The sequence below is a fragment of the Aquarana catesbeiana genome, linkage group LG01 (genome assembly GCF_042186555.1).
Source record: "Aquarana catesbeiana isolate 2022-GZ linkage group LG01, ASM4218655v1, whole genome shotgun sequence".
Classification (NCBI taxonomy): domain Eukaryota; kingdom Metazoa; phylum Chordata; class Amphibia; order Anura; family Ranidae; genus Aquarana; species Aquarana catesbeiana.
Window position 1 is genome coordinate 727,429,788 of NC_133324.1, and position 72,089 is coordinate 727,501,876.

At 42.6% G+C, this 72,089-nt stretch overlaps 1 protein-coding gene across 4 annotated transcripts; it reads left to right on the top strand.

Moving 5' to 3' along the window:
* Window positions 1–10,961: 10,961 nt before the first annotated feature.
* Window positions 10,962–57,853, top strand: LOC141112037 (uncharacterized). Of its 4 annotated transcripts, XM_073604419.1 has the most exons (9): window positions 10,962–11,100; window positions 19,767–19,922; window positions 31,237–31,311; window positions 34,855–34,917; window positions 36,725–36,805; window positions 37,337–37,354; window positions 46,285–46,364; window positions 50,053–50,127; window positions 55,761–57,853. In XM_073604419.1, the coding sequence occupies exons 1-8, from the start codon at window positions 11,046–11,048 to the stop codon at window positions 50,125–50,127; spliced, it is 603 nt and encodes a 200-aa protein (XP_073460520.1). In that variant the 5' UTR covers window positions 10,962–11,045; the 3' UTR covers window positions 55,761–57,853. The 4 variants fall into 4 exon arrangements, with proteins under 4 accessions (XP_073460520.1, XP_073460527.1, XP_073460543.1 ...); XM_073604426.1 differs by lacking the exon at window positions 37,337–37,354; XM_073604442.1 differs by lacking the exon at window positions 36,725–36,805.
* Window positions 57,854–72,089: the final 14,236 nt, after the last annotated feature.

Genomic DNA, 72,089 nt, shown 5'->3' on the forward strand with positions numbered 1-72,089 from the left:
AAAAAAAACACAGCAACAACGATGGCCTAAATGGAGAGGAGTGCATTGTGTGGTGGAGAATGGTGTGAATGAGGTGGTGCATGATGTGGTAACATGACATGGTGCTTGCTTGGTGCCTACTGTGTGAAAACAAAAATGAAAAGTAAACTAAAAAAAGTCTAAAAATAAGTGAAAAGCCAATCAAAATGTGAAAGTGTGTATGTAGGATGGTGGAGAGTGCTGTGTGAAATGAAGGTGAAATAACAAAAAGTTTACCTTATCAGTTGTATAAATCGTGTAGGCTGGAGGTAATGTTGGACTTGTTGATAGGTTCAATGTGATAAGCTTGGTGGCGATCATGCAAAAATAAGGGCTCTAGTGTAGAAAGAACCTGGCAGCAGTAGCATTCATCCTGGCCTGTAGGAGATCATGATCTGATTATCAGGCCTCCAGTCTCCCTTTATATCCAAATTCAGGCAAATGGGATAATCATGTGCAGGTGCAAACCCCCCACCCACACCGCCCCCAAGAAAAAAAAAAAAAAAACCCGGAGGGATTGGCGCTGGAACCGCTGATGGAGCGGCCCCTGTGTGGCTCCCTCAGCGTCCCGGAAGGCCTACAGGCCCCGACCACTGTCGTCATCTCCGCCGCAATGCGCGTGACGTCATGACGTTGTGCGCAAGCTGGGCCCTTACAGGCATGCGCACTCCGTCAAACGTCTGGAGATGAACACGGGACGCCGCCGGCAGGATAGAGCTCACCTTAACTGCAGCGGTGAGCAAAAAAGGGGGCACGCAAAGGAATTCGCATGCCCCCCCCTTTTCCTGCCGGGAAGCCGCGAGGGGTCAGACTCACCCCAAGAAGGGAGAGGAGGCACCACCAACACCCGCCAGTCCAAAAAATGGCCCTCAAAACAAAAACAAAAATACTGGGGATGGTGTCAGTAGGACATGAATGACTGACTTCATGGGATCACCAACATAGCACACAGCAAATGTTGATGGTCTGGTATGTTTTTTGTTTATTTTGCATTTTTAACATTTTTTACATTTTTTACATGGGCTGTGTGTTGGTTCCAGGTCCCCACGTTCCTGCATCGAATGTCAGTATGAAAATAGATAGAATATAAATAAAGTTTGTCAGCAATTGCCATATAAGGCAATTGAATATCATGCAGTGTGGGGGTCTAAGTTAGATTCCCCCTCATGCATGGGATTGTTAAAAGTTGACCGAGTGGGAACAATTGATTAACAATGTGCAGGATACGTGAAGAGAAGGAAACACACAGCCCATGTCTTATCTCTAATGTGTCAAGGTGGGGAGGGGTGTTTAACCACCCAAAATTGAAATATGAAAAAAGGAAGACACACATAAAAGAGATAAGAAAGGCTGCGCACCCCGGAATTGGATTAAAGAAAAATAATTTTCCCCATGGGGCTTTAAAACAGCAATGCACATAATGAAAGGAAGTTCTTAATAGATGTATAAAAAGTTTTATCCAATATCATGGTTTGAAGTACAGTATAGAGAATCATCTGGTACAGTAACACACATCTTATTCCCCAGTGCAGTAACAAACACATATTAATACACATAATTAGGTTACATAATGTTACATAAATAGCAAGCCCCGACGCGTTTCGACCTGTATATGGTCTCTTCAGGGGGACAGTTGGATCTAAAAAAGAATTACATAAATTAAATTCAGATAGATAAATATATATATTATTGTGCATCACTTGGATTAAACCAAGATAATGAGTCTTTACCGCTAAATGGTGGAATGGGTGTTCTCTAGTCCAGGATATGTGCTGAGGGCCAATGGAAACACCGGAGGGCTCGGGGGGCCACCCTCACTCTCCCAGGAGAGCCAGCCTCAAGGGGCTTACAAGGAGCCACACTTAGCGCGCCCCCCGGGAGGGGGGGGGAGGGGAGATGAGGGGGAGGAGCCCACGCCTGCAACAGAATCCCAAGAATAGCCATGTATTAGTTAGAGGAAGTTTGATAATTAACTTGGTTATGTACTAAGTGTTTCCAATTTGTCTATGTGGAGACTGGCGTTGGATAGGATTTTTACTATGTAAATATATTGAAATGTTAATTCCATTCCATAAATGTAATCGATAAGATTAAATGATCGTGTGATCCAACAATGCAGTGGTATGGTAGGTCTATTATACTATTGTAATGGATAGGTAAATAAGAAGGATAGAATGGGTGAAAAAGAGGGAAAAAGATGTGTGTGTGAAAAAAAAAACAAAAAAACAAAAAAAAAAAAAACACAGCAACAACGATGGCCTAAATGGAGAGGAGTGCATTGTGTGGTGGAGAATGGTGTGAATGAGGTGGTGCATGATGTGGTAACATGACATGGTGCTTGCTTGGTGCCTACTGTGTGAAAACAAAAATGAAAAGTAAACTAAAAAAAGTCTAAAAATAAGTGAAAAGCCAATCAAAATGTGAAAGTGTGTATGTAGGATGGTGGAGAGTGCTGTGTGAAATGAAGGTGAAATAACAAAAAGTTTACCTTATCAGTTGTATAAATCGTGTAGGCTGGAGGTAATGTTGGACTTGTTGATAGGTTCAATGTGATAAGCTTGGTGGCGATCATGCAAAAATAAGGGCTCTAGTGTAGAAAGAACCTGGCAGCAGTAGCATTCATCCTGGCCTGTAGGAGATCATGATCTGATTATCAGGCCTCCAGTCTCCCTTTATATCCAAATTCAGGCAAATGGGATAATCATGTGCAGGTGCAAACCCCCCACCCACACCGCCCCCAAGAAAAAAAAAAAAAAAACCCGGAGGGATTGGCGCTGGAACCGCTGATGGAGCGGCCCCTGTGTGGCTCCCTCAGCGTCCCGGAAGGCCTACAGGCCCCGACCACTGTCGTCATCTCCGCCGCAATGCGCGTGACGTCATGACGTTGTGCGCAAGCCGGGCCCTTACAGGCATGCGCACTCCGTCAAACGTCCGGAGATGAACACGGGACACCGCCGGCAGGATAGAGCTCACCTTAACTGCAGCGGTGAGCAAAAAAGGGGGCACGCAAAGGAATTCGCATGCCCCCCCCTTTTCCTGCCGGGAAGCCGCGAGGGGTCAGACTCACCCCAAGAAGGGAGAGGAGGCACCACCAACACCCGCCAGTCCAAAAAATGGCCCTCAAAACAAAAACTAAAATACTGGGGATGGTGTCAGTAGGACATGAATGACTGACTTCATGGGATCACCAACATAGCACACAGCAAATGTTGATGGTCTGGTATGTTTTTTGTTTATTTTGCATTTTTAACATTTTTTACATTTTTTACATGGGCTGTGTGTTGGTTCCAGGTCCCCACGTTCCTGCATCGAATGTCAGTATGAAAATAGATAGAATATAAATAAAGTTTGTCAGCAATTGCCATATAAGGCAATTGAATATCATGCAGTGTGGGGGTCTAAGTTAGATTCCCCCTCATGCATGGGATTGTTAAAAGTTGACCGAGTGGGAACAATTGATTAACAATGTGCAGGATACGTGAAGAGAAGGAAACACACAGCCCATGTCTTATCTCTAATGTGTCAAGGTGGGGAGGGGTGTTTAACCACCCAAAATTGAAATATGAAAAAAGGAAGACACACATAAAAGAGATAAGAAAGGCTGCGCACCCCGGAATTGGATTAAAGAAAAATAATTTTCCCCATGGGGCTTTAAAACAGCAATGCACATAATGAAAGGAAGTTCTTAATAGATGTATAAAAAGTTTTATCCAATATCATGGTTTGAAGTACAGTATAGAGAATCATCTGGTACAGTAACACACATCTTATTCCCCAGTGCAGTAACAAACACATATTAATACACATAATTAGGTTACATAATGTTACATAAATAGCAAGCCCCGACGCGTTTCGACCTGTATATGGTCTCTTCAGGGGGACAGTTGGATCTAAAAAAGAATTACATAAATTAAATTCAGATAGATAAATATATATATTATTGTGCATCACTTGGATTAAACCAAGATAATGAGTCTTTACCGCTAAATGGTGGAATGGGTGTTCTCTAGTCCAGGATATGTGCTGAGGGCCAATGGAAACACCGGAGGGCTCGGGGGGCCACTCTCACTCTCCCAGGAGAGCCAGCCTCAAGGGGCTTACAAGGAGCCACACTTAGCGCGCCCCCCGGGAGGGGGGGGGGGGAGGGGAGATGAGGGGGAGGAGCCCACGCCTGCAACAGAATCCCAAGAATAGCCATGTATTAGTTAGAGGAAGTTTGATAATTAACTTGGTTATGTACTAAGTGTTTCCAATTTGTCTATGTGGAGACTGGCGTTGGATAGGATTTTTACTATGTAAATATATTGAAATGTTAATTCCATTCCATAAATGTAATCGATAAGATTAAATGATCGTGTGATCCAACAATGCAGTGGTATGGTAGGTCTATTATACTATTGTAATAGATAGGTAAATAAGAAGGATAGAATGGGTGAAAAAGAGGGAAAAAGATGTGTGTGTGAAAAAAAAAACAAAAAAACAAAAAAAAAAAAAACACAGCAACAACGATGGCCTAAATGGAGAGGAGTGCATTGTGTGGTGGAGAATGGTGTGAATGAGGTGGTGCATGGTGTGGTAACATGACATGGTGCTTGCTTGGTGCCTACTGTGTGAAAACAAAAATGAAAAGTAAACTAAAAAAAGTCTAAAAATAAGTGAAAAGCCAATCAAAATGTGAAAGTGTGTATGTAGGATGGTGGAGAGTGCTGTGTGAAATGAAGGTGAAATAACAAAAAGTTTACCTTATCAGTTGTATAAATCGTGTAGGCTGGAGGTAATGTTGGACTTGTTGATAGGTTCAATGTGATAAGCTTGGTGGCGATCATGCAAAAATAAGGGCTCTAGTGTAGAAAGAACCTGGCAGCAGTAGCATTCATCCTGGCCTGTAGGAGATCATGACCTGATTATCAGGCCTCCAGTCTCCCTTTATATCCAAATTCAGGCAAATGGGATAATCATGTGCAGGTGCAAACCCCCCACCCACACCGCCCCCAAGAAAAAAAAAAAAAAAACCCGGAGGGATTGGCGCTGGAACCGCTGATGGAGCGGCCCCTGTGTGGCTCCCTCAGCGTCCCGGAAGGCCTACAGGCCCCGACAACTGTCGTCATCTCCGCCGCAATGCGCATGACGTCATGACGTGACGTCATGAGCCCACACCTGCTACAGAAACCCAAGAATAGCCATGTATTAGTTAGAGGAAGTTTGATAATTAACTTGGTTATGTACTAAGTGTTTCCAATTTGTCTATGTGGAGACTGGCGTTGGATAGGATTTTTACTAGGTAAATATATTGAAATGTTAATTCCATTCCATAAATGTAATCGATAAGATTAAATGATCGTGTGATCCAACAATGCAGTGGTATGGTAGGTCTATTATACTATTGTAATGGATAGGTAAATAAGAAGGATAGAATGGGTGAAAAAGAGGGAAAAAGATGTGTGTGTGAAAAAAAAAAAAAAAAAAAAAAAAAACCACAGCAACAACGATGGCCTAAATGGAGAGGAGTGCATTGTGTGGTGGAGAATGGTGTGAATGAGGTGGTGCATGGTGTGGTAACATGATTGGGCATGTCTCTTTGCTGGATTGGGCATGTCTCTTTACAATATGGGGATGTCTCTTTGCTTTATGGAAATGTCTCTTGATAAATATATGGGAATGTCTCTGCTGGATTGGGCTGTCTGTTTACTATTTGGGGATGTCTCTTTGCTTTATGGTAATGTCTCTTTACTTTATGGAAATGGCTCTTTGCTGGATGGGCGCAATTTTTTTGTGTGGGGGGGCAGCTTTTTATTCTTGGGCCCAGGCAGCACAATGTCTTGGGTTAGTCCTAATGCTACACCATATACTATACTCTGCTGTGCCTCATGGGATATGCATGTCACATATCCCAGGAGGCATAGTCCTTCATTGACAAAGAAGTAGTGGGGCAGGTCTATTAGCATGACATCAGAGGCCTGATGAACCCGGAAGAACCATCGGCCCCCAATGCCGTCACACACAAATATGGCGGCGTGGGACCCGGGTGGAGGCTGCTGAGATCCGCTGGGTGGGTGAGTATCTTAATTGTGGTGTATCCCACAACAAAGTAAGCAGGGATTTAAAAAAAAAAAAGGGGTGGGGGAAGTGAAGATCCACTTTAATAAAATTAGGTCTAAGGAGGAACTCATGCTCATGGCGACTTCTCCAAAACATGGTTTTATTGGTTAGACTTTACTTTCTCTGTAGAATATCGCTCATTTTTAAATGATTCATAGCTGTTCAGATTGTCATCCTGAGTTCAATATCCACTCTCGGGTTATTTTCCCTGAGTACATTTTTCAAGTGTCTACTCGGTAGGAGTTAAAAGTAGGGTAATATCTGTGTGTAAAAAAAAAATCATTCTGAAATGTCATGCGATAAAAAATCTGTACTCTTTTCCAAATGAGTCACATCTCTTGGGTAAAAAATAGATGGCATGATGCATGGCAGGATGTGCCATAGATGAACAGAAAATGGTTACAATTTCAGAGAAGTGGCTAATCACCACAATAATAATTTTTTTAATTACTCATATTTAAGAGGTATATGTGTGCATGCTTGAAGATATACTATGAGGCCATACAATGTAGATACTGAGATTTTTGCCCAATGCATCTCTTTAGCAAGATATATCAAGAATAAAGAATATAACAATTATCAGAATAAACCCAGTCATCAGATTTAAAGGGTGCAATGCATTACAAAACATGTACATACTGTATACAAGTCTCAGCAGCAGCTCTTAATTACCCTGTTCATGATTAAGGAAATTATGTTCAAGGGAAATGCATGAAAGTATCTAGGCATTACTGAGTAGTTTGTTAAGAAAACCATGCTCTGCCCTTGAGGCCCAAAGTTGAAAAAATGGGGTTAAAATGTGTCAGAATAGTAAATGACTAGGTTTGCTGTGACAATGGCTGATCTATAATTCCTCGCAACCCCTCTGAATGCATTGGCGGTCCATAGAATCCTTTATTAGCATTAAGTATTTCAGACTTGATTGACTACTAATCACAGGGCTAGTCAGTGGTGGCCCCTGCATTGTGGGCGCACGGTCGCCGCCCCCCCGACACCTCTGCCGCCCTCCCTGTTCATGTGCCCGGCTTTCAGGACGCCGGACACATGAAATACTATGGCAGGGATAGGCGGGGGTGTGTATTTTGAAGCACGTGATTAGAGCCAGAGGCTCTAATAGGCTTCAAAATAGGGTCAGCCCGATCCCACCCTGTTGTGTGGCATAGCAAATTCATGTTCGATATTTTCACACTAACGTTCCTCCCTGCCAATCAGCAGGCAGGTCAGTGAGACCTGTCTCCCGATTGGCCAAAGCATTAGGTGATCCTATTGGATGCCTAACGCTTTGGCAGAAGAGGACACACAGCGGAGGAAGCCTGAGGAGCCAAGCGGACATAGGAGCCGCAGCCACCACTTCCCGCTGAGGAGGAGAGCTGCCGCTTCCCGCCAAGGAGGAGAGCAGCCGAGGAGGAGAGCTGTCGCTTCCTGCCGAGGAGGAGAGCCGCCGAGGAGGAGAGCCACTGAAGAGGAGAGCCGCCGAGGAGGAGAGCCAAGGAGGAGAGCCCCGTCACCCCAGGAGAGGAGCAGAGCCCCGCCACATGAGCCGTAAGTGCCGCTGGACCGGCTGCGGGTTAGTGAAGTGACAGTCGAGCCGGGGGATGCGCCTGGCTGCATTTGATGGGCACAAGTGGCTGCATATACTGGGCACAAGTGGCTGCATATGATGGGCACAAGTGGCTGCATATGACGGGCACAAGTGGGTGCATGTACTGGGCACAAGTGGCTGCATATGATGGGCACAAGTCGCTGCATTTGATGGGCACAAGTGGCTGCATATGATGGGCACAAGTGGCTGCATATTATGGGCACAAGTGGCTGCATATGATGGGCACAAGTGACTGCATATTATGGGCACAAGTGGCTGCATATGATGGGCACAAGTGGCTGCATATGATGGGCACAAGTGACTGCATATGATGGGCACAAGTGGCTGCATATGATGGGCACAAGTCACTGCATTTGATGGGCACAAGTGGCTGCATATGATGGGCACAAGTGGCTGCATATGATGGGCACAAGTGGCTGTATATGATGGGCACAAGTTTCTACATATTATGTGGCACAAGTGGCTGCATATGATGGGCACAAGTGGCTGAATATGATGGGGCACAGTAGCGGCATATGATGGGGCACAGTGGCTGCATATGATGGGCACAATGGCTGCATTTGATGGGCACAGTGAGGCTGCAATTGATGAGGGGGGTTCAGTATTTTTCAGTTTGTTTACGCCCTCCCTAAAAGTTTGAGCACCAGCCGCTACTGGGGCTAGTGCAATCGTTTTCTCATCACAAGGCTCTAACATGTACTGTATTTTTTTCTTTGCAATTTTAAGATGTGTGAGAATCTTGCCTCTCAGCTGATTACTTCTACACACTTTAATTATGCCAGCCATTTTAGGATATTTCATGCTTGTACACTAGTACTCAGACTGACTAAAGCCAATCACCAGACAGCTGGCATCAGTGCCAGAAGGCAAGACAGAAAATAAATTGAGAAGAATAGACAAAGGTCAATGCCAGGTGTAACCAGAGCCCAATGTCAAAACCAGAACAAGCTACACACACATCAAAATATCCCAAATCCCAGCTAAGGTCAGGACAGCAACTGATTTCAATCCAAAATGCAAAGCACCACACGCACAAGCTATCAAATTTAATAATGTATAACAAATTGCCCTTAAATAGACAGATGGGCTAATTAATACGCATTATGGTGCTTGCAGGCACATAGGCTTTCCTTGCCATGCTCATGCAGGTTGACAGAAGGCTATGTCAATAAACAAATCTTATATCAGATTTGCAGACTCTAAAAGGAAGTCTTCAGTGCAGGAAGACACAGCAGAGGAATTTAAACAGCAACAGTACAAAATAAGTGCATTTGGAAATTCTGGGAGGAGGTAGCTAAACTGAATAAACACAGGGGGAAACACTGTTTGTGTTAAAGAGTTACAAACTATGCATTAGCTGCAATACTCCTTCAAAATTACGTCCTAATTGATTGCACTGAATTTGACAGCTCTTTTGGGAAACCACCTTTTACGTTTTCTTATGATACAACTGAAACATCTGGTTCACAGAAGGTTTTATACGAGATAATAGAAACATTTTTCTAGTTTCTGCTAGGAACATCAGTAAGAAAGATACTGTCTGAAATATTTCCACAGTTGGAAAGCCCCACCCATAGTATTTTACTTTTATTTGCCTTGTAAAAAAAAAAAAAAAAAAGAGCCCAGACCTAAAGAGTTTGTAACCCCAAAAAATGTCTATTACTGGCAGCCCCTCCATTTTATCTGGCAATAACTGGCTCTCCATGTGTTTTTTTTAAAAAGATGCCTCTAAATACCTTTTTCTAGTGATCTTCAGGCCGGTCACGTGACTCTCAGCCGCTCTGCTACTACGATCCAGGGCTACAGCTGGAGGCGGGAGGAGCCAAAATCTCCCTCTGACGTCAGCCAGGAGTCACGTGACTGCCGTGCTGGCCACTTTCCACCTCCCACTGTAGCCTTGGATCGTAGTAGCAGAGCGGTCGGGAGTCACATGACCGGGCTAAAGATCACTGGAAAAGGGTATTTTAAAGCAACTTTTTAAAAAACACTTGGAGAGTCAGTTATTGCCAGATAAAGGAGTGGAGCTGCCAGGATATTTTTAAACCTTTTTTATTACGAATAGCGGTAGGAGAGGGGCAGAGACAGAGACACAGACATGGGAGCTGACAGACAGGAAGGGAGGGGTTGAGGAGGACAGAGGAGAGCTGCGGATGATGGAGGGACGTAAGCTGGCCACGGTGGTGAGGGCTCAGCAGCCATGATTATCATGGTCAGCTCATAGAGGGGGACACAGGAAGTGGTAGGATCAGCCAGGTTTTTTTTTACAGTTTAGAGAGGAGCAGATCAGACAGCACAAAAACTGTGCTGTTTAATCTGCTATAAGGGAACAGGATCTCTTTTTTTTTTTTTTAGAGTTACAAACACTTTAAACCATATTGAAAATCTGTGGAATGACTTGAAAACTTCAGTCCACAAACAGTCACCATCAAATTTAACTGAACTTGGGCAGTTCTGCAAAGAAGAGTTGGCAAATATTGCAAAGTCTAGATGTGCAAAGTTAGTAGAGACATATCTCAACAGACTAAAGGCTGTAATTAAAGGAAAGGGTGGTTTATTAAAATACTGACATAATGAGAGTGATCCTTTTTCCAACTCAATGATTCTGTTTTATTTTTTTTTTCTGACACGTTGGAGTTATATCTTTCACTTTGATGTTATAAGTTGCACTGAGTAAATACAGCTGGATAAAACAAAAACGGTGTCTGTCTTTATTTCTGGCTGCAATCCAACAAAATGTGATTATTTTAAAGGGGGGGGGGTGATTCTTTTCTACATCCACTGTAAATCCACTTAAATGTTTATAAATGTAAGTGGGCAACACTATGCTTTTGCAGATAGCAGAGATTTGGGTAGAAGCCAAGTCATGTTCTGACTTTTTTGCTTTGTGTAAGAAAAAAAAAATGAACACATAGTATTTGCCCAGTTTTAGTTATATAGACAAGGTCTCATTCATTTAAATGATATATCTTTGAGTTGTATTTTACATACTTTTAAATTTCAGTAGTTCATATATTTAAACTCACACTGTTTATGTCTCCTATTTTCTTTTTGTTTATTTTATGCTTTTTTGGTTCTCATGTTCAAACTCTGCCATTATGACATTTCAACAAGAAAATCATCGTCTGCATCTTTCTTATGATACTGGCTTCTACATTGCACACCCAGTTCTGTGGTTGCTCACATAACTCCTTACAATTGGCTAACAGCTCTCAGCACTATGTATGTCAAAAATGAGCTTTAAGTTTCAATAACACTCAGTATTTTCCTGTCATCAGTTGGTAAAGGAAGTGGCTTTACTCTTTTTATTTTTTTTGAACATACAAAGATGATTCTCCAGTACAGGGTGTGTCAGACTAAACATGTTCTACTTTTTATCTCAGGTAAGCACTCATATTTTTGTAATTTAAAAAAATGAATAAAAATGTATGTTGACAGTTGGCAGTCCCAAGATAGTATTGTAATGTTTATTCCTGGACCGATATTATTATCATTACCACTATCACCGCCACTATTGTTGTGACTACTTACTTAGTATGGTTACTATTTGTTTTTGATAGCTGATAATCAGGCTGATTTACTCAAGCTGAAAATCTAGACCCAATAAACTGTGTGAATATTTTCTTCAAATGATTGATGATGGTTCAAATTATTCAGCTGACCATGATTGGTTATTCAAAATGTGCAGGAACTTACTTTTCATATGAATGGATAACTGAAGTAAATAGTCACACGCTTTATTGAGTGAAGATTCTCAACTCATTTAGTAAATCAGCTTTTTTGTCTTACATTTTGATATGTGAAAGCTTTGTATTGAACTGGATAAAAATACACTTAGCTTGTTTTTATCATCTTACTTTAACATGCAGTTAAAGTATGGATAACGCCTTAATATTACAATACAATATGCTCATGTTCTGTGCTTTCCAAACAAGCTGTAATATTCTCAAGCACACCGTCCTAAATAAAATATTCCATACACTGCGTATTATGACTCCACTTTATATAAGTATTTATTTATATGCAAAGGGACAGTATGTTAGTCTTGTGTCCTTAGAATGGACTTTAAAGATGAAGTTTAATCTGCTTATATTGTGCCTTCTTTGGTGACATCATCCTTGTGTCTATTTGCTTCTTTATGCAATGCAGACAGATCATGGCTGGTGGGAGAGGTGGGCAGAGTGCTATACATAGATTTCTGAACACATCACAGCACCCACATGTGTACTTCTCTCAAAAGCCCACGGTCCTGGTGCAAGCAGCAGGTTGGCTATTGGAAGGAGTTATGCCAAAATCAAAATGCCTTTATAGGTTGATGTCTATCTAGAGGAGTGGCTATGCTTAGGCAGGCTGCATTTGCATGCAGACCACCCTGGGTAAAGGTGTGGCTATTGCTAGGCAGGCTGCGTTTGCATGCAGACCACCTTGGGCCTACATATGCCTACATATGCCTACATATAATGCCTACATATTATGCTGAGCCCCTATGATTGAATGAACTAAAATCTAATGAATGAAAGGGGCTGACCAGAGACAGGCTGGTGAGGAAAGAACTAGAGGTTTGCAATGAAAGCAGAGTAAGCATTTTCAGTACAGGAGATCTTGTACAACTGAAGATAAGGCTGGAGTTCAGCTTTACCATATATAGTGCCTTCCATTCTTCAGCAGGAGTCCAATCTACAAAAAGCAGGAGAAAAACCCCACCCATAACTTCTAATGATCAGTGTTCCCCAATCAACATAAGTGTCCTTCAAGACTGCCATCAATGGAATATACAGTACCTTGAAAAAGTATCCATACCCCTTGACATTTTCCACATTTTGTCATGTTACAACCAAAAATGTAAATGTATTTTATTGGGATTTTATGTGATAGACCAACACAAAGTGGCACATAATTGTGAAGTGGATGGAAAATGATAAATGGTCTTTAATTTTTTTTTACAAATAAACATCTGAAAAGTATGGCATGCATTTGTATTTAGCCCCTTTTACTCTGATACTGCTAACTAAAATCTAGTGGAACCAATTGCCTTCAGAAGTCATCTAATTAGTCAATAGAGTCCACCTGTGTGTAAGTTAATCTCAGTATAAATACAGCTGTTCTGTGAACACACCAGACAGGTCAGGGATAAAGTTGTGGAGAAGTTTAAAGCAGGGTTAGGTTATAAAACAATATTCAATGCTTTGAACATCTCACGGAGCATTGTTCAATCCATCATCCGAAAATGGAAACTGTAAGGCTGGGCACGGAGAGCATTATTCAGAGAAGCAGCCAAGAGACCCATGGTAACTCTGCAGGAGCTGCAGAGATCCACAACAGGTGGAATAATCTGTCCACAGGACAACTATTAGTCGTGCACTCCACAAATCTGGCCTTTATGTAAGAGTGGCAAGAAGAAAGCCATTGTTGAAAAAAAGCCAGTAGAAGTCCCGTTTGCAGTTTGTGTGTGGGCGACAGCAAACATGTGGAAGAAGGTGCTCTGGTCAGATGAAACCAAAATGTAACTTTTTGGCCTAAAAGCAAAATGTTATGTGTGGCGGAAAACTAATACTGCACATCACCCTGAACACACCATCTTCACCATGAAACATGGTGGTCATGGCATCATGTTGTGGGGATGCTTCTTCAGCAGGGACTTGGAAGCTGGTCAGAGTTGATGGGAAGATGGATGGAGCCAAATACAGTGCAAACGTAGAAGAAAACCTGTTAGAGTCTCCAAAAGACTTGAGACTGGAGCAGAGGTTCACCTTCCAGCAGGATAATGACCCTAAACATACAGCCAGAACTACAATGGAATTGTTTAGATCAAAGCATATTCATGTGTTAGAATGGCCCAGTGAAAGTCCTGACCTAAATCCATTTGAGAATCTGTGGCAAGACTTGAAAATTGCTGTTCACAAATGCTTTCTATCCAATCTGACAGAGCTTGAGCTATTTTGCAAAGAAGAATGGGTAAAAATTTCACTTTCTATACAGGCATACCCCAATTTTAAGTACACAATGGGGTTTATTTACTAAAGTTAGAAAGTGCAAAATCCGGCTCACTTCTGTATAGAAACCAATGAGCTTCCAGGTTTTATTACGGAAGCTTAATTGAACAAGCTGGGGTTAGAAGCTCATTGGTTTCTATGCAGAAGTGAGCCTGATTTTGCACTTTCCAACTTTAGTAAATAAACCCCATAGTGTACTTAAAAGTGGGGTACGCCTGTATGTGCAAAGCTGGTAGAGACATACCCAAAAAGACTTGCAGCTGCAATTGCAGCGAAAGGTGGTTCTACAAAGTATTGACTCAGGGGGCTGAATAAAAATGCACGTCACACTTTTCAGATATTTATTTGTAAAAAATTTGGAAAACCATTTGTCATTTTCCTTTTACTTCACAATTATGTACAACTTTGTGATGGTCTATCACATACAATCCCAATAAAATACATTTACAGTTTTGGTTGTAACATGACAAAATGTGGAAAATTTCAAGGGGTATGAATACTTTTTCAAGGCACTGTAGGTGTATTTGCATGGGACATCTAAGTGACATTGGTGATGGCTTCACCTAGAACTTGCTCCCACCATTTCTGGCTCTTCTCTTGTGACACAAGGCCCCACACAAGGAGCTAATTTTTCCAGTGGTCACAGTTAAGCCATCCGAATCTCAGTAAATCCCTGATGAATTGTCCAAAATGTGACCCTGTTGGCAGTGCCCAGCTCAACAAATTTCAGTTGAAAAATCAAAGAAACCGTTTGGAAAACTGTCAGCTGAACAGTGACTGTGTCCAATAGACAGTAGTAAATGTTTGGATTTTCAGACTGCCATTGGAGCTGTGGCTGTCTGATTACAACAGTTGGCAGTAGAAAATGAAATGTGTATGGCTTGCCCTAATCTGGATGATGTTAGGGATAAATACAGCCAGTAACTGGCACTCCAACAAAACATCTTCTCTTTCCTAAGGTGTATTGGTGTCAACTACCTGCCATGCAGGAAATTTTGGACTTAAGATTTTTTTTTGTTTAACAATTTAAAAAGTTCTAATGGCTGTCCCTAATATTCCCCTATCTTGCTATGTTAGTAATATAGTTGCTCATAGGTAATACAGTGGATATAAAAAGTCTACACACCTCTGTTAAAATGTCAGGTTTCTGTGCTGTACAAAAATGAGACAAAGATAAGTCATTTCAGAACTTTTTCCACCTTTAATGTGATCTATGAACTGTATAACTCAATTGAAAAACAAACTGAAAGTGTGCACACCCTTCTATAAATGGGGATGTAGTTGTGTTCAGAATTAAGCAATCGACTAAAAGACCACTAATATTCATTTAGCAAGGTAAATATTCACTTTGGAATAGATATGTTTATATAACTTAATAAATAAGGTAACTATATGTTTCTTTTGAATGCACAGTCAGGATGCACAGTGTTTCCTTATTTGCTATGCAAAGTGAACATTCACTTCTTCTCAATGTGAAAATAACTTTGCAAAGTGAACAGTCTTTATTCCTTTAGTAAAAAAAATCCTGATATGTTAATGGTTTTAAAATATGCTATTGATATGCGTGCACAAAGAAATACACTCAACGGCCAGTTTATTAGGTACACCTGTTCAATTGTATGGTAAGAAAAATTGCTAATCAGCCAATCACATGGCAGCATCTCAATGCATATAGGCATCTAGACATGGTGAAGACGACTTGCTGAAGTTCAAACCAAGCATCACAATGGGGAAGAAAGGTGATTTTATTGCCTTTGAAGGTGGCTTGATTGTTGGTGCCAGATGGACTGGTCTGAGTATTTCAAAAACTGCTGATCGACTGGAATTTAATGCACAACCATCTCTAGGGTTTACAGAGAATGGTCCTAAAAAGAGAAAATATCCAGTGAGCGGCAGTTGTTCGGACGAAAATACCTTGTTGATGTCAGAAGTCAGAGGCGACTGGGCAGGCTGGTATGAGATGTTAGAAAGGAAGCAGTAACTCAAATAACCACTCGTTACAACCAAGGTATGCAGAATACCATTTATGAAGGCACAACACATTGAACCTTGAAGCAGATGAAGTAGAGCAGAATAAGACCACACTGGGTGCCACTCCCATCAGCTAAGTACAGGAAACTGAGGCTACAATTTGCATGAGCTCACCAAAATTGGACAATAGAAGATTGGAAAAACGATGACTGGTCTGATGAGTCTTGATTTCAGCTGTGACATTTAGATGGTAGGGTCAGAATTTGGTGTAAACAACATAAAAGCATGGCTCCATCCCACCTTGTAGCAACGGCTCAGGCTGGTGGTAGTGGTGTAATGGTGTGGGGGATATTTTCTTGGCACACCTTGGGCCCCTTAGTACCAATTGAGCATCGTTTAAACACCACGGCCTACCTAAGTATTGTTGCTGATGATGTCTATCCCTTTATAACTACAGTGTACCCATCTTCTGATAGCTACTTCCAGCAGGACAATGCACCATGTCACAAAGCTCAAATCATCTTAAACTGGTTTCTTGAACATGACAATGAGCTCACTGTACTCCAATGGTCTCCACAGTCACCAAATCTCATCCAATAGAGCACCTTTGTGATGTGGTGGAACAAGAGATGCTCATCATGGATGTGCAGCCGAGAAATCTACAGCAACTGTGTGATGCTATCATGTCAATATGGACCAAGATCTCTTAGGAATGTTTCCAAAACTTTGTTGAATCTTTGCCATGAAGAATTAAGGCAGTTCTAAAGGAAAATTGGGGTCTAACCCAGTACTAGCAAGGTGTACCTAATAAAGTGGACGGTGAGTGTATATATTAAGACTTAGCACCAACTAAATATTTTACATACATATAGGTATGGCCAGACTGTTCCTTTAGCATGCTTATGAAAAGTAGTGATATAAGTGTAATGCCCCGTACACACGGTCGGACTTTGTTCGGACATTCTGACAACAAAATCCTAGGATTTTTTCTTACGGATGTTGGCTCAAACTTGTCTTGCATACACACGGTCACACAAAGTTGTCGGAAAAACCGATCGTTCTGAACGCGGTGACGTAAAACACGTACATCGGGACTATAAACGGGGCAGTGGCCAATAGCTTTCATCTCTTTATTTATTCTGAGCATGCGTGGCACTTTGTCTGTCGGATTTGTGTACACACGATCGGAATTTCTGACAACGGATTTTGTTGTCGGAAAATTTTATATCCTGCTCTCAAACTTTGTGTGTCGGAAAATCCGATGGAAAATCCGATGGAAAATGTGTGATGGAGCCTACACACGGTCAGAATTTCCGACAACAAGGTCCTATCACACATTTTCCATCGGAAAATCCAACTGTGTGTACGGGGCATTAGAGATATTATTCAACAGACCTCGTCTAGTGTTGGAATGAGTGCTGGCATGTTGAGTAACAGCCCATATTTGTTTATATGAGTAAACACTGTTAAGCTTGTTATAAGTTCATGGAACTAGCGTCATTGTACTGTGCTGTAGCTGAATGTGGTTGGTGAGCACTGGGGTTGAGCACAGAGATTGATATCAGGCTGTTTCCGAAACAGAAACACTCAACACACACACACAGTGCAGATTTTGAATGCTAAAACAATAATAGGGAAAAGATCAGCTGCAGAGAGACCACAGGCAATACTGGAGGCTAGTCCTTTTGTCCACTACCTGTCTTTTTTGATTGCAGCTTCCAGAATTCAGGTGTTCTCTAGTGGAACTGACCTACAAGAATGAAAATTTGCTGTTATAGTGAACATTTAGAAATCAAGGACATTATTGTTAGGCTCAGGATATTCGATGTGAGATTTGGTGATGTCACCACTGTACTACTCACTGTTCTTGTTGCTAGAGCTTGAGGAAGCATAGCCCTGCCTCTACAAAGATGGCCACCTCCACCCAGAAACACAGTGCTGATTTTGGAATGGTAAAGGGGAAAAGATCACCAGCAAAACTAGTGATTAGCCCTTTCCTTGCCTTTAAGCCCCTTTTCACACGAGGCGGACTCCGTTTCTACGGAGCCCGCCTCGGTCCACCGGCTCATCGGGAGATCAGTTCGTTGATCTCCGCTGAGCCGGCGGATGACAGGTCCCTCTCCGCTCACTGAACGGGGAGGGGCTTGTCAGGCGCCGCTGCCGCCTATGGAGGGATCGGATGAAAACGGACAGCATGTCCGTTTTCATCCGATCTCACCCGATCCGATAGCGTTGGACCTGTCTGCTTTTAGCGGATCAGACCGGGTCGGATGTCAGCGGACATGTCTCCGCTGACATCCGACGCTCCATAAACTAACATGGAGCGCCCGTTCAGGTCCGCCATCGAAACTGACAGGCGGACCTGAACGGTCCGATCGTGTGAAAGGGGGCTTAGGCTCAGCTTACAGAGTTAATTTTTATTTTTATTACAGGTACTTTACATAAACAGTGCCTTGAAAAAGTATTCATACCCCATTGACATTTTCCACAGTTTGTCATGTTAAAACTGAAAACATAAATGTATTTTGTTGGGATTTTATGTGTTAGACCAACACAGGGTGGCACATCATTGTGAAGTGGAAGGAAAATGATAAATGGTCTTCAATTTTTTTTACAAATAAATATCTGAAAAGTGAAACCATGTGGGGGTGGGGGGGCAGCAAATATGTGGAAGAAGGTGCTCTGGTCAGATGAGACCAAAATTTAACATTTTGGCCTAAAAGCAAAACAATATGTGTGTCAGAAAACTAACACTGCACATCACCCCAAACACAGAACACACCATCCCACTGTGAAACATGGTGGTGGCAGCATCATGTTGTGGGGATGCTTTTCTTCAGCAGGGACAGGGAAGCTGGTCAGAGTTGATGGGAAGGTGGATGGAGCCAAATACAGGACAATCTTAGAAGAAAGCCTGTTAGAGTCTGCAAAAGACTTGAGACTGGGGTGGAGGTTAACCTTCCAGCAGGACAACGACCCTAAACATAGAGCCAGAGCTACAATTAAATGGTTTAGGTCAAAGCATATTCATGTGTTACAATGGCTCGGTCAAACTTCAGACCTAAATCCAATTGAGAATCTGTAGCAAAACTTGAAAATTGCTGTTCACAGACGCTCTCCATCCAGTCTGACAGAGCTTGAGCTATTTTGCAAAGAAGAATGGGCACAAAATTCACTCTCTAGATGTGCAAAGCTGGTAGAGACATCCCCAAAAAGACTTGCAGCTGTAATTGCAGCGAAAGGTGATTCTACAAAGTATTGACTCAGTGGGGGCTGAATACAAATGCACGCCACACTTTTCACATATTTATTTGTAAAAAATGTTGAAAACCATTTATTATTTTCCTTCCACTTCACAATTATGTGCCACTTTGTGTTGGTCTATCTTATAAAATCCCAATAAAATACATTTACATTTTTGGTTGTAACATGACAAAATGTGGAAAATTTCAAGGGGTGTGAATCATTTTTCAAGGCACTGTATATTGTACATTTACATCAGTCCCTGCCCTCAAGGAGCTTACAATCTAAGGCCCCTTACTCATATTCATACATATACTAGGGCCAAATTAGACAGAAGCCAATTAATCTGCCAGCATGTCTTTTTGGAGTGTGAGAGGAACCAGAGTACCCAGAGGAAACCAACGCAGGTACAGGGAGAACATGCAAACTCCAGGCAGGCAGTGCCGTGGTTGGAATTCAAACCAGCGACCCTTGTGTAGCTAGGCGGAAGTGTTAACCTGTTAGCCACTGTGCTGCCCAGAGTTCAGGTCAATTAAATCTGAGTGCTATCACCTACTGTATATAATACCTACTGTATATAATATAATCAACAAAATATTGTTTAAGGCATTAATTTAATAATATACTGCTTCCTTAATAATGACATTACTTCTTATATAAAATATTTATCATTTGGAACATATCCATGGATTGGATAGGGTTTGTTGATATCTTTCATATCTTTCACATTCTATACTCTTTTATTTGCAGACAGTTTATAAAACTGAAAAACTCTTATTGTAAGAGCAATGATCAAAGATTCTTAACTTTCTGAAGTTCGCTTCTCTCTGTTTCAATTACAGGGGTATTTTTAGGCGTTTCACAAATCTTGCTGGTGGAAGGTTCTGTTGCAGGTTCCTCAACAAGCGCTGACCTAAAGAGTACAACCATAACAGTCACAAATAGTACATCTATATATGACTTTCAGAGTCAGAATACATCTACAGAAAAACCTATAGGTAAGCTGTATAGATTAAAATATGTTTTGAGGAAAATGTGGCATTTATTTTTATTTTGCAAAAATAATATTGTAAATTCTTACACTTTTAGCTTTTCATCCATGTATACAGCATGTTGGTATTACATAATTCATACCTTCCAACTTTAGAACTTGAGAAAGAGGGACACCCCAGGGAGATAAGGGCTGCGGTGCACGCAACATTCCTTGACAAAAAGTGGACATGGTTAAATTAGGCTGAATATTGGTCATGACTTTGCCCACTCAGACTCTGTTAAGCCACAGTCCTTGTGCTCACAAAATACTCCTTAATTACAGTGGCACTAATGAGAGTCTTACATACATGCATACACCTCAGTACAAAGGATATTTTTTTAAACTGAAACTCTTTCACCACACATGCCTTTCTGTGCACAGAATATAGACAGATAGCTAACACTTTGATCCTACCTTTAAGAAGAACTTCATTAAATAGTGGGGGGCTACAGAGCACCAATTAAAGCTGACTGCCCCCATCTAATAAGCCTGACTATCTAAATACATTACAGTACTTACCTGCCTCCTTCTTGCCTGATTTCCCCAGTCTTAGCGCTCTTTGTCTCCTGCTGGTCGGAAACCCATGCTGCCATTTAAAAAATAAAAAGATTCCAATACTGCACATGTGCAAGATGAGGTGCATGACATCATTTGTGGGCCAGATGATTGCAATCTCACACAGCACATGCGCGAGAATGGGCAAATGTTGCAATGTTCCTCATCTTGCGCAGTACCAGATTGCACTAGTCTGTGAAAAAAACATGTTATCTCACAGTTAGGACTAGAGATCTCTTTGGAAGACACAGCCTTCCTAGGGGGCATCTTCCAGGCCCTGACTATTTCACCACTGCCTAAGGGAAGTGGGAACCCAGTAAAGGAAGCAAAAATATATATTTTTTTCTATAGGATGATTTCACAGTGCTGCATGCTGATGTGAAGGGGGTAAAGGTCAATTTTATTTGTTGAGACAAAAAAAAACACTGTGGTCAGGTGTATGTAATGACAGCTTACAGAGTGCAGCAGTCAGGAGTGTAAAACATAAATCGCAGCATAAAAAATGCAGCACTCAGGAGTATCTAATGTACAACATACAGAATGCAGAGATTGCATGGATGCAGGAGTGGACCATCACAGTACAAGACATTGAGTGCAAAGGTTAGGAGAACCATGTAACATTGTGCCACCTGCTGGTCAGTGGAGGCAAAAATGTCCTAGGAGTTGGCAGTCAGTGGGAGGAAAAGTGACTGTGGTTAGTAGTGAAAGAATTCCCCTTTGGCAACGTCAGTTGAAGCAAGAATGCCACTTTAGTTTTTTTATTTTTTTATTTTATGTGTTTCTGTTTAGCCCTGCACAGCTGTATGTCTCTTTGTTGAAAAGTAGATGTAAGATTCTTTCTTAATAAAATCTAATTAAAAAAAAAAAAAGAATCAGCCCTTCCAGCATCTGCAGCAGTAGCAGGAAGAATTCCTCTCCCGCAGAACTGTTGATCTGTGAGAAGAAAATTCCCTTTACCCCTTTACAGGCATTGGTGATGGTTGGATTAACCCCACTCCCTCCACTCAGCAGTCATTGAGGACCCATAAATTGATGGTGCTATAGAAATACCTAAATAAATAATACGTAATTAACACTTGGACATTGTGGAAATGCAATGGGGCATTGTGGTAATGTATGTTATATGCATTGCTGTATTTCCAATCCAGCTTAGTGCTTGTCCTATTTTTGGTCTTCTGTGGTGTGCTGTCAGTCTCAGCACAATGCACAAGGAAAGGTAAAAGTGAAAGGTACTATAATGCATATTCAAGAACCTCTTAAAAGTGCACTGAAATTGCATTCAATTTGAGGTGCAGCAGTGTGAACAGGTCCTGTAAAATAAACAGGAAAATCAAATACAGTATTTACATATGTGGTATATATATTCTCACTAGGGTTCCAGCAGGGTTGGTTGTCCTAACTGATAACCTCTTTACTTGCTCTCATGGAGAACAATGCAGTTGCTATAGGCTGGTGTGCAAAAAAAAAAAAAAAAATCGGACTGTTCACTTTCTCAATATCGCTCCTCTCTGTACACCAGGTTAGCACATGACTGATCAGAAGCAAAGGAACTGTAGATTAGCAGCAGAGGTGACGGGACATAGACTGGAAGCATTGAGCAGAGATCTGTAGAGTGCTGGACATTTATGGGAGAACAGTTTAGGCAGCATACGATGAGTGGACACAACAAGAGACCTGGGTGTGGTTCCGGGACACAGCCCAGACTCGTGGGATGCCACAGTTCTGTTGAAATCCCAGGACAGTCTCACGGAATTCTGGAGGGTTGAGAGGTATGCATAATAGGTTCACATGAATGGCAAAATGATGCTTACCTAATCAATCCATTGTGTACCTCCGGGGCACTGATTTTTTTTCTGTGTGTCTTCCATATCATGTCCACACGCTGTCTGTTTTATACGTGTATGAATACATTCAACCCTTTTGCTGCCACCGACGTACATCAGCTGCAGCCACTGGTAGTGTGTGTATATTTTAGAGCAGAGTTGTCACTCTCAAGTAAGCTGTGTCTGCTTGCTCTACAGTAGAATGAGAAGGTGTTGCAGGGGGCATGTCTGTCAGCATTGTCACCACTGATTCACAAAGCTGTAGCTTGTCAATCAGCACCTGGCTAAACCTAGAACTGCCCACTGCTTCCTGGATTTACAGCACCACCTCTGTTTTTGGAATGATCTCACTTTGCACTGCAGTGTCTTGGAGAAGGAGTGTGAGAAGCACAAATAAAGGGGGATTTAGCTCAATCAGGGAAGGTAAATTAGTTTTTTTGGCTTGTGAGTGGATTTGGGACTTGTTTAGACTGTCATAAAGAAGCTTTTAGTTCTACATTAATATTCATTTTTTTGGGGTCTCCTTTATTAAAGAAGACCATTAGTTCAGTAGTAACTGACATTCAAGATAGTAGAGGCCCTCGTGTTGGGGAACCATTTTGCTATGTTGATGTCTGCCCATATGTTTGTAGGCAGGTGACTATTGGAGTATACGGTACCTTGCTTCTGCTGTAATATGGTTTAGTATGATCTGTGTAACATTGTTTTGGGCCAGCAGGCTGCCTGTGGGGTTATACGTGACTGTAAACTGCATCAACTTTAGTAAAGTTTCAGTTTATGCAAAGAGAATGCCCGATCTGAAAATCCTGGGAAAAATGATGCATGTAAGGCATACAAAAGAACAGGGCTTAAAATGGGGGGCGAAGAGAAGTTCAGGATAGAACACTAACAAGGGTTAGCAAGTTGCAAAATCTGATGGGTAAAAGGCTATTTTGCCATAGACATGAGTAACCAGAGGAGCGTTGGGTGCTATAGCTGCCAGCCAATGGAAGAACAGTGTGACTTGGCAGGGATGATGGTGTGCTCTGGTAGCGAGGGAGTTTCTAAACGTAATCTTCTCCCTTGCAACCGGGACTGTTATCACGGCACAGAGCAACTATGGATCTAGCCTGTATGTAACAGGAAAGAGGAAGAGAGGAGGATCCTCAGGCGTACAGAAGCTTAGAGTTAAGTAGAGAGTTAGTTACTGGATGCTACTGAGAAGTCTTGAGTGGTCACCCGGTTTGAGGTGACCAGATGGCTGTGCTGGAGTAGCGGGATACAGGCTTTGCAGTATTCCCTCAGAAGTGCTGCACCTGACAGAAGAAGTCTAAGTACATTTAGGAAATGGTGAATCACTGTGAAGTGCAATTGTACACAAAGAGTTAACTGTGCCAGTAGCTTTTGCTCGATTCTAAGTAAGAGAACCAAATTCATGCTGTTTTCACTTGACCACGATCTCTGCCCGCTTAGGAAGGCATTAGCAAGCACAGTTTCCAGTGTCCCCACCCACATGCTTGTAGCATGATCTGGCGTTATAATGTAAGCTAAAAAAACATAATAAGAGCCCTTTCACACTGGGGCGGGGGCGGCGTCGGCTGTAAAACGCCGCTATTATTAGCAGCGTTTTACCGTCGGTATGCGGCCACTAGCGGCCGAGAAAGGGTTAAATACCACCGCAAAGCACCTCTGCAGAGGTATAGCCGCGCCGTCCCATTGATTTCAATGGGCAGGAGCGGTGAAGGAGCGGTATATACTCCGCTCCTTCACCACTCCGAAGATGCTGCTGGCAGGACTTTTTTTACCGTCCTGCCAGCGCATCGCTCCAGTGTGAAAGCCCTCGGGGCTTTCACACTGAAATGAAAGTAGCAGCACTTTCGGGTCGGTTTGCAGGCGCTATTATTAGCGCAATAGCGCCTGCAAACCGCCCCAGTGTGAAAGGGCTCTAACTGATGAAACTGATTCTTATTTACAAATAGAGATGGGCCAAACACCCCCCTGTTCAGTTCACACTGGAACTCCAGAACAGAGAAAAAGTTCTGACCCAAATGGCAAATCCTAATAAAGTCTATGGGACCCGAACTTGAAAAATCAAAAGTTCCCATTTTGAAGGCTTATATGCAAGTTATTGGCCATAAAAGGGATATGGGGGACTGGGTACTGCTCTGGGGGACATTTATCAATGCAACGTTTTTTTTCAGGAGCAGTGATTTTAATGATTCTCCCTGTAAAGTGGCGCATTTGTACCATGGATAGAACCTACTGCAACAAAACTGACATTTCTAAAGAAAAGGAATTCATGAAATTACATTTAAATTGCTGGAAATACAATACCATTGCCGTCAATAGAAAAATGTTTTAAAACTGGCGTGGAGACATGCTTTCAATACTCAATTTGAGAATTCTCAAGTGGCTTTCTATACTTTGACTCTGAAGGATTTACTCAGAGAGGAATCTATGGTTAAACCTTTGTCTAATATATATATAAAGAATTACTACCCAACATACACATGGGACTGAAAACTCTTAAGGCCAAGTGGGTGGGGGACTTCCCTGCACTGGATATGGAAGATTGGGAAGAAAGGTGGGAGTGTTCTTTCTCCCAACTGGTTTCCACTAAATACAGACTCATTCAGTTCAAAATTATACATAGATTTTACTTCACACCCATGCGTTTACACAAAATATACCCATCTATTCCAGCTTCCTGCTGGTTGTGTGCTTCACCCTCAGCAGACTTTACTCATGTATTCTGGAACTGTCCCCAGATAAAAAAAAAATTGGTATGAGGTAACCACATTTATTTTAACTGTCACTACCATTCAAATCCAATTGACAGTGGATGTGTGTCTGCTAGGACTTGTCAACCCTCTGACTCCTCACCGAGCAGCCAGAACCCTGTTGGGGTTATTACGAACTAGGGTTGCGCTGAAACCGATACTAGTATCGGTATCGGCGGCAATACCGAGCATTTGCATGAGTACTTGTACTTGTGCAAAATCTCCCGATGCCTAATCCGATACCTGGGAGTGAAGAGGCGGCATCGCTCGCTCCCGGAAGTCAGTGGGTGGAGAGGGCGGAGCAGAGAGCGAGTCCTCAACAGGCTGGCAGTAGTGGAAGGTAAGCTGGCCCGTGCAGGGCGCAGCGACATGTTCCGTCAGAATCGGCGACCTGGGCCGTCGCATTTGGTTACGGTAGTGATGTTCCGTATCTCCGTCAGGGGTTGAACACCGCGACACCCATCTTGTTACACCCTGCACTCGGCCACAGTAAGCCTGCAGTGGACATCTTGTTACACCCAGCCCATATAGTTCACTAACTATATGGGCTGGTTGTAACAAGATGTCCGCTCCTGCCTTCTGACTGTAAGCTTACTGTGGCTGAGTGCAGGGTGTACCAAGATGGGCATCGCAGCATTTGTACTAGAATTGCATAGTCCTTCCTTTCCAAGTTTGAATTGCTATTATCTTACTCTCATCTCATCATTTATTAAGCCAGCATCAGTGCCTGCCCATCGGTGCCGCCTATCAGTGCCAGCCATCAGTGCCCAGTCAGTGCCATCTATCAGTGCTGCATATTAGTGCCCATCAGTCAGTGCCACCTATCAGTGCTACATAAACAGTGCCACCTATCACTGCTCCTCAGTGCTGCATATCAGTGCCTATCAGTCAGTGCCACCTATCAGTGCTACCTAACAATGCTCATCAGTGCCTCATATCAGTGCTCATCAGTGCCGCATATCAGTTCAGTGCCCATCAGTGCTGCATATTAGTGCCTTCTCATCAGTGCCCTTCAGTGCCGCCTCATCAGTGCCCATCAATTCAGCCTATCAGTGGTCATCCACTGCAATTGCAGCGCTTTACAAATCATTCATTCATTCATTCATTCATTCATTCATCCGTGCAACCTCATCAGCACATATCAGTGAAGGAGAAAAATTAACTATTTACAAAATTGTGGTTTGAAACTCACATGACATAAAAAAAAATATTGGTAATCGGTATCGGCAAGTACTTGAAAAAAGTATTGATACTTACTTGTACTCAGTCTTAAAAAAGTGGTATCGGTGCAACCCTAGTTATTATTTTATTATGCACGTAAGGCCATTGTACTCAGGTGGAAATCCTCCTCTGCACCATCATTACATTTTTGGTTAGTCAATTTAGCCCTGCCATTATACAAGGCCACTTACCTGTCTCGCGGCTGTGCCAAGACACTTTACAAAGTGTGGGACATATGAGTGGAATCCCCATCCACAAATGCGGACTCTCTGGATGACTAGTGTCAGCTGTCCTCATTAGCACACCTTCACAAATCAACTAAGGCTGGCCATACACTATTCAATTTTCCTGTTCAACTTTCCTTTAGATTTACCAAAACCATATAATAGGAGGTCAAACCTAAACACTTTCAATTTGGATGCAATCAGGCAGGCCCTTGTACTACATAGTTGAAGGTAAATCTAAAGAAAATTGAACAGGAAAATTGTATGGTGTATGGCCAGCTTAAGTTTTCACAGCACCCCTGGCATTCCTCCATGTGTGAATTTTCATGACTTCCTCAGCATCCCTTCGGATGGGCTTAGGATGCATGCTAAATTCCCTGGGGCCACATGCAGCCTACGGGACATCCCTGATGTAGTGCAAGTGCCTGCCTGATTGGATACAGAGTGATTGAATAGATGGTGTCTCCTCCCATTATAGAGTTTTGGTAAATCTAAAGGAGATTGTAAAGAGATTGTACAATCAGATTTTATAGTGTATGGCCACATTTATACACCTAAAATTACCTAGTTGCGCTTCAGTGTCATTAATTGTTAACAGCACACCAAACAGAAGAAAACACACATTTTGCCACATGAAAAAACAGGTGACAAATGCAGTAACAAATTTACAAAAATGTCCCATGAGCTACTTTGCCAGGAGGAGCGCAGCCCATTGAAATCGACTTTTTTTATTGGTGGCCAATATATATATGTTTTATTTTACTGTGCACCCCATCACTTGCCTGACGAAGGGGTCCTGCGCGGCCCCAAAACATTGCACCTCCCTTGTGATGTGACCGTTTTCGATGAAAAACCTTTCTTTGGACAATCTTGTGTGCTGATCCATGGTGTGCTGGCGAAGATGTACTTCCCATTGAAATCGACTGGCTGCCCTATGTGTGTCACTGGAAAAAGAAGACAAAAAACATGCGCTCCCACTACTCTAGATGTGAATGGGGCCTGAAAGTGAAATTGCTGCGTTTACAGAAGACAATGAGGCTCCATTCACATCTGTGTGTTTCCAAACGCATGGCAAACTGCACAGAAAAATGTGCACTTTGCCATGCATTTCAGAAACACTGCAAATGTACATTGTGCATGTACCTGTTAAAGGCTCCCCACATGCGGCAAACACACTGAAAACTGCAGTAACGCACCATGCGTCAGTCCAAAAATTGTTCTGGAGCTTCTCTGGGGCGATTGTTGCGCATAGGCCAGTCTATTCAAGTGAATGGGCTGCCCTATGCGTGACGAGTGATAACACTCCAAAACACACAAAACAAACACATGCGTGAATGTGAGTTTTTGTTCGGTGGAGATGTGAATGAGGCCTCATGACTGAGTGTCTCCATCCACTCCCTCCTATGTACTTGTATAAAGATGCCATACACTATGCAATCTGATTGTACAATCTCTGTACAATTTCCTTTTGATTTACCAGAACTATGGAATAGAGGACATGCCTGAACAATCCATTCAATTTTTAGCAAATCAGGCAGGCCCTTGTACTACATAGCTGATGAGAGATCTAAAGGAGATTGTACAATCTGATTGTATAGGAAGTGGGTGGAAAGTGGTATTGTAATGAGGGAGGTGTGAACACCCTATCATGCCCTCTTCTTCTTATTTCACTTTGCTGAGGAAGATCCTGCATTCTTTACTTGATAATCCAGGCCAGTTGTGTTGTTTGGCCCTGCTATTCAGGAATTTAACTGCACCAATGAGAGTGGCTTAGCTGAAGATACAAAGCCTCATCCTTCTTCAAGGGGGCTGAAATTACTAGTGCCATACAGGCCTGCACACACATACTCAGGGCTCTGTATATCTAGTGAGTGTGTGGGACAGTTTATCTGGGAAGTTAAGCTATTAAATAGTGAATTGAATACAGTGTTTGTAGTTGGGCCTGTGGTGTCAAGAGACAGAAGCGAGAGGTCTGACATAAAGAGGGTCAGTCTTCTGCTCTCCTCCTGCCTGGACTCATAAAGCCAAACATGAGTGGGGTGGCACAGCGGTGTAGTGGGTAGCACTCTCGACTAGCAGTAAAAAGGGTCGCTGGTTTGAATCCCAACCATGACACTACCTGCCTGGAGTTTGCATGTTCTCCCTGTGCCTGTTTGGGTTTCCTCTGGGTACTCCGGTTTCCTCCCACACTCCAAAGACATGCTGATGGATTGGTTGGCTTCTGTCCAAGATTGGCCCAGGTGTGTGGGTGTGAAGTTGGGGAGCTTGGATTGTGGTCTTCTTGGGGGTGGGGACCGATGTGGATGTGTGGAGCGCTGTTTAGATTGACACACACCCACACTCACTCAGGTTGAACTGGATGGACTGGTGTCTTTATTCAACCTTACTATGTAACTATGAGTAAGGGCACTTTCACACTGAGCAGCGCCGGGCGTAGGCGCTTTACCACTTTTCAGGGCGCTTTTAACCCCCCGCTAATTACCGAAAAGCCCTGTCAAAGCGTTGCTGCAGCGGCACTTCGGTGGCGCTTCCCATTGATTTCAATGGGCATTGGCGCTTTAGGAGCGGTGTCTTCTACAGTGCCTCAAAGATGCTGCTTGCTGGACTTTTTTAAGCTGGGGAGCTTGGATTGTGGTCTTCTTGGGGGTGGGGACCGATGTGGATGTGTGGAGCGCTGTTTAGATTGACACACACCCACACTCACTCAGGTTGAACTGGATGGACTGGTGTCTTTATTCAACCTTACTATGTAACTATGAGTAAGGGCACTTTCACACTGAGCAGCGCCGGGCGTAGGCGCTTTACCACTTTTCAGGGCGCTTTTAACCCCCCGCTAATTACCGAAAAGCCCTGTCAAAGCGTTGCTGCAGCGGCACTTCGGCGGCGCTTCCCATTGATTTCAATGGGCATTGGCGATTTAGGCTTTCACAGTGGAGTGAAAGGAGAGGGACTTTGCAGGCTCTATTTTTAGTGCTATGGCGCCTGTAAAGCGCCTCAGTGTGAAAGGGGTCTAAAAGTAACCAATCCGATATAAAGTGTCATATTGTAATTTATTTGCCATTTAAGTGTGCCTTTGCTCTTGGGGACATTCTCAGGTTTGGAATCCCCTGAAAGCAGCCTGAATACAGTATTTAGCTATATTTCTCTTAATCCCAGTTATTGATACTGTCTGTTATTTTTTCACAGAAATATTAGTAATTAGTAATATCAGTAAAGACAATTTCTGTGTTTTATCATAACGTGTGTGTTTCTCATTGGTCATTGCACTTACACTATTGCCAGGTGTGCCAGAGGGGGCTGAGACTGTTAGTAGGGTTGAGAGGCAGAGTAATGTACTGAACAAACTTAAGCAGCTCCTGTGGGCGGTACCTCATTTGTGTTCTAGTCATAGTGGCTTTTTTTTTGTTCTCTTTTAGCTTTGTTGTTGTTATGTGCGAGCCTGGATATGCCCAATAGGCTCTGTTTTGTACCTAACCTTGAAAAACTGATTTAAAACAATTACAAAAAAAAATTAAAAACGCAGTCGGGGTTCCCCCCAATCCATACCAGGCCATTCGGGTCTGGTATAGATTTTAAGGGGAACCCCACACCAAAATTTAAAAAGATACCAGCGTGGGTTCCCCTCAAATTCCATACCAGACCCTTTATCTGAGCATGCAGCCTGGCAAGTCAAGCAAGGGGGGGGGCAAGTGAGTGCCCTCCTCCTAAACAATACCAGGCCACATGCCCTCAACATGAGGGGGTGCTTTGGGGCAGGGGGCCTTTGACGTCACCAACCCAGCATGAACCGGTCGGTGAAGTCACAAGGGGGGCGGTGCCTTCAGGTGACCCCCTGCCCCTTATTTGTCAGCGGAGCATTTTTTTTTTCTTTTTTTGGGTTAGGGTGGCGGCGTGATTGACAATAAATCTACATCGGGGGACATTGTTTTTTTAATTCTTTAATAAAGGGATTGTCAAAAACTGTCTCTGTGTTTTTATCACTATGACACTTTTTTTTCCAGATTCCGATAAGCCGCTCACCCGCAGATCCCCATAACCACCGCCCAGGGTTGTCAGAAAGAGGCCCCTGTCCCCATCAACATGAGGACAAGGTGCTTTGGGGTGGGGGGGATGCCCATGTTAAGGGCATGTGGCCTGGTATGGTTCGAGGGGGGGGGGGCGCTCGCTTGGATAAGGGTCTGGTTAGGATTTTGGGGGGGGACCCCACGCAATTTTTTAAAAAAATGTTGGCGTGTGATTTCCCTTAAAATTTTATACCAGACCCGAAAGGGGGGCCCCCACGCTGTTTTTTTTTAAAACTTTTTTATTGTCGGCAATTTTTTCTTTTTTATTCAGCTGTCTGCGGGGAAGCCCATTGACAGCTGATGACTCATCAGTTGTTAAGGACACCACGACTGGCTTCCCGGTCCCGCTCTTTAACAACCAGCTATTCACAATCAGAGCTTAGAATGCACTGTGCAGTGCATTGCAGGGCATTCAGCAGGAATAAGACCTGTCGAACGGGTGTTCGCGAACTTCTGCTTGGCCCGAACCGTTCACCCAACTCTATTTACAAATATCTCCATGACTTTTAAATTAGGAATAATTGGATCACATATGATTTAGAGTAGAAAAAATTGTTGACTTATTTTTTGCACACCATAGAAATAAAAAGTAATGAAAAATAATTACCTTATTTCTTACATTACTCAACACAGACCAAGCAACATCTGAAACTACAAGCGGATCTGTGCTTCCAGTTTTTCACACAGTTAGTGAAGCACCTGACAATAGTAAGTTTGTAATTTATAGATTTATATAATAAAATTGACTTACCCTCTGTTTTTTTCCCTTAAAAAACACCAAAAACACCAATTAGAATTGTCATTAAAATTGCTAATATAGTGCTAATAACTGTTTTTTTAATAATTTAAAATGGACTGACATTTATTTTGACCTGTGCATTGTGCATCATTATTTTAAAGAAAGCTGCTGTTTTAAAAATACTGCAAATCAATTTTGAAACTATATCAACATGTTAAAGTTCATCTGAGATTATCAGGTTTGAGCTTACTTTAATGCCAGATTGGTTAAATATGGTAACATTGTATAAGGAATTAATATTAGACCAAGAAAACAAACTGTACTATGTCTAGAAAATGTTAGCAACTGCAGGCTTCTTTATTTTGGGGAAATACACCAAAGAGTAACTTGAAGTAATGCAATTCTATTTACTTCTAAAATGCTATTCCCATATGAAATTGCATTTTTTATTCCCCTTTATTTATATAATTTCTATAATTTTCCTAATGTTGAATATATTGCATTTAATTAAAAAATAAATATATACATGAAATAAAAAAAAAAATTAACATTGAAAAAAATATCCTTACAAATGGGTGTAAAGAATGATTCTACACTCTAATGCCCCGTACACACAGTCGGTCATTAATCGGACATTCCGACAACAAAATCCTAGGATTTTTTCCAACGGATGTTGGCTCAAACTTGTCTTGCATACACACGGTCACACAAAGTTTTCGGAAAATCCGATTATTGTAAACGCAGTGACGTAAAATACGTACGTCGGGACTATAAACGGGGCAGTAGCCAATAGCTTTCATCTCTTTATTTATTCTGAGCATGCGTGGCACTTTGTGCGTCGGATTTGTGTGCACACGATCGGAAATTCCGACAACGGATGTTGTTGTCGGAAAATTTTATAGCCTGCTCTCAAACTTTGGGTGTCGGAAAATCCGATGGAAAATGTGTGATGGAGCCTACACACGGTCGGAATTTCCAACAAGGTCCTATCACACATTTTCCGTCGGAAAATCCGACCGTGTGTACGGGGCATTAGGCCCCTTTTACACGGGGCATTATCCATGCAGTCACGTTTTTTTCTAAGAAAAAAATGATTCAGATTACAATAGTTAACATCAGTTTGCACATCTGTCTTCAATTCAGTTCAGTCTACATCCATTTTCACTTCAGTTCCATTCAGTTTACATCAGTTTATATCAGTTTAGTTCAGTTTATTGTACATCAGTTTACAGCAATCTACATCCGTTTTTGCATTTGTTTATATTAGTTGTTGCAAAAACAATCAGCGGTGACAATGGTATACACAAAAAAAGTTGACATAAATGAAACGGATGAAAACGGATGGCATCCGTTTTCATCCGTTATATCTGTTCCGTTTTAATGTAGCTGGACATTGGCTGTTCTGTTTAAAAAATCGTAACTGAACGGACGCGGATGTAAATGGATGATTGTCCAGCGCCGGCTCCTAACAACCGATACAAAAACCAACCATTTGTATGTTTACATCCATTTAGGTCCACTTCTGTTTTTTAACCAGAACAAAAATAGAGACTTGTTCTGTTGAAAAAAATGGAAACAAACACAGACACGAATGTAAAAGGATGATGCCCATAGGAATGCATTGTTATCTAACTTTGAAGAGTCTCTGCAGTGGGAGCACATGTATTTTAATGGATAGGTGCCTTAGCCTAATCTACAACCCCCTGTCCTGTACATCTGACCTGACCTTCAAGTGTAGGAGTAAAGCTTCAGTCACATCTGTGAAGAGTTCCTGTGATGGGGCGGACTGTGCTAGAGGAGATTTCAAAAATGAAAACTCCAGAGGAGACCACATATAGATAACTATGCTCTGGGGTGGGGGTGTTCAAGATTAGATTATTTTAGGAGGCTGGGAAAAGAAGGCTGGGACTGTACCTAAAATGTAGTCATCCTTTAACATTTTCTTGTGGTTGTCATAAGCTGGTGGCATTACCTTGTCTTTTCAGTTGCACTTTTCAACCCAAAATCTATTTTTTTCTGTGTTTGCAAACATACTCCACAGTTTTTCCTAAAGTGGAACTTTACCCATAACAACTTGATAAAAAATAATGTGCTTTAGCAAGGAACATACAGTCCACATTAATAATTATGCTACCAAAATAAGTGTGTGCTGTAAATTGCCTCCAGCATTGCACCTGTTTAGTCTTGTTGAAGGCTGCCTTTTTGCTGTGAAGCTCAGAGCCCCTGAACAGAAGCAATTCAGAAAGTGGAACTAAACCTATCAATTAAACTGATTCAAAAAATAGTTACATTCCTGGAATGCTGGGATTGCAAACTGTCACATTTGATTGTGTCCTCAACCAAACTGTCAAACCATCAAATGGCTGGTGTCATAACCGATCAGATGTGTAGCATTATGGTAGATGCAGATCAAACAGAAGCAAACAGAAGCAGCTTCCTTGTCTGTAAAGGATAGGAGGCTTTAATTCCGCTTTAAGGCTGTCAGCAGATTGGCCTCTACAAATTCAGCAGTGCCTACAAATGCCCAATGATGGAGAGCAACTGAGCATGTGCAGAGCAGGATAAGACGGTGTATTACTGGATTTAAACAGTATAGGCACTTATTTTAAATGTACATTACAAATTACATAGCTATACCGGCAAAAGAGGCCAGCCTGAGGTAATCTAGCAGGACTTTATTTTCTGACTAAAAGTCCACTTTAAGCAGTATATTTTTTGTGATTCTGTTGCAAAGTTTCTTACTTGGAGATCATCCCAGTAACATAATTATTTGTTGCAGGCCTACACTAAGCTGCTGCTAACTAGTGGCATCAGTGTCAGCCTGCCATATGTGCTGCTTCTGTTGGCCATTGGGAAGGCTATAAGGTCTGTAGGAGGTATGCGCAGAGCTCATAATTGGCCCAGCAGCCTACTGAAGGAGCACACACTGCAGACTGATAACGCTGCTGCTGTTGGTGAGGCAGTGGCTTAGTACTGTCAACCTGAAACAGGAAGTGCTGATACTGGCAGGATCTACAGGTAAGACAACAGATTTGGCTTGATGCCATACATACTAAAAATTGATTTAGTGTTGACACATCTTCAATGATGTATTATAGGATTTAGAGCTATGTTAATTTGTGCCTTTTATTTCTGCTTGGAATTCAGCTATGGGCTCATTCATTGTTTTGGGAAAGAACTAGTTAAATTATAGCAGCTCTATAGCGCTACATCAAAATTGGACAGCAGTAGGTGCATGGATCTGAATGCATGGTTCTACTTTCAGATCCCTGCACCCACTCTTACCTTCATCCTCATGTCAAACTTTGACATGTGATTGTGTCTGTGCAGCCACTGCATGTGCATCCACTTCTGTGGGCTGCCTGCTGGCAGCTTTGGGGTGGACACGCATGAATCTGCCAGCTGCTTTGCACAGAGAACAGGACTAATCACCCATCTGAATGAACCCTAAAAGCTGAGAAGTGGGAACACAACAATTACATATTTTTATATCTCATCATAACATTCACCAGGTGAACCAATAACACAGCCTGAATTTTCCACCTCGCCTGCAGATACCAAAGCACCTGACAGTGGTAAGTGCGCAATCTACAAATGTAAATCACAGTAGCAATAGACTGCAATCCTGTCTTGTTTGCTCTAAGTGATAATTCATTGTGTATTTTTATTACAATTTACGATATAATAGTCTTAAAATTTGTTTTTAATATAAATAAATATTATATATTTACTTATTTATATATATATATATATATATATATATATATATATATATATATATATATATATATATATATATATTTATATATATGTATGTGTGTACTTGTATAAAAAAGAGGAATGGCACAACTGTTCATTTAAGGACTAGCTAAACTATTTGAGAAATAAGTGCATAATATCATCATATTTTAGAATACCAGAAACTAAAATGATTATCGAAGTTAAATAAAAAATAGAATATAAATATTTTTTTTATATAAGGCCAAAGAGGGAACAAGGTGCCCACTACAAAATAGTACGTGCCTCAAAGTTCCTCATTTATACCTCCTATAAGTATATGAGTATTAAGATAATAGATCCAAAAGGTTTCTCTGCAGCAGAGGTTATGGAATCTCCCCACCACGAGTCGCAAGGGGGGAATTTGCTCCAAAACCCAGACCTGAAGGCCATTGGTGGAGCAATTATGAGTGTACTTAAACTGACAGGGAACACTATGATCAGTACTACCTTCCTCAATGAGTGTCCGGTGTTTGCAGAAATGTGCCTGGACTGTGCAAATTGTCCTGCCTATGTAAATGAGACCACATGGACATGAGAGGTAGTATATAACAAAGTTAGTAGAACAGATGAAAAAGGAGCTGATGGAAAAAGTTTTACCCTTCTTGTTGGTGAAACTCTTTTTGCAATAGACAACAAATGTATACACTTTACATTTTCATTTTCTACATTTAAACATCCCTATTATGTTGAAAAAAGTAGCTATAGGATTAGAAGAGGGCTTATTACTGGGTGGTAGTTTGCTGATGTACAATTCTGTTTTTGACATTAGGTGCCCTTTGGTACACAAATTTGAGTCTGTTTGGGAGGACTGGCCCCAACTTGGGGTCCTTCAAAAGTATTTCCCAATGTCTAGCAATGACCTTCTCCATCTGTTTAAAACAGGAAAGGATATGAATTTAAACTATGAATTTAATATCAGACCCAGAGGTGGTCTCTATTTTAACGGCCCTAGTATGAGTGATAGCACATGTTTTAAAGGATTGTTCAACTAAGGTGGGGCCAAAACCTTTTTGCAAAAATCATTCTTTGAGGATCTGACCTTGGGAAAAGTAATCCTAGTTGAGCCACGTGTACAGTTCTTCCGGAGTCTGCTCTTCTTTGGGGATGATATTAATTTGCGGGAGCTGCAGAGGTTTTCCTGCTTGTTCTAGCTTCAGTCCATCTTTCCTCCTGCTCAGCCATCCACCCATGCTCTCATTCATCCATCCACTCCTCCCAACTTTCCCTTGTTGATGCTTCATAGATAAAGGTTTTAAAGGACTAAGTGATTCTGTACTTCCCAATGGAGCTTTGTATATACTGTGTACTCATACACTTTTTTGGATTCCCTTCCAAAAGAAGCTTTTTTATATAAAAAACAAAACAAAAAAAAACAAATGAACCAGGTGTTAAACCCCTTAGAAATACAGTATGTCACTCCTAAATAATGCCTAAAAAAATGCCAGTGTTACACAGACTTGAAACGTATAGTGTATAGAATGCTTTACTATCAGCGATACTTGCAATGGCGTTTTTAGCATGCTGTACTTGTTAGTGAAGCGTCATGCATCCAGGCTAATGTTAAATTATGAAATACAAGTTTTTGATATATTTTTTTTATAGGCATTTCAGAAACTACTTCAGATAAACCCTTCACCACCAACTCAACAACAGCTACAAAAGACACGACAACTCCTCTAGGACGTATGTGAAATACTTGGTTCATACTGTAAGGGCTCATTCACACTTGCGACCAGGGGCATAAAAAAAGGCCAGTGAGCCGCAGTTTTACTGTACCCCTAAACCAAATACAGCAGCTGGAGGGGGTTATATACATGCCATGGCTGCAACAAAACCCTTGTCATCACATTCAGTAGGCAGTAGCCCTACTGAATGTGAAACATTCACGTGAATTTCAGCAAGGGGCAGCAAGGGCTTCTGCAAATGTAAAATTACAATAACTTCTTTGCACATATTGTCAAGCCTGACTTCTTCTATCGTAGCCAGATCCTTCCAACTCCATCAGAATCAAGACAGTTTGTGGATCTTCTTGCCATTAACAGATTCGGCTTTTAGGGTGCATTCATATGTAGTGTACACTGGCGGGCACAGCAAAATCTATTGTATGCTCCATAGAAATATATTGTAAACATGAGGCTGGTAACCATATATAACTGTATATCGAACAGCTTTACAATTTCTTTCTCACGCTGTTTTTCATTCTATTCTGTTTAGAACATTCAGAAACTGCAGGTAAGCCTTACTCTCTCATTCTACTTTAATTTACTTTGGTCATGTTGTGTGATGTGGCAGAGATGCAAGGAACCAGCACTCCCTATTCACATGGTGCACTTCTGTACCAGAAGTCATGAATGAGTAGTGCACGAGTGAACGATAGTTCCCTGCATCTCTAGGTGGCTTCCATGAAAATCCCATGTACAACGTATTGGGAAGAGAAGAAGAGAATGACTGCACATTTGGATCCAAAAGATGCTGTAGAAATGTCTTTATTGACATGAGTCAGACAAAATTGCAATGATTGAAATGGGTGTATATGGGTCACCGGCGCAAAATAACTGTTGATTGTGTCAAAACATAAAAAAACATATAAAACTGGTTGCTGCAGTAAAAAAATAAATTCATCCAATAGGTGAAAGAAAATTAAATTAAAGTAAAAATAATGTTGGCTGCGCTACCCCAATATCATATAATTAAATACACCACTTTTTTTGACCCGTGAAATAAATAATATAAATGACATAAATGAAAATGAGATATAAATATTGCACAATGATATATAATCTCTATCACATACTATCAATCTTTATCATAAAATTAAAATATGCTTCAAAATAACACCACATAAACTTCCAATATCTGTGTGTTAAATTCTATATTATAATGTCCAATTTTTACTAGTGCTTTGCGATGTACCAGTTAAACAGTGAATCCCTGTGTGGACTATCCACTGTGAATATGCTATTCCTGTGCTCTTAATTTCTCATTCATGATTAGTTGTGACTATTCTACCACTCCAGTGACAACACCACCACCACCACCACATGGATTGGCCACTCACCAGATAATGGTATAAATATGCCTTTGGTTCATTAAGAAGGGATAACCACTCCACTTGTGTTGCTTGTCTATGCTGTCCCCAATAAAATTATGAGCAAGTAATATCCATCCTCATAAAAAACAAACAGCGATCATTGCGCAGTATGCATACACTGTTTATAAACAATTAAAAAAGAGACTGTAAACTCAAATTTTCTAGTGCCCATGAGCCGGCACCAAGCTTATCCAGCAGTTAGAATGGATGAAGATGTCGCTGTGTGTTTCCTATGTCGGCGTGCAGTGCAAGCCTCGTTTTCATGCGTTTCGCAATGGACGGATATTACTTGCTCATAATTTTATTGGGACAGCATAGACAAGCAAAACAAGTGGAGTGGTTATCTCTTCTTAATGAACCAAAGGCGTATTTATACCATTATCTCGTGAGTGGCCAATCCATGTGGTGTTGTCACTGGAGTGGTGGAATAGTCACAACTAATCATGGATGAGGAATTAAGAGCACAAGAATAGCATATTCACAGGGATTCAGGGATTCACTGTTTAACTGGCACATCGCAAAGCACTTGCAAAAATTGGACATTATAATATAGAATTTAACACACAGATATTGGAAGTTTATGTGGTGTTATTTTGAAGCATATTTTGATTTTATGTTTATGATAAAGATTGATATTATATGATAGCGATTATATATCTGTGCAATATTTATATCTCATTTTCATTTATGTCAGTTATACGATCTATTTCACGGGTGAAAAACGTGGTGTAATTAATGATATGATATTGGGGGTAGCACAGCCAACACTATTTTTACTTTAACCACCTCAATACTGGGCACTTTGACCCCCTTCCTTCCCAGACCAATTTTAAGCTTTCAGCGCTCTCGCACGTTCAATGACAATTGAGCAGTCATGCAATGCTGTACCCAAATGAAATTTTTATCATTTTGTTCACACAAATAGAGCTTTCTTTTGGTGGTATTTATTCACGACCCCCTTTTTTTGTGTGATAGAAGCGAAAAAAGAGCGGAATTTTGGAAAAAAAACCCAATATTTTCTTCTTTCTATTTTAAAAGAAATCCAATAAAATCAAATTTTGTCATAAATTTAAGCCAAAATGTATTCTGCTACATGTTTTTGTTAAAAAAAAATCCCATTAAGTGTATAATAATTGGTTTGTGTGATCACGGACAGATGTACGCAAATGATCATGTACAGATGTACGCAGGAGATCACGGACATATGTGTGCAGAAAATTATTGGGACATATGATTTTACTGTTACATATGTGGGGGACAGGTGTTTTTACTATGTGGGGACATGTGTTTTGGGCACATGTGTTTGGGGACATATATGTTTACTTTGTGTTTTTTACATTGTGGGGACACTAGACTGGTGATCAGTGAGTAAAAAGCTGTAAAAAGCTGTAAAAACGCATGTGTGATCCTGCTCCTTCTGAGGGACGTTCCTGAACGTCCACTCAGAAGGAGAGAGCGCCCACCTGGCCGTTTATGTGCAGTAGACTGGTGGGAAGTGGTTAAAATTGAAATGATGATCAGTTGACGCATTTCACACGAAAAGAACCGTGCGTACAAGCATGGTTCTTTTCGTGTGAAATGCGTGAACTGATCATCATTGCAATTTTGTCTGGCTCATGACAAAGAAATTTCTACAGCATCTTTTGGATCGAAGTGTGCGATCAATCCCTTCTTCTCTTCTTGATATTGCCTACGGTGATGAGCCAGGATTAGCACCTTGGACTGGGTGTGTCCATTTTTTGCCTGAAGCTGTGTGCGCACCCTTCTTCTGTTTCCTGATTACAACATATTGGGCCAGCGTTTCTCAACCTTTCTTTAGTCATGGCATCCTTTAACAGCATGCAAAATCATGAGGCAATCCTAATAACACCAGGGAGGCCAAACAAAGACAACCCACCAAAGCAGCTTCACCAGAGGACCAACAGCAGTGTAACCAGTAGAAATACTTTATTGAGATCACTTATCAAAAAACAACATTTAGCCAAAAGGCATACAAAGCACACGGTCACGTGGGTGAAATGCATTGACATAAACAGTGTCAACGAGCTGCAGGCTCTGTCCATATAGGCGGAGCATTGAATGCCACCCTGCCTACCACATACTACATGGCGGATCTACCTTGTCCAAGCCAAAGCATGCGATGACTGAAATTGCTAGCTACTGGCAGCACTAAGAGGGACAGCAAGATCCAAAAAAAACTGAGAACGGATAAACGTGACAGGACATACGGCATTGGAGTGGTGAGAGCCTCTGAGCAAATCCTAAATCCAAGCTTTAGGAATTCCATATGTTATCCTAGAGAGCCGGTTTGCCAGGTTGGATAGATTGTTGGCTGCTGAACTTATGCATTGACGGTTAGTTATGCTTCACACTTTTGGAACTGCCTGAGCCACTTTCTAATCTCCTAGTACTATCCTCTCTGCCGACGCTGTCTCTCCATATGGATTAACTGACCCGGCTGGCTTATATGGCGACTGGTTCCACTAACCACTTTTTTTGCCAGAATCAATGACTAATTGCTGCAACTATACAGACTTCTGTCAAATCGATACGCACACCGTCCATCTATCGGACACCGAGACTGATGTATATTTACATTACTGCAATTTTGTGGCATACCAATTAGGTGGCTACACCTCAAGGGTCAACTACAGCCAGGGACTATTATTAGATTTGGACATGATACAAGCCTATTAGTGGGCCTACTCCTATTAGTGGGCCTACTTAGGTGGCTTTGAACGATAATGCTCAGTATTGCTGATTTGAACACTCCTCTTCTAGCAAGGCACCAATGTAGATTAGGTGCTGATCCCCATACTTGATTCACTCATTTCCAGATAGCTTGACTTAGCACCACTGTGAAATCTGGTGATAATACCACTATGTGCATTTAAGCTGATTCCAGGCATACCTTGTGGTTGGCTATGTCCTGGATTGCCTGCTCTAACATTTCTGCTTAGCGCCAACCTTATGCTGAATATACATGAATCACAGTGTGATTGTACATAATGGTGGCCTGGGCTCTAGTGGTTTTAAGGTGACAACATTGTCAATCCTTGATTTTAACAGTGACTGTTTTTTATGCCTTTTGGCTAAAAGTATTTCTACTGCTTACACTGCTGTTGGTCCTCTGGTGAAGCTGCTTTTGTGGGCTGTCTTTCTTTGACCTCCCAGGTGTTATTAAGATTGTGTCTTTAGCTTAAGAGGAACCCCACTAATTTATATAGTGAGTCGGTGACCAGTTGTTTTTGGACTGCTAATTGAGATCTCCCTAGATGGGAATATATACCCTCATCTTATTCCTTTGTCATTTGAAAATCATGAGGCGCCCTAGTCCTGGACTGTATTTATTGGGCTGAAGGACAACTGCAGGGTGTCATCTGCACAGAATGATAAGTCCCTCTTTCACATCAGACTCATCTCCCCCATCACTCCAGAGTCCCTCCATCATTATAGAGTCCTTCTATCACATCAGAGTCATGACCATCACATTAGAGTCTAGACATGTGCAAATTGTTTAGTTCCAAATTAGGTTTTTAACGAATTTAGACAAATTTGTTAATTCGGAAATATCAGAATTTTTGAATTTCTGAATTTTTGCAAATATCTGAATTTCCAAATTTTTCCGAATATTCAGAAATTCGAAAATTCAAAATTTCGGAAATTTGAAAATTTGAAATTTCGGAAATTCGAAAATTCAACATTTCGGAAATTCGAAAATCCAAACATTAAAAATTTTGGAAATTCGAAAATAAAAAATTTGAAATTCCAAAAATTCTAAAATCCGAAATTTCAGAAATTTGGAATTCGTAAACATAACGAATTAAAGTTAATTATTATTATTATTATTTAGTTTCATTCCATTTGTTTAGATGCGGCATTCTTTATTTTGGATAATTCGTAACTTCAGATAAATTTGTATTTGTTATGTTCACTAACAACCAAATTTGAAAGGAAATTCCAATACCTGTAAATTAATAGTTAGTTATTATTAGTTAGTTAATTATTTTGAATTCTTGGACTTTTGGATTTTCGTTCTTTCTAATTTTCGGATTTTCCTTTCTTATTTTCGGATTTTATAATTTTTGGATTTTATAATTTCCGAATTTTTGAATTTTCAAATTTTCAAATTTTCAAATTGACGAATTTCTGAATTTTTGAATTTACCAATTTTTGCATTTCCGAATTTTCAAGTTTCCGAATTTCTGAATTTTTGAATTTACCAATTTTTGCATTTCCGAATTTTCGAATTTTCAAATTTACGAATTTACGAATTCAGGACTTTTGAATTTACGAATGTTCAGATTTTCAAATTTTCAAATTTTCAAATTTACAAATTTACGAATGTTTGAATTTACGAATGTTTGAATTTTCAAATTTTTGAATTTACGAATTTTTGAATTTACGAATTTTCAAATTTACGAATTTTCGAATTTTCAAATTTTCCGAATTTCTGAATTTTTGAATTTACGATTTTATGAATTTATGAATTTTCGAATTCTGAATTTACGAATTATGAATTTTTTTAAATTTTACGAATTTCAGATTTATGAATTTCCGAATTTTCAAATTTACGAATTTATGAATTCAGAACTTTCGAATTTACGAATTTTTGAATTTTCGAGTTTTCAAGTTTCCGAATTTTTGAATTTCTGAATTTCCGAATTTTTGAATTTCCGAATCTTTGAATTTTTGAATTTCCTAATTTTTGAATTTCCGAATTTTTGAATTTTCAAATTTCTGAATTTCTGAATTTCTGAATTTTTGAATTTAGGAATTTTTGAGTTTCCAAATTTTCAAATTTCCGAATTAACGAATTTCTGAATTTTTGAATTTTTGAATTCACGAACTTTTGAATTTACGAATTTTCGAATTTACGAATGTACGAATTACGAATTTTTGAATTTTACAAATTTCGGATTTACGAATTATTCAATTTTTGAATTTTCAAATTTTTGAATTTACGAATTTTTGAATTTACGAATTTTCGAATTTTTGAATTTCCGAATTTCCAAAAAAAAACAAAAATCAAATGAAACGAAAACTAACAAATTTTTCGGCAGTGTACAAGACCTCACTTTCATATTAGAGGCCCCTTTCACATGTGTTTCCTTAACACATCAGAGTCCCCCCCTGAACATTACAGTCCTTCCTTCACATTAGACCCCCTTCCTTTCACACCAGAGTCAGCCTCCATCACACCAGAGTCAGATCCCCTCTTCACAACAGAGTGCTCAGTCCCACTTTCACACATTTTGAAGAGGATGGAAGTCCTGCTTCTGTACAGATCTGTTCCATCTCCTGTGTCATGATGCTGGAGAGGGCTAGAGATGGAACAGGTCTGGCCAGATCCTGGACTTCTATTCATTTCTGAATGCCTGCCCTGGATCTATGTCATATATTTTCATGAGGTGGGTGAGCCAGCCCCCCAGCAACATATCAACGATTAATGTTGTGCATCTTGGTTGGTCCCCTGCAACATTTTACAGTGTGGAAATAGGGGCAGAGCACTGTGCATCGATTCCTGATACTGACATCACTGGTCCTGGAAGGCATGACTGAAACCTGGGGGGGAACACAGCTCACTCCTGCCCCACCCTATGGGCCTCCAGCATCCTTCCCAAAACCTAGAGTTAGAGAACATCAACTCCCAGGTGCGCAGCATTTAGAAACCGGTGTTGCAGTGCCTACACCAGCATCCACCACCCCAGCAAACCTTGTCACCTCACACCAGTGATATGACCACAGTTACCAATGGATACAGGAAATGAACCTCACTCTGTAACTATGTGCTTAATCTCTCTCTGTCTCTCAGGGGCCCCTCTACATCTCTCCCGTGACTCCCAGGCTAGATCCCTAGGTACTCTGTGCCGCAGGTCTGGTTCCCGGCTGCTAGTGAAGGGGACAAGCACAACACCCCTTCACTACCAGAGTAGCCATTACCTAATGCCAAGTCACCCATTCCCTTGCTGGTTGGCTGCTTAAGCTATCATACATGTATGATTGTCCCTAGAAAGTCCCTGCTGAACCTGCTGAATTTCGATCCATCCATGGGCAGTTTTACAAAGTTAGCATTTTACCATTTATCAGTTTATTAGATCCACCCATCAGGATGGCTTTTACATGAGAAAGCTAAGCCCTGATCCTCTACCAAGAAAGCCACTACCACACAGACACAGCGTGGAATAAAGCGTTGTAAGCTGGTCCCAGGGGTATATTCATATATAGATATATATCTATATATAGATATATAGATATATATCTATATATAGATATATATAAAGATATACATCTATATATATATAGATATATCTACAGTATCTCACAAAAGTGAGTACACCCCTCACATTTTTGTAAATATTTTATTATATCTTTTCATGGGACAACACTGAAGAAATGACACTTTGCTACAATGTAAAGTAGTGAGTGTACAGATTGTATAAGAGTGTAAATGTGTTGTCCCCTCAAAATAACTCAACACACAGCCATTAATGTCTAAACCGCTGGCAGCGAAAGTGAGTACACCCCTAAGTGAAAATGTCCAAACTGGGCCCAATTAGCCATTTTCCCTTCCTGGTGTCATGTGACTCGTTAGTGTTACAAGGCCTCAGGTGTGAATGAGGAGCAAATTTGGTGTTATCGCTCTCACTCTCTCTTACTGGTCACTGGAAGTTCAACATGGCGCACCTCATGGCAAAGAACGCTCTAAGGATCTGAAAAAAAGAATTGTTGCTCTACATAAAGATGGCCTAGGATATAAGAAGATTGCCAAGACCCTGAAACTGAGCTGCATCAGAGTGGCCAAGACCATACAGTGGTTTAACAGGACAGGTTCCACTCAGAACAGGCCTCGCCATGGTCGACCAAAGAAGTTGAGTGCATGTGCTCAGCATCATATCCAGAGGTTGTCTTTGGGAAATAGACATTTGAGTGCTGCCTGCATTGCTGCAGAGTTTGAAGGGGTGGGGGGTCAGCCTGTCTGTGCTCAGACCAAACACCACACACTGCATCAAATTGGTCTGCATGGCTGTCGTCCCAGAAAGAAGCCTCTTCTAAAGATGATGCACAAGAAAGCCAGCAAACAGTTTGCTGAAGACAAGCGGATTAAGGACATTGATTACTGGAACCATGTCCTGTGGTCTGATGAGACCAAGATAAACGTATTTGGTTCAGATGGTGTCAAGCGTGTGTGGCGGCAACCAGGTGAGGAGTACAAAGACAAGTGTGCCTTGCCTACAGTCAAGTATGGTGGTGGGAGTGTCATGGTCTGGGGCTGCATGAGTGCTGCCGACACTGGGGAGCTACAGTTCATTGAGGGAACCATGAATGCCAACATGTACTGTGACATACTGAAGCTGAACATGATCCCCTCCCTTCAGAGACTGGGCCACAGGGCAGAATTCCAACATGATGACAACCCCAAACACGCCTCCAAGATGATCACTGCCTTGCTAAAGAAGCTGAAGCTAAAGGTGATGGCCAAGCATGTCTCCAGACCTTAACCGTATTGAGCAGCTGTGGAGCATCCTCAAACGGAAGGTGAGCTCTAACATCCACTAGCTCCGTGATGTCATCATGGAGGAGGGGAAGAGCACTCCAGTGGTAACCTGTGAAGCTCTGGTGAACTCCATTCCCAAAAGGGTTAAGGCAGTGCTGGAAAATAATGGTGGCCACACAAAATATTGACACTTTGGGCCCAATTTGGACATTTTCACTTAGGGTTGTACTCACTTTTGCTGCCAGTGGTTACTGTAGATGCTGAATGTGTAGAAAGATAGATAGATAGATAGATAGATAGATAGATAGATAGATAGATAGATAGATAGATAGATAGATAGATAGATAGATAGATAGATAGGAAAATTGGTCTTCTTTAACATGTCAGATTTCAACTGTGGTACTGCAGTTTGGGAAGTCAAATTCAATTGTTCTTGCTAAGGATTGGAAAATATGTAAGTGCTAGAAGAGAAGCAGATGATTGTACAATAAATAGATTTAAATTGTTCTTAGCAAATGTTTTCCATTTATGTCAATGATACTTTTACTAAATACATTTATTTTTTCCTCTAAGGTGTTCTCATTGGCTGTCTGGTGGGTTTGTTCTTTATTATCATCATCAGCTGTTTAGCATACCATATAAGAAATAAGAGAGTAAGTATTTAATACTCTGAAATATTAATCACATCCTGTCATATACATGTAGCGCTGGTAGATTTTCAATCTACTGCTTATAGGTAAATTTAGTGGGTTATCTGTTTATACATAGTCAGATTTGCCTCTGTTCCAGCTTGGCTGAGTTGCAAGTAGTTTTGCACTGTGCCTGTAGGTGTCGTTGTCACCATGGGTCGGTGTTGGAAAGGCAACACGTTGAAGCATATGAGTGCTCCTCTGTCCTGGAGATAACTCGGTGGAGGTGGTCCTCCGAGTTGCATTCTGGGAGAGGGTATTTATGGGACAGACGCCATGTTTTAGGGTTCGTCTTTCATTCCACCTGCTGGCCCTCCTGGCCGACAGGTATGTGCTAGGAGTACTACCTCGTGGTCCTCCGTCCGGGAGGCCCACGTCGCTGCAGCATGTGGGTGGGCCCAGAATCCTGTCTGGGGCCTACCACAGCGGCAGAGAAATGGTCCTGGGCTGTCTGTCCTACGGGAAGAAGCTGGACAACTGAGAAGATCCCAGGGGAGGACCCGTCATGGAAGGATCATGCAGAGTGCTTGTCTGGAGAGGGGCTTGGTGACTCAGTTGGAGGACGCATCCTAAAGTAATCCTACCGCATAGTACTGCCGGGTCGGCTTAAAGGTTGTAGTGCTGTGTTTGCTGTTCATCTTAAACCATTACATCCTGTGGCAGAGGATTGTACGGGTTTTGTTCCAATCAAGTCTGTGGCAGAGACTTTTGTTCGTGCTGCGTACTGGCTGCTAGGTTAGTGAGAGAAACCTATCCAGGCGGGCAAAGATTCAACTCTAAAAAGAGAGTACATTCATCTACGAGCTTTCCATTCCTAATACGACACTAAGAAAAGGTATTTGAACTTCCCTGCAACTCTCCTTCTACCTCTTTCCTGCTAGTTCCTTCAATTTACATTTATTAAAGCATTGGAAAAGATACTCAAGTGTCCGTTGCCTACATCGTCTGGTGTTAAACTCAACGGGACCCTAGACCCGGTTCTGGTGAAATAGAGGTAACGAAGGTGACGGTAACAGCCCGCTTTAAACCAGCAGCTCCACGAGAGTTATTGCTACATACACATGGCTAGAATAGTTCCAGTATTAGCAACCCCCAAAAAGGGTATCTGTGTATGGTGTCCAAACCAGCTAAAACTGTCACTTCAGGTAACCGTTTCTGCAGTCTTGATGCTTCATGACCATCAAACTACCCAAACTTTCACATAGCAGAAGTTTGTAAAAAAAAAAAAAAAAAAAAAAATGATGTACATTGTGCTTTTGCTCACTTCTCAGAGCTCCTAAGCTAAGTTGAAGTATTGGTATTCCTTGAGCATTATGTAACAACTTACGGTAATTTAATTCAGATCTATGGCTGAATATACACATGATCCAAAGAAAGTGCTTGTTTTTCTCACGTGTCTTGCCACTCTTAACACTGGCTGTTAATTAATATCTACATTTAAGTGTATGTATTGCCAAACCTTTTTTTTCTTTATTTAGGATAGATTATGAAATGATTTAAACCCTTTCTGGTTTATTTTTTTGCTGTGTACTATTGGGGAAATTTCCTTTCACTTTTCTGTCCCAAAATCACAACAAAGAGTAATCTCTTTGCCAGACATCTTTCAATTGCAAAATTGTTGTCCAAAGAGTGGTTGCATCCAATCAGATGCAGCTATTGCTCCGGTATTCTGACAGGTTGCAGCCGTCAAAAACAATAGCCACAGCAGGAGATTCTCGATTTGCACTGTATGGCATGGATTGGGGGATTTTGTTTGATTATTTTTGTTCAGCCCGCAAATTAAACAAAAATAATTAATCTATATACCTTGCATTAGACAGTTGTCCATGGAACCAGTGTAACCATTGGAAGATTTCCTCTTTCCTTTTGACCTGTGGGCAACTCTAAAATGTTTGATTTCCACCAATACAAATAGAGAAGTGAAGTTCCCCAATGGGAACACAAACAGTAATAAATGTTTAGCAGTTTAACCCTTCCCCATCTAAGTAAATATTAAATATACAAATGGGGGGGGGGGGGGGGGTTAGATGGTCATTAGAGTTAAACTTTTGTTTTTGGAGGGGGGGGGGGTGATTTACTAAAAATGAAGAGTGCAAAATCTAGTGCAGCTGTGCGTGGTAGCCAATCAGCTTCTGATTTCAGCTTGTTCAGTTAAGCTTTGACAAAAAAAACTGGAAGCTGATTGGTTTCTATGCAGAAATTTTGCACTGTTCAGTTTTAGTAAATCAACCCTCTTTGTGTCTTCATAGACTAACATGACAGAGAAGTAAGAGGTATCATGCAAACCTTTGTTTTCACCTTACCTTCTAATGTAGCCCCAGGTCTATAGCGTCTATATGGCAGCACCTCCAGGTTCACCTCCTCATATCTTTGGATTCTCTACAGTGTTCTGTAGGATCTCTCAAACCTGGGGTGCTCTAGTATGCAAGTACTGACTACCGCATAATGGTTGAGCTCTGGACTCTGTACCACCTTCACCCCCTGCACCTAACTATTGATCAATTAGGTATCCCATCACATTTTTTTGTCCAATGGAATACAAGCTGTGTTTTATAGTTGCAGACTTGTGTGAGTTTTGGGTAAACTGATAATTATTTGCAAAACAATTGGAGGACCTGAGCCCACATTACAAGGTAAGGTGAGGTTGATTTTATCTCAAGGGACAATCCCTCCATCTAGAATTTTTACTATTTAAGCACCCATCCTATGTATCTTTTTGAAAAAATTCAACCACACAGCTCATGACTTCCACGCTAAGGGGCTCTTTGTGTGTCCTCTCTTCTTATATATTTGGCCCTATTAGATATACATCACTCCAGAAGACATGGATATTTCGTCCTTCAAAACAACAATCTCTAGATATATTGTATTTTAAACTTTTTTAACAAAATTGTACATTTGTGTTAAATCTGCACAGTGAAGGCTGGTTCTTATACCCAGCCAACTAAAACTTAGGTGTCCTACTGCTTGAATAATTTGTACCTTTATATGCAATAAAAGGAAATCAACTTTCAGAATCCACATTATTAAAAGTGAGTGTAAAGTCTAATAAAAAAAAAAAAATAAAAATAACGAACATGTTATACTTACCTCCTATGTGCAGTGGTTTTGCACAGGACAGCCCGGATCCTCCTCTTCTCGGGTCCCGCTTCACTGCTCCTGGCCCCTCCCCTCTGTTGAGTGCCCCCACAGCAAGCAGCTTGCAATGAGAGCACCCAAGCAGCGCTGCAGCTCTGTGTGTCTATTCAGACACGGAGCTGCCGTTCAACCCCGCTTCCTCTCTCTCCCAATTGGCTAACTGACTTTTATTGACAGCTGCGGGAGCCAATGGTGCCGCTGCTGTGTCTCAGCCAATCAGGAGGGAGAGTCAGGGACAGCGAAGAGACTAATGGACATCGCTGGACAGAGATGGGGCTCAGGTAAGTATTAGGGGGTGCTGGGGAGTCTGCTGCACACTGAAGGCTTTGTATCCTAATGCATGAATGCATTAAGATAAAAAACCTTCTGTCTTTACAACTCCTTTAATCGTAATGCAGTTTGCCAAACTTCTGGCCTCTACACAAATGTGGGGATAGGTCATAAAGATCTATTAAGATCTATTAAAATATGTTCTATTTAAATTCCATTTTTTTTTGTTTTGTTTTGTTTTTAGAAAATGAGTTATTCTTTGAACTACAACAAACATCCGGAAGATTCAGGCATTCCACTAAACAATATGAAAGCATAGGTAAGTTAATGTTTACTATTATATGTATGCACCATGAATTGAAATGCCTACTAAACAAATGAGGAATAATAAATATTTGATTTCATGGTCTCCATCTCTAATCATGATATTGTGGCATTTGTTAAGTTATGTCATTATCACAATGGCTGCAGTGACATCATATAACATATCATAGCACAGAGTTTCTGTGTACAGGGGAGCTTTAAACGACTCCTAAGAGACTTGTCAAATCTCTTCTTATGCATAGACAATGTATGGCCCCATGTGCTCACAATGGAGGCCAGCCTGTAATTCGACAGTGAAGGAACATCTGAATGATGCGCTCATCCCTTTGGCTCCTTCTGGCAGCATAATCCTTGACAGAGGCACTTGTGCATATAGGACTCCTCATTTGCTCCAAGTGCTGCTCCAGCCTGTCAAGTGCTGTTGTAGAGGGGAATACAAGCTGAAATTAGATCAAATGCAAGGTTTAAACTAGTTTAATTATATATATATATATATATATATATATATATATATATATTAAATCTGCCTGGAATTAAGCTTTATAGTGATACTGTCATCAGGGCCGGATTAAGAACATCATGTGCCTGGTGTTGAGGATTTTGGTGGGCCTCTTTTGGGAATTAATAAAATGAAAACACAAACAATTTTTGTTAAAATAAATTAATTATTGAAACAAATTAAATAGAGAGGGGGATAAGGTTGAGTGAGAAAAAGAGGGGGGAGTGAAATAGAGGGGGGTGAGAGAAAGGGGGGTAAAAGACAGGGGGGTGCCTTAAGTAGAGTAGTAATGTGGCGAGCGAGTGTATAATGTACAATATTAGTAAATTATACGCTGTGCATTAGAATATTACACAATAAATGTGTGCTGAAAATTAAAACAAACACATGTAGTGTTAATGTGACGTAAGTGACATATGTGACATAGATGCGATATGACAAAAATAAAACAATAAATATGTCAATTAAAACATTAATAATAAAGTGCTCATGTGCATCGTAAGTGCTTTGTAACACAGATATAAGTGTCCAGTGGTATATAGGGAACAACACTAGTCCCACTTTAAATAGCAAAAAGTGCTATTGTGCAAAAAACAAGTCTTTTTATAAACAATGCTGTGACAGTCCTGTTGAAAAAACGTGCATATGAGTGGTATCTAGTAATAGCACTGCTGACATGTAAATCCATGCGTCTAGAAATGATTGACAGGTGTTGCAGATCATGCATTTGTGCTCTTATTCTAGTGACCCTCTAGTTAGTGAATGCTCACCTTGGAGCGTGTGTCTTAGCAATTACGCTCAGTCAATACACGCTTGTGAAACACCCCTGGGTTCTATAATGGTGACAGGATCCTGGGCTTCCCACGCAGTATCTTGCTTATAAATCCATGAATCCTTTCGTACCGTCCTGGCCCCTCCTGAGGGGTCAGGAGGGGTACGAAAGGCAGTCTATCTGCCTAGGAGGAAGCATACACCATTCCAAAACCAGCCGCTGTAATATTTCATGCCATACACAGAGTGGTGCACTGACGCACCTGGTACATGTGAGTACCCCATTGGGGGATTGTTCTTATCTGTTTAATAAAACGTTTAAAGCAATATTACACTATCAAGGCTTTTTATTTCCCATTATTCCCGAGATATTGCGTGGGAAGCCCAGGATCCTGTCACCATTATAGAACCCAGGGGTGGTTCACAAGCTTGTATTGACTGAGCGTAATTGCTAAGTCAAACGCTCCAAGGTGAGCATTCAATACCTTGAGGGTCACTAGAATAAGAGCACAAATGCATGATCTGCAACACCTGTCAATCATTTCTAGACGCATGGATTTATAAGCATGTCAGCAGTGCTATTACTAGATACCACTCATATGCACTTTTTTTCAACAGGACTGTCACAGCATTGTTTATAAAAAGACTTGTTTTTTGCACAATAGCACTTTTTGCTATTTATAGTGGAACTAGTGTTGTTCCCTATATACCACCAGACACTTGTATCTGTGTTACAAAGCACTTGGATGTACATGAGCACTTTATTATTAATGTTTTAATTGACATATTTATTGTTTTTTTTTTTATGTCATATCACATCTATGTCACATATGTCACTTACATCACATTAACACTAGATGTGTTTGTTTTAATTTTCCAGCATACATTTAGGCCCCTTTCACACGGACAGATAGAATGGTGCTTTTAGCTGCGGATTTTCTAGTTTTCTACCGCAGCTAAAAGCACACGATGCTTTCCTACGGCCCCATTCACACACTGCGTTTAGCTGCGATTTAGTTACATGCGGTTCTGTGCGGATAGAAAAAATAGAATTGACTGCGTCCAGGAGCGATTTAGTGCAGCTATCTGCAGCTATCTGCACATAACTGCAGGTAATCGTAGTGTACTATTTCTCCTGCGGATAGCAGTGGCAATAAGGAAAGAAAAGCAACAGGAAGCACATCAGAAATGTCAAGAATGTTCCAAACGCAGCTAAACGCAGCCGCACTTTAAATGCACGTAAACGCAGCTAAACGCAGCTAAACGCAGGTAATCTAACTGTACAAATGTAGCTGATCGCAGTGCCTGGAGTCTTGAATTTCACAGAACATATTATATGCTTTTACCTGCGGCAGAACAGCCGTCCATGTGAAAGGCGCCTTATTGTGTAATATTCTAAAGCGCAGCGTATAATTTACTATTTTTGACTATGTGCACGAGCTTATGAGCGGTGTGTAACGCTTGCAGCTGGTTAGTGATATCTATTAGGCTTTGGGTTGCTTGAGGCTCGCAGGAATTTTATTACTTTCCTAATATATAATGTACAATATAGTGTATATAATGCAGGAGTGTGTAATGTACAATATCATGTACATACTGTGAGTCACGTAGAACATAGAGTGTATGGAGGTGGGTAGTATATGCAGGAGAGAGGTGTGAAGTGTATGGTGGTGGGTAGTATGTGCAAGAGAGGAGTGCAGGGTGTATGGCGGCGGGTTACATGTGCAGGAGAGGAGTGCGGAGTGTATGGGGTGGGTAGTGTGTGCAGGAGAGGAGTGCGGAGTGTAAGGGGGGGGGGTAGTGTGTGCAAGAGAGGAGTGCGGAGTGTATTGGGTGGGTAGTATTTTCAGGAGAGGAGTGCAGAGTGTATTGGGTGGGTAGTATGTGCAGGAGAGGAGTGCGGAGTGTAATGGGTGGGGTAGTATGTGCAAGAGAGGAGTGCAGAGTGTATTGGGTGGGTAGTATGTGCAAGAGAAGAGTGCAGAGTGTATTGGGTGGGTAGTATGTGCAGGAGAGGAGTGCGGAGTGTATTGGGTGGGTAGTATGTGCATGAGAGGAGTGCGGAGTGTATTGGATGGGGTAGTATGTGCAATAGAGAATAGCGGAGTGTATGGGGCGTGGTAGTATGTGCAAGAGAGGAGTGCGGAGTGTATTGGGTGGGTAGTATGTGCAGGAGAGGAGTGCAGAGTGTATGGGGTGGGGTAGTATGTGCAAGAGAGGAGTGCAGAGTGTATTGGGTGGGTAGTATGTGCAAGAGAGGAGTGCAGAGTGTATTGGGTGGGTAGTATGTGCAAGAGAAGTGTGCAGAGTGTATTGGGTGGGTAGTATGTGCATGAGAGGAGTGCGGAGTGTATTGGATGGGGTAGTATGTGCAATAGAGGATAGCGGAGTGTATGGGGCGTGGTAGTATGTGCAAGAGAGGAGTGCGGAGTGTATTGGGTGGGTAGTATGTGCAGGAGAGGAGTGCAGAGAGTATGGGGTGGGGTAGTATGTGCAAGAGAGGAGTGCAGAGTGTATTGGGTGGGTAGTATGTGCAAGAGAGGAGTGCGGAGTGTATTGGGTGGGTAGTATGTGCAGGAGAGGAGTGCAGAGTGTATGGGGTGGGGTAGTATGTGCAAGAGAGGAGTGCAGAGTGTATTGGGTGGGTAGTATGTGCAAGAGAGGAGTGCGGAGTGTATTGGGTGGGTAGTATGTGCAGGAAAGGAGTGCAGAGTGTATGGGGTGGGGTAGTATGTGCAAGAGAGGAGTGCAGAGTATATTGGGTGGGTAGTATGTGCAGGAGAGGTGCGGAGTATATTGGGTGGGTAATATGTGCATGAGAGGAGTGCGGAGTGTATTGGATGGGGTAGTATGTGCAATAGAGGATAGCGGAGTGTATGGGGCGTGGTAGTATGTGCAAGAGAGGAGTGCGGAGTGTATTGGGTGGGTAGTATGTGCAGGAGAGGAGTGCAGAGTGTATGGGGTGGGGTAGTATGTGCAAGAGAGGAGTGCAGAGTGTATTGGGTGGGTAGTATGTGCAGGAGAGGTGCGGAGTATATTGGGTGGGTAGTATGTGCAGGAGAGGAGTGCAGAGTGTATGGCGGCGGGTAGTATGTAAAGGAGAGGCGTTCACTCCACATGCCTCTGCTCATCTTTGCACTCCAGCCCCACTTGCACATCTCCTCTTTGCTCATGTTTGCACTCCAAACTGTAATCCCTTCTTTGTTACCTCCGGACACCACCCCCTCCCCCCCATCTGCTCACCTTTGCAGTACAGATTGATGGAAGGCCCCCTATGTTAAGCTGGCCCTAACTGTCACTAAAAAAAGAGCCACTGGTGAATCAAACCTTTGCTGCCTTGCATAGCCACAACCAATGGAATCTTCAGCAACTGACAATTCAGGGTGTGTCAGACAACTATGATACCTTGCTTGATTCATTCTTTTAGATGAAGGGAGACACTAGTAATATAGTGGCTGGCAGATAAAACCGGTTTTCTTTCAAAGCAAAGAGGTATCTAAACATTGGATTTTTCCAATGGATTTTTTATCCCCTAGGTCATTGTTTTCCTAAGTGGCAATAGGAGTGTTGGTGTAAACGGACATGTATGCACATGGGACACAGGCATTCATGTATATGTACCTGTTGAGGGGAAGAAAGGTAATTTAGTATTTAACCTCTTCATTCCCCCTCCTGGGAGTCCTTTAACCATGGATTAATGCTGAGATGTGGGACAGAGTTCCCAAACACGTGATCTGTGATTGGCTATCACAGTGGTCACATGATCGGGAGCCTAGCTCCCTGTCACAAACAGACACTGGGAGCTGTCTGTAACAGCTCATTCACTGTATTGAGAGCATGAAGTACGAATATCTCAGTCGATATGTGAGTCATACTGTATGTTACATGCTTGGTAAGAGCTTAAAGGATTTGCTGTATTGTGGCAATTCTTTATCTGTTAACCAGTTCTAGTTTCATTGGTTTTGGTATAAAGGCTTGTTCCTTCCTCCATGCATGGGATTAAGGATAAGCACATTCATGGATTTTGTAGTCGACCAACAAAAAATGTTTTAAACATATACAGAAATAAACATGCACACATCCCACTGCCCAATCATTTATGTTCATATCACTAAGGAAAGGGGCTGAGCACTAGCCTAATATTGGGGAAATACTGGTGTCTGGGCAAAAATATTTTATGTAACTAATGACTATTTCAGCCAAGATTAGTTAGCCAAGGATCTGTGCAAGTCTCATGACAAACATGGGAATCATAATGTGAAACAGTGTATTCAGCCTGTTAAAGTCATATAAGATAAGCATTTAAAAAGTAATTTATGTGTTCTAATAAAACTTTTGTTACTCTTTGTTTCCTTTAGCTTACTATATACCTGCTTTATGAACTGTTCATCCAGCAAAAGAATCATTCTCACAAATGGAACAGCCTGATGATTTCCCATTTCTACTTATGTTTGTAAATGACTATTATCTTAAGGAATAAATGTCTAGAGAAATACAATGAAATTCATTTGCATCAACAACCGTTTAATAGCATAGCTGTGTTATAAGTGTAAAATGCACAGTGAACAAAATCATTATTCTTATAATTCTATTTATAGATAATTGTACAAAGTTGATTATTTGTACTATATTAATGACATGACATAAGTAACACTATTTCCAGGGTTCCTAACCTTATCTGATTTAAATATGATTTGGTAATGTTAAAGCTTAAAGAATAAGTTCACCTTTTAAAAAAATAATAAATGCACATTTTTTGCAGGTAAAAAAATGTACATATACTATTTCTTTTTGTAGAAGCCTGGGAAGCAGTACACCCATGATCAGCAGATGCAATGCAGGACTCTAATAGACTGCCAGTATAAGGTGTCTGCTCGTACCTCATACGGGCAGGCAGTAACACAATGACAGGAAGAAATAATTAACCAGCTGGAGCGCTTAACAGCACCCTGGTAGTTCATTGAGAACTACAAGCCGTCACCCGCAAAGGCTGTTGGTACTTGTAGTGAGCAGAGTCCCGCACGGCCGTGCTCTTTTCAAATAGTGAAATAGTGACAGTGGGTGCAGGAAGATCCCCAGCCCGCTGTCACGGGGGGATCAGTGGCTGCAGGAGCGGGAACATGTTACATGTTCCACTCTAAAAATGGGTGGAACATGTAACATGTTCCCAAAGGTGAACTTATCTTTTAAGGTGACATTTTTTTTTTGTAATCAGCACCAGTACATATTTTGAGTAAAACGTGTCCCTTGTGCTGGTGACTGCTATGTTCGTTGAATTCTTCATTCCTCTGCCACCCCCTGATGCCCCCAGCTGTGATCTTCTGCTGCTGTGGGGGTTAATAGGAGTCACTAAATCTGTCACAGGCATTCATCAAAGTGCCAGCTATACCTGCCCATTCCCCATCCCCTGCTCCACCGATAAAAGCTGTACTCAAAATTCTAATAACAACTTACAAAGCCATCCATAATTCGGCCCCCGGCTACATCACAAACCTAGTCTCAAAACACCAACCTACTCGTTCCCTTCGTTTCTCCCAAGACCTCCTGCTGTCTAGTTCCCTCATCACCTCCTCCGCAGCTCACCTCCAGGACTTTTCCCAAGCCTCTCCCATCCTCTGGAACTCCCTACCCCAATCTGTCCGACTAGCTCCTACTCTGCTTGCTTTTAGACACTTCCTGAAACCCCTCCTCTTCAGAGAAGCCAATCCAGCCCCCACCTAACAACTGTACTTTTACTTTCTCCATCAGATCATCCACCACAGCTATTACCTTTTGTATTACTTGACCCTCCCTCCTAGATTGTAAGCTCTAACGAGCAGGGCCCTCTGATCCCTCCTGTATTGAATTGTATTGTAACTGTACTGTCTGCCCTCATGTTGTAAAGCGCTGCGCAAACTGTTGGCGCAATATAAATCCTGTATAATAATATTAATAATAATATCACTTGGCACTATGAAAAATTTTTTATGAAAGGAGGAGGTGGAACTTTCATTCATATGCTTGTCCTCCATTCATAGAGCGCTTTACATTGGCTGGGTTCACACATGTAAATCAATTCCTTGATGATGTCTTTCACCTAATGGTCAGCTATAAAGTTGAGTGATGACTGGGGGAGAGGAGACATAGGAAATGCTTCTTCCTGCCTGCAACAGACTGCTATTATTCTCCCACAATGCACCTCTCAGCTCAGTCACTAGCCTGGAGCTCAGTGGCTGCTTTTTTTATGGGCAATTTTGTCAGTGTTTTCACCCAAGATTCACAAAACTTTCATCCAAGATTCACACATTTATCTGGTTACAATACATTTATAGAAATGTGTATATCTTGGGTGAAAGATGTGGTAATCTTGGGTGGAAACATTGATAAATAAATCCCTTCATGATAAAATGTGCATTTTTTTTATTATACTGTTACTGTATATCAGAATAAATGTCTTATAAAATTACTGATAGTTTTGCATTTGCATGTGTTTTTCTCTGCATTGTGTTAAAATGTATATAGACTCTAATGCCGCGTACACACGATCGGACATTCCGACAACAAAATCCTGGATTTTTTTACAACGGATGTTGGCTCAAACTTGTCTTGCATACACACGGTCACACAAATGCTGTTGGAAATTCCGATCGTCAAAAACGAGGTGACGTACAACACGTGTGACGAGTGGAGAAAAATGAAGTTCAATAGCCAGTGCGGTTCTTCTGCTTGATTCCGAGCATGCGTGGAATTTTGTGCGTCGGAATTGTGTACACACGCTCGGAATTTCCGACAACAAGTTTTGTTGTTGGAAAATTTGAGAACCAGCTATCAAACATTTGTTGTTGGAAATTCTGACAGCAAATGTCCGATGGAGCCTACACACAGTCGGAATTTCCGACAACAAGCTCACATCGAACATTTGTTGTTGTAAATTCCGACCGTATGTACGCGGCATAACAATGTACTTAGCTTTTTTTACTTATATACCATTGAGAGCATTTTGCAATACTTCTTTGATAAGTGCAAACATACCTGTTCTTGCCAGACATCTTGTGAGCTGATAAAATTCATGTCCTCTCTGCTCTATGGATAAAAGCCTGTGCTGATTGTTATCAGTTAGAAATGTTCTCAGTTGTCACCTTCCCTCCATGTTATGGAGAGGAGGTAAGGAGAGAAGTTCTAAAGTCCTGTTCTAGGGTGAAAGTGCTACTCCTCTATAAATACAATACAATACAGTGAGTGAACATTGTCACCCTAAGACAGGAACTGTGTTCTTGGCAGGATCACCAGGTGAACGTAAAGCATAAAAAAACATGAAAAGAGAAAACAAATGCAGTCACCACAGCTAAAGACTAGTAAGCTTCAGCATATTACATTTTGTTATTGGGTTTGGATATGTATTAAAGTAGAGATTTGGAGATTTGGTGGCTAATCCACTACAACTCACCTTAGTGCTTTAGTTCAAGTGGAACTAAACTCTTTCAATCAGCATTAAAGGGGTTGTAAAGGTAAAAATTTTTTCACCTTAATGCATTATATGCATTAAGGTGAAAAAACTTTTGACAATACCGCCGCCCCCAGCCCCCCGTATTACTTACCTGACACCTCGAATCTCCGCTGCTCGTTCTCGTCATCTCTATTGCAGCTCAGCCTGGTCGCTGATTGGCTGCAGTGGATGGATTGAAAGCAGCGCAGCCATTGGCTCGCGCTGCTGTCAATCACATCCGATGACGCGGCGCGCCGGGGGGCGGGGCCAAGTGATACAGCGAGCGGCTGTAGCCGCCGGCTGTATTACGGGAGCGCGCCCGCAACAACTAACCACCATGCGAGGGAGCTCGCATTAAGGTGGTTATTTCTTGCGGGGAGGAGCTGAAACAGCCGCCGAGGGACCCCAGAAGAGCAGGTTCGGGGCCACTCTGTGCAGAACGAGCTGCACAGTGAAGGTAAGTATGACATGTTAGTTATTTTTAAAAAAAAATAAAATTACCTTTACAACCCCTTTAACTCTTTTAATCGTTATACTGCTATGCTCGAGCTAAGGGCTAATGGATTTCAGACAGTAAACACTATATTAATCATCTGTCCTTACTCATGACTGACAGAAGTGCTAGGGGGTGTTTATCAAAGTGATTTCTCAACAAAATAAAGCATGAAGACATGGATGCATGGGTGAGTTTTCCTTGAGTATTAAAAATTAATAAACAGCGTTTTCAGTTTGTAATGCTCAGATACAGTTTAGTTCTGCTTTCATTAAAACCATTGAATAGACCAGCTCACGTAGCTGCATTGTGAGAAGGTACAGTAACAAGGAATCAATGTTGCACTGGTTATAAAGCTTTTGTATGTAATGTAAACAATATGGCTGTCCTCTTGTTCACATATAATTAAAAACTGTAAGGAAAACTAGGTTTTAAAATATTAACACACCTTTTTTAAAGACCCTGATCTCTATTATATATTTACTATGTGCAAAATAAATCATTGAATATACTGTACATTTCCTTTAATAATGCAAATGCTATTAGTTAGAATATATGTTTGCTCGGCCTGTAAAGAGATCGTAGTTTTTGTTGTTGGTGGTGGTGGGGGGGGGGGTTCACCAGCTGACTTCTTACCACATTTATAAGGGATCAAGCCACTAGCTGGCACGGGAAAATGGAAAACAAAAAATGTTTTATATTTTTGGTAAAAAAAAAGAAAACAGTTTCTGGATAGGAATCAACTTGTGGTGCTTAGAAGAAAACCAAGAGCCTGAACTACAAGAAATTACATATACCACCATACTAGCGTCTACAAAACTTTATACCTCTATATTAAACTTGTCAAATTTCAATAAGATACAGAACTCACAAGTGCGTCAATAAAAAGTGTGTTCAATTAATTTTTCATGATCTCCTCCTTTTTATTCACAACAGAAACTCTAATGCCCTGTACACACAATCAGATTTTCCGACAACAAATGTTGGATGTGAGCTTGTTGTCGGAAAGTCCGACCCTGTGTATGCTCCATAGAACATTTGTTGTCGGAATTTCCGCCAACAAATGTTTGAGAGCAGGTTCTCAAATTTTCCGACACCAAAACTTATTCCGATCGTGTGTACATAAGTCCAACGTACAAAAGTCCACGCATGCTCGGAATCAAGCAGAAGAGCCGCAGTGGCTATTGAACTTAATTTTTCTCGGCTCATCGTACCTCTTGTACGTCACCGCATTCTTGGTGTTCGGAATTTCCGACATTTGTGTGACCGTGTGTATGCAAGTCAAGTTTGAGCCAACATTGTTCGGAAAAAAATTTGCGGTTTTGTTGTCGGAAAATCCTATCGTGTGTACAGGCCATTAGAGATCTCTCTTACAATGATATGAATGATAAAAAGCCAGCCATTCTTCTTCTGACACAACATTATATTTGCCACTATTTGGAGTTAAATCCTGTCATAAACATATAAGGATTATCCCTTCTCCTTAATAGTGTCCAGAAATGGTAATATCCCACCATATACACAATAGATGTTTTCTTTATATTTAGTATATTGGCAGTTATACAACATATTAACTTCACAAAAAGTTGATTACACAGTTATACAGCTACAAAGGTTCATTAGAATTACACTCTGAATGTTGCCCTTGCCTGTGCTCCTTCACGACCCTTTTCCCCCATCACAGTTGCCATTGAAAGTAACGATGTCTCATACTGGGTGGAGCAGTGGCATCCCTCCCTTGACATGTGGCAGTGTCAGGGCCTAGTGATTAGTTGCTAGGCCCAAGAAATGTCACAGGGCAGGAGGTCACATGGTCCTCCATACCTTAAAATAATGGGTAGTGTCACCAGCTGCAACAGAGGAAGGAGCAGTGAGGGAGTACAAGGGAAAATGGGAGTTAGGTGGGATCTTTGCAGGGATTTTTCTTGCATGGGCAAAATGACAGTGTCTCTTGAAGAGTAGAAACTCCAGATATCACTTGATGAGCAACTAAAGCAGCCTTTTTCAACCAGGGTGCCCAGGCACCCTGGGGTGCCTTGATGTTTCTTCAGGGGCGCCTGGGCAAAATGCGTAAAAATTGCCCAAAAATTGTATATACTGTAAACCAGCGTGGGGATGAAGGCTACCTTTTAGTTACACAAAGTCACAGGTTTTCATTGTGGACTACTACAACCTCCTAGCTGCCGGAGTCTTAACGACCAATGGTGTCATCAGTTGATAACAAGAATGTCAGTTGCCTGCATAGGATCTTTGTTTGACCCTCCTCTCCCTCTCTCCATCAACGGTGGGGTCATATTAGCTGAGTGATGAAGAAATATTGGAATACTAGTCAGCACCAGTTTGCAAAAGTGTATTTGCTATGGAAGAATAAATCACCTCCAATGTTGGGCGTCCCTCTGGGACTTGTGGATGTTGCTGCATTATGTAAATACGATTAGAATAGTTTAGAATGATTGGCCTCGAGATTGTCCGTAATATTTAAAGGGTGCCTTGCCTGAAAAATGGTTGAGAAACACTGATCTAAGACGTATAAGTATTTAGCAATCTCTTAACCACGTGCTTACTGGGCACTTAAACCCCCCTCCTGCCCAGGCCAATTTTAGCTATCACACTTTGAATGACAATTGCGCGGTCATAGTACACTGTACCCAAATGGAATTTTTATCAATTTTTTAACACAAATATAGCTTTCTTTTGGTGGTATTTAATCACTACCTACTGGGGTTTTTATTTTTTGCTAAACAAAACACAAAAAAAAACAAAAAACAAGAACAAAAAAAGTTTTCATAGTTTGTTATAAAACTTTGCAAACAGATAATTTTTCTCCTTCATTGATGTGCGCTGATGAGGCTGCACTGATGGGCACTGATAGGCTTCACTGATAGGCACTGATAAGGCTGCACTGATGGGCACAGAAAGGTGGCACTGATGAGGCTGCATTGGTGGTCACTGATCAGGAGGCACTGATGAGGCTGCACTGATAGGTGGCACTCATGGGCACTGATAGGTGGCACTGATAGGTGGCACTGTTAGGCAGTACTGAATGGCACAGATGGGCACTGATAGGTGGCACTGGTAGGTGACACTGATAGGCAGCACTGATGATGAGGTACTCATGGGCACTGATTGGCAGCATTGGTGGACACTGATAGGTGGCACTAGTGGGCACTTGTAGGTGGCACTGCTTAGCAGTACTTATGGGTACTGATAGGTGGCACTGGTGAGCACTAGGTGGCACTGGTGGGCACTGATCAGGAGGCAGTGGCTCTCTGTTTGTGGGACCGATGTCCTGTTAACACAAGCCGGTAAAAAAAGCTGATTACTGGCTTGTTTACATTACATGATCAGCTGTCTTTGGCTGACAGCTGATCACGTGGTAAGGGGTCGGGATCAGCCCCTTACTCTGATCTGTGATCAGCTGAGTCTCATTGACTCCCTGATCACAGAGCGCGTCGCTCACGCCCCTCAGGGGGTGCGCAGGCATCGCGTGCTCGGGAGGACATTCATGGACGCCCTCCCGACAATTTAGGCCCGCGCTGTAGCCGTCTCGGTTATAGCGCTGGCACAAAGAGGTTAATCTTGAATTTTGTAGAGCGCTTTGTTAGATTTTACTATATGGTCATACTGCTTTAAAGATTTTCATACCAATGGAAAAGGTTTGTTGTATTTGTGCAAATTATACATTATCGTTAGCTACACCAACTAAAAAGATATATTTCTCTGGATTTAAAACTCAACTTTGGGCAATAACAAAAACAACTCCCTTTTCCACACTAGGTAATGTACACTTTTTATCTCAATAGATTTTTACTGAAATGTTTTCAAAATACAGGTATACATCTTGGAGGAAGAAAAAGAATCAAAGGAAGAAACAACAGCCATCACTAGCTGGTTGTACATGTAGCATCCCTGCAGGTGCTAGTGTCTGTAAATAGTTAATTCTTTTCTTTTGGTAGGCAGGGCAGACTCAGGTGGGCTGGCTTTGCTGGGTCCCCCACAGCAGCCTGGGTAGAAATCTACAGGGTTTCCTCAGGGACTGACTGACAGGGAAGAGAGCCACTGCTTGGCAATATTGTGGGAGCCATGGCCAATCCCGAGCTGAGAGCTTTATGGGGTGGGCACCACATAAATATTGCTGGGGCCTGCCATATGGGGAGTTGTGTGGAGAGATGGACATGGAGTGCTTGAGCCAGGAGGGGGCCCCCGGGGTAGAGGGGGGTGCTGCCTCTGGCTGGATGTGTGGATGAGGTGACCACCTCTGTTCCTGTGCCACAGTCAGGAATGGCTGCTGGCATTCCTAATGCTAGTAAAGAACAGGCACCCCAATGAGCTGTACTGGGAGTAACCATCCCCTGTAGAAACAAGGATCAGTGAAAGTGGGACATCTGTTCGTTTGACCCTCTATAGCCAGAAGAGGGAAAAGAAGCAGCCAGGCACAGGGCCCAGCTAGTTTCCAGAGATCCCAGGAGGGGATCATATCCCTTGCTATATGAGGACTGTGTTGTACTGCATTCACAATATATATATATATATATATATATATATATATATATTTATTTTTACTAGAAATTTACTCCCAAGCACTACATATTTTTTAGCAGAGACCCTAGAAAATAAGGGTCACAGTATTTGCGCAGCAGTCTTTCAAACGCAATTTTTTTTGAAAAAGTACACTTTAAGGAATTTACAAAAAATAGAAACAACTTTAAAATTGCGCACCCTCGTGGAATGGCAACAAACTACGGTACTTAAAAATCTCCATAGGGGACGCTTTAAGTTTTTTTACAGGTTACCTGTTTAGAGTTACAGAGGAGGTCTTGAGCTAGAATTTTTGCTCCTGCTCTAATGATCACAGCAATACCTCACATGTGTAGTTTGAACACCGTTTACATATGTGGGTGCAACTTACATTTTTTTTTATTTTTCTTATTTATTTTATTTTTTATTTTTACACTGTCCCTTTTATTTGTTTTTTTATTTTGTAAACTTCCCTTGTAATAGAAATAAGGATGACAGGTCCGCTTTATTGAGAGACCTTGGGTCAAAAAGAACCCAGATCTCTCATTTACCTTTTAAAAGCAAAAAAAAAAAAAAAAAAAAAATTGGGGCTTCTTGTATGACAATGAGCTATTTAAAAGTATTTATAGTATAAAACTCTGTAGATGGAAGATGGAATTCTTTTTGGCCATTTTCAGAGAATATGAATGAAAGCACAAAAACTTTTCACTCATGGTTAGTGTTTGGCTGAATCCAGTTATTATCAATCAACTGTGTTTACTCTTTTTAAATCATAATGCAACAGAAACTACCCAAATGACCCTGGTCAAAAGTTTACATACCCTGGTGATTTTGGCCTGATAAAATGTACACAAGTTGACACAAAGGGGTTTGAATGGCTATTATGCCGCGTACACACGAGCGGACTTCTCGTCCGCCTGAACTCCGAAGGACTTTTCGACGGATTTCCGACGGAGTTGTGACGGAGTTCCCTACACATGATCACACCAAAGTCCGATCGTTTCGAACGTGATGACGTACGACCGGACTAGAATAAGGAAGTTCATAGCCAGTAGCCAATAGCTGCCCTTGCGCCCTTTTTTGTCCGTCGGACTAGCATACAGACGAACGGATTTTTTCGATCAGACTTGAGTCCGTCGGAAAGATTTGAAACGTGCTATTTTCTAGGTCCGTCGGAATTTTCTACAGAAAAGGTCCAACGAAGGTCCGATGAAGCCCACACGCGATCGGAATGTCCGCTGGAATTGTTCCGTCGGGCCCTTTCTGCCGGACAGTTCGCTCTTGTGTACGTGGCATAAAAGGGAACCATCCCCACCTGTGATCTGTTTGCTTGTAATTAGTGTGTGTGTGTATAAATGTGTGTGTATAAATGGTCAATGAGTTTCTGGACTCCTGACAGACCCTTGCATCTTTCATCCAGTGCTGCACTGATGTTTCAGGATTCTGAGTCATGGGGAAAGCAAAAGGATTGTCAAAGGATCTGCGGGAAAATGTAGTTGAACTGTATAAAACAGGAAAGGGATATAAAAAGATATCCAAGGAATTGAGAATGCCAATCAGCAGTGTTCAAATTCTAATCAAGAAGTGGAAAATGAGGGGTTCTGTTGAAACCAAACCACAGTCAAGAAGACCAACTAAAATTTCAGCCACAACTGCCAAGAAAATTGTTCGGGATGCAAAGAAAAACCCACAAATAACTTCAGCTGAAATAGGGGACTCTCTGAAAACATGTGGTGTGGCTGTTTCAATATGCACAATAAGTAGGCACTTGAAAAAAGATGGGCTGCATGGTTGGGTTGGGTTGGGCCAAAAGAAAGCCATTACTACGCAAATGCCACAAAGTATTCTGCTTACAATACACCAAACAGCACAGAGACAAGCCTCATACCTTTTGGCACAATGTCATTTGGAGAAATTAGACCAAAATTGAGCTTTTTGGCCACAACCATAAATGCTACATTTGGAGAGGAGTCAACAAGGCCTATGATGAAAACATGGAGGTGGATCGCTGATGTTTTGGGGATGTGTGAGCTACAAAGGCACAGGAAATTTGGTCAAAATTGATGGCAAGATGAATGCAGTATGTCATCAAAAAATACTGGAGGAACATTTGCATTCATCAGCCGGAAAGCTGTGCATGGGACGTACTTGGACATTCCAACATGACAATGATCCAAAACATGTCATTGGCTACAGCAGAATAAATTGAAGGTTCTGGAGTGGCCATCTCAGTCTCCTGACCTCAATATCATTGAGCCACTCTGGGGAGATCTCAAACGTGCAGTTCTTGCAAGACAGCCCAAGAATTTCCAGGAACTGGAGGCTTTTTGCCAAGAGGAATAAGCAGCTTTACCATCTGAGAAAAGAGCCTCATCCACAAATACCACAAAAGACTTTAAGCTGTCATTGATCCTAAAGGGGGCAATACACAATATTAAGAACTGGGGTATGTAAACTTTTGATCAGGGTCATTTGGATAGTTTCTGTTGCCATTATGATCTAAAAAGAGTAAACACAGTTGATTGATAATATATGGCTCCAGCCAAACACTAACCAGGAGTGAAAGAAAAGTTTTTGTGTTATCATTCATATTTTCTGAAAAATGGCCAAGAAATCATAAATTCTGCCAGGGTATGTAAACTTATGAGCACAACTGTATGTAGGAGTAAATCAGGAATTAGAAGATTCATTACCAAAATAGAAATTCATAGGGAGATCCTGGGAGTATTTGCAAGGTGAATGATAAGAAGTTTCCTCCATGCTTTAAAACAAGCATGCATAGTTGGGGAAAGTAGTGAAGGTCTGTCTGTGGAGTTGCAATGTAGCCAATCGTTTAGTTTCAGGCCTGGCATTAGTGTGCATTTAATGTCCCCCCAGAGTGTGTTAGGAGGGGGCTAAAGCCAATCTTTGAAATGCGCCAAAATAGTGGCATAGTAGTAATCATGGAAGTCGGTATACCTAAACCCCCAACTGATTTATGTTTTATGAGTCTGCTATGTGCACAGTGTGTTTTTTTCCCCTTGCCATATGAATTGGCAAAGGGTTTTGGAGAGATTTAACGTAATGCCCTGTACACATGATAGGATCTTCTGACGGAAAATGTTCTATAGGAGCTTTTTGTCGGAAATTCCGACCGTGTTTAGGCTCCATCGGACATTTTCCATCGAAATTTCCGTCACACAAAATTTGAGAGCTGGTTCTCAAATTTTCCGACAACAAAATCCGTTGTTGTAAATTCCGACCGTGTGTACACAATTCGACGCACAAAGTTCCATGCATGCTCGGAATCAAGCAGAAGAGCCGCACTGGCTATTTAACTTTTTTTCGGCCTGGGCGCCCCCCTCCAGGCAGCCACAAAAAAAGTGAAAAAAAAATTATTTTTTTTATTACTGGCCCTTTAAAAAAAAAATGAAAAAAAGGTCCTTAAGTGCACTGTGTTCGGATGCCGGACACAGTGCGACGCCGGACACAGTGCGACGCCAGACACAGTGCACTTATGGGAAGCACCACGTCTATGCAATCATGAGATTGCAGACGTGGCGCTGCATTTGCGGACATTTAGCCCGCCTTGCGGCGTTTTCTGCAGCGCCGAGTAGCTTCCGCCCGGCCATAGTATATATACTACAGGCGCCGGGCAGAAGCTACTCGGCGCTACAGATTTGATTGACATCTGACCTGAGTCAGATGTTACTTCCTTTTTCTATCTCTCATTGTGCCCGAGAGGAAACAGGAAGATCGCCGCTGCCAGTGTGAAGGAGACACCGCAGGAGAGGAGACAGCAAGGTAAGTACCGTTTGAAGTGACAGAGGCTGCATTTGGGGGGGGGGGACAGAGGCTACATTTGGGGGGGGGGCAGAGGCTACATTTGGGGGGGACAGAGGCTGCATTTGGGGGGGACAGAGGCTGTATTTGGGGGGGACAGAGGCTGCATTTGGGGGGGACAGAGGCTGTATTGGGGGACAGAGGCTGCATTTGGGGAGGACAGAGGCTACATTTGGGGGGGACAGAGGCTGCATTTGGGGGGCAGAAGCTGTATTTGGGGGGGCAGAGGCTACATTTGGGGGGACAGAGGATGCATTTGGGGGGGACAGAGGCTGTATTTGGGGGGGACAGAGGCTGCATTTGGGGGGGACGGAGGCTGCATTTGGGGGGGATGGAGGCTGCATTGGGGGGGACAGAGGCTGCATTTGGGGGGACAGAGGCTGCATTGGGGGGACAGAGGCTGTATTTGGGGGGGACAGAGGCTGCATTGGGGGGACCAGAGGCTGTATTTGGGGGGGCAGAGGCTGCATTTGGGGGGAAACAGAGGCTGCATTTGGGGGTGGGGCAGAGGCTGCATTTGGGGGGAAACAGAGGCTGCATTTGGGGGTGGGACAGAGGCTGCATTTGGGGGGTGGGACAGAGGCTGCATGGGGGGCAGAGGCTGCATTTGGGGGAACAGAGGCTGCATTGGGGGGGCAGAGGCTGCATTGGGAGGGGACAGAGGCTGTATTTGGGGGGGAGACAGAGGCTGCATTTGGGGGGACAGAGGCTGCATTTGGGGGGGCAGAGGCTGCATTTGGTGGGGACAGAGGCTGCATATAATGGGACACAGGCATGCTGCATTTGGGGGGGACATAGGCTGCATTTGAAGGGGGACAGAGGCTGCATTTGGGGGGTTGAAGCTACTCGGCGCTTCAGATTTGATTGACATCTGACCTGACTCAGATGTCACTTTCTGTTTCCATCTCTCATTGCGCCCGAGAGGAAACAGGAAGAATGCCGCTGCCAGTGTGAAGGAGACACCGCAGGAGAGGAGACAGCAAGGTAAGTACCGTTTGAAGTGACAGAGGCTGCATTTGGGGGGGGACAGAGGCTACATTTGGGGAGGCAGAGGCTACATTTGGGGGGACAGAGGCTGCATTTGGAGGGACAGAGGCTGCATCATTTGGGGGGGACAGAGGCTGCATTTGGGGGGACAGAGGCTGCATTTGGGGGGGCAGAGGCTGCATTTGGTGGGGACAGAGGCTGCATATAATGGGACACAGGCATGCTGCATTTGGGGGGGACATAGGCTGCATTTGAAGGGGGACAGAGGCTGCATTTGGGGGGTTGAAGCTACTCGGCGCTTCAGATTTGATTGACATCTGACCTGACTCAGATGTCACTTTCTGTTTCCATCTCTCATTGCGCCCGAGAGGAAACAGGAAGAATGCCGCTGCCAGTGTGAAGGAGACACCGCAGGAGAGGAGACAGCAAGGTAAGTACCGTTTGAAATGACAGAGGCTGCATTTGGGGGGGGACAGAGGCTACATTTGGGGAGGCAGAGGCTACATTTGGGGGGACAGAGGCTGCATTTGGAGGGACAGAGGCTGCATCATTTGGGGGGGACAGAGGCTGTATTGGGGGGACAGAGGCTGTATTTGGGGGGACAAAGGCTGTATTTGGGGGGGACAGAGGCTGTATTTGGGGGGGACAGAGGCTGCATTTGAGGGGGACAGAGGCTGTATTTGGGGGGGACAGAGGCTGTATTTGGGGGGGACAGAGGCTGCATTTGGAGGGACAGAGGCTGTATTTGGGGGGGCAGAAGCTGTATTTGGGGGGGGACAGAGGCTGCATTTGGGGGGGACAGAGGCTACATTTGGGGGGGACAGAGGCTGTATTTGGGGGGGACAGAGGCTGCATTTGGTGGGGGGGACAGAGGCTGTATTTGGGGTGGATGGAGGTTGCATTTGGGGGGGGACAGAGGCTAGATTTGGGGGGGACAGAGGCTGTATTGGGGGGACAGAGGCTGCATTGGGGGGACAGAGGCTGTATTTGGGGGGACAGAGGCTGCATTGGGGGGACCAGAGGCTGTATTTGGGGGAGACAGAGGCTGCATTGGGGGGGACAGAGGCTGCATTTGGGGGGACAGAGGCTGTATTTGGGGGGAGACAGAGGCTGCATTTGGGGGGGACAGAGGCTGCATTTGGGGGGGCAGAGGCTGCATTTGGTGGGGACAGAGGCTGCATATAATGGGACACAGGCATGCTGCATTTGGGGGGGACAAAGGCTGCATTTGGGGTGGGACAGAGGCTGCATTTGGGGGGGGGGGACAGAGGCTGCGTTTAATGGGACACAGGCATGCTGCATTTAATGGGACACAGGCATGCTACATTTAATGGGACACAGGCATACTGCATTTGGGGTGGCAGAGGCTGCATTGGGGGGACAGAGGCTGCATTTGGGGGGGACAGAGGCTGCATTTGGGGGGCAGAGGCTGTATTTGGGGGGTGGGACAGAGGCTGCATGGGCGGACAAAGGCTGCATTTGGGGGGGAACCAAGGCTGCATTTGGGGGGGCAGAGGCTGCATTTGGGGAGGGCAGAGGCTGCATTTGGGGGTGGACCGAGGCTGTATTTGAGGAGGAGACAGAGGCTGCATTTGGGGGGGACAGAGGCTGCATTTGGGGGGGGCAGAGGCTGCATTTGGTGGGGACAGAGGCTGCAGTTAATGGGACACAGACATGCTGCATTTGGGAGGGACAGAGGCTGCATTTGGGGGGGGGCAGAGGCTGCATTTGGGGGGGGGGCTGAGGCTGCATTTTGGGGAACAGAGGCTGCATTTAATGGGACACAGGCATGCTGCATTGGGGGGGGGACAGAGGCTGCATTTGGGGGGGACAAAGGCTGCATTTGGGGGGGAGCAGAGGCTGCATTTGGGGGAACAGAGGCTGCATTTAATGGGACACAGGCATGCTGCATTGCGCCCGAGAGGAAACAGGAAGAATGCCGCTGACAGTGTGAAGGAGACACCGCAGGAGAGGAGACAGCAAGGTAAGTACCGTTTGAAGTGACAGAGGCTGCATTTGGGGGGGGACAGAGGCTACATTTGGGGAGGCAGAGGCTACATTTGGGGGGGACAGAGGCTGCATTTGGAGGGACAGAGGCTGCATCATTTGGGGGGGACAGAGGCTGTATTGGGGGGGGACAGAGGCTGTATTTGGGGGGACAAAGGCTGCATTTGGGGGGGACAGAGGCTGTATATGGGGGGGAAGAGGCTGCATTTGAGGGGGACAGAGGCTGTATTTGGGGGGGACAGAGGCTGCATTTGGGGGGGGCAGAGGCTGCATTTGGGGGGACAGAGGCTGTATTTGGGGGGGACAGAGGCTGCATTTTGTGGGGGGGACAGAGGCTGTATTTGGGGGGGATGGAGGCTGCATTTGGGGGGGGACAGAGGCTAGATTTGGGGGGGACAGAGGCTGTATTGGGGGACAGAGGCTGTATTTGGGGGGACAGAGGCTGCATTGGGGGGACCAGAGGCTGTATTTGGGGGAGACAGAGGCTGCATTGGGGGGGGACAGAGGCTGCATTTGGGGGGACAGAGGCTGTATTTGGGGGGAGACAGAGGCTGCATTTGGGGGGGACAGAGGCTGCATTTGGGGGGGCAGAGGCTGTATTTGGGGGGGCAGAGGCTGCATTTGGTGGGGACAGAGGCTGCATATAATGGGACACAGGCATGCTGCATTTGGGGGGGACAAAGGCTGCATTTGGGGTGGGACAGAGGCTGCATTTGGGGGGGGAACAGAGGCTGCATTTAATGGGACACAGGCATGCTGCATTTAATGGGACATAGGCATGCTGCATTTAATGGGACACAGGCATACTGCATTTGGGGGGGCAGAGGCTGCATTGGGGGGACAGAGGCTGCATTTGGGGGGGGACAGAGGCTGCATTTGGGGGGGCAGAGGTTGTATTTGGGGGGTGGGACAGAGGCTGCATGGGGGGACAGAGGCTGCATTTGGGGGGGAACCAAGGCTGCATTTGGGGGGGCAGAGGCTGCATTTGGGGAGGGCAGAGGCTGCATTTGGGGGGGGACCGAGGCTATATTTGGGGGGGAGACAGAGGCTGCATTTGGGGGGGACAGAGGCTGCATTTGGGGGGGGCAGAGGCTGCATTTGGTGGGGACAGAGGCTGCATTTAATGGGACACAGACATGCTGCATTTGGGGGGGGCAGAGGCTGCATTTGGGAGGGGCTGAGGCTGCATTGTGGGGAACAGAGGATGCATTTAATGGGACACAGGCATGCTGCATTGGGGGGGGACAGAGGCTGCATTGGGGGGGGACAGAGGCTGCATTTGGGGGGGACAGAGGCTGCATTTAATGGGACACAGGCATGCTGCATTGGGGGGGGACAGAGGCTGCATTTGGGGGGGACAGAGGCTGCATTTGGGGGAGAGCAGAGGCTGCATTT

Excerpts from the sequence above, each read along its gene's own strand:
- LOC141112037 (XM_073604419.1), top strand. The coding sequence starts at position 11,046 with ATGATTCTCCAGTACAGGGTGTGTCAGACTAAACATGTTCTACTTTTT. Across the intron at positions 11,101-19,766 it reads TGTTCTACTTTTTATCTCAG|GGGTATTTTTAGGCGTTTCA; the intron begins GTAAGCACTCAT and ends TTTCAATTACAG. Across the intron at positions 34,918-36,724 it reads TACCAAAGCACCTGACAGTG|GCATTTCAGAAACTACTTCA; the intron begins GTAAGTGCGCAA and ends TTTTTTTTATAG.